Here is a 72,089-nt window from a genome sequence, read left to right as displayed (position 1 = left end):
TCACCACTGCCGGGAGCCAAAATGTGTGGCTGCAGCCACTTGGTGAATGTATCTTTATCACTGCCGTTGCATGTTAGTAACTATTGTACTGAGGCCCTACATCTGCTAGGAACAAGATTTTTGATTCAATATTTAAATGCCTTTAGAACTGGGCTTTCATATGAGAGAGAAACTAGGGTTCTTCACTTTGTTCGTGCAAAAGGGTACTCAGAGAATGGCAAGATTTTCTAGGTTCATAGTGTCACTTGATCATTAGCTTTGTTAGCTGGCATAGCAACCTTGATAGCTTGTACACTGGTTTGAAAGCAGAAATGAATCCAGGAATACCAGCACTGGCAGGAATCAGGCAGGGCTTTGCTCTGTCAAAGCTGATGTCATGTGAGATTTCACATTAGACTGGTTGGTGAGAATTTTAACTGTGGAGGTACTAGTCAGCATCATGGTTATGTTACATTGTACTTTCATTGCCATGTTTATTTTTAATGAAAGGTGGCTCTTATATGCCTACGATTGGAAAGCATTCATTCCTGATGTGTACCATCTGGATGCAGATATAGTATCTGGAGACTGTGTTTTTAACAATTCATTGCCTTTTTATAATAGGTACAATAGATAGAGAAGCACTACTTGGGCCAGTAGTCCCTTTACTTTTCCACAAAGGAATTCTACCTTTTGTAATTGTATCATATTTGCTTGTGTGTTCAACTGAAATGCCAAAGAAGGATTTCTACACCCAGAATTAGAACTCAGGAGTTCCTATTTACCATTCCTTTTTTCACATCAGTTGTTTTTTAAAATATCTTATAAGAGTCCTTTTTAAAAAACAACAACAACCAAACAAAAGCTAAAACCCAACCCTCCCCCCGGCCTTTTACTGCACTGATATTTGTGGAAGAAAAGCTGCAAAAACACTTTTTGCAGAGTGTATGAAAGGTAAATGATTTTAATTTTTAACAATAATATTTTACTTTCCTGGAATTTATCTTCTCTCTTCAATATAAGAAAAGAGGGTCTGTAACCCTTCCACTAGCATTATTTGGAATCTCTTCTAAATTTTCTTTAATTGCAAATGTCTTGGATACATTCCTGGAAGGATTTATTGGGATGACAGGGTCAATGAAGTTATAAATATTTTGGCTTGTGCCATATCCCAGTACTTTCTTACCTGCCTATTTTGCCATGCACATAACATTGCTATTAACTTCCTATGCCATTATATTCTCTGCTTCCCACGGTAGAATAGACTTTCCTTACCTTTCATTTCAGTAGCGAGCAGGACGTGCTAAAAAATGTACATGTGTGTGTGCGTGTGCCTGTGTGGTGTCCGGTGTTTACACTTTTAGTGGACATTTCACTTTCAGCCTTTTCCATCCCTGATGCTTTATGTGGTCAGCTGTGGCTCTGCAAACCTGGCCAGCGCCCTGTGGGAAGGCATGAATAGCCCTTGTTGTGCTAGCACACCTGTGTTCTGCGCACAGCTGTTTGGTTCACAACAGGGTTGCTGTTAGCAGTTATGAAACATTTTCACACCACCCACCCACTATCCACTGGTTTATAACATTTGCTGGCACTTCAGTCCAGCTTGAACTTTTTTTTTTTTTTTTAAAATTTAAAGGACACTAGGATACTTTATGTATAGGAATAACAAGCCAAATTGGCACAGCACCTTATTAAAAATATTCCCTCTCTCCTGTGTCAAAGATTACTCTTTTTCTGCTAGTGGTAAATCTGCAACTATAAGAAAATATGATTCTATTTATTTTACTTTTTTTCTTCTTTTTTTTTTTTTTTTTTTTTTTTCCCTAGTTATCAGACAGTTTTGTGCTGGCTAGAATTTAAACAGATTGGAACACTACTTTGTTTTTTTTTTTCCACATATTGTTGGAGATGCAGAGTCACCCATTTGTTCTGTGCTTTATCTGTATGTTATAACAGGAAGCTAAGACACAGAGCAATAAAAGGCTACCCATATAACACACTTTTAAAACCACCAGAACTGGTTGGATGGATAACTCAACTCTTCTGAAAGGAAGATGGCTAAAAACTCACTTTTCTGGTAGTCTAGATGATGTCAAATCTCCAAAATAGGAAACAGCCAAAAGAAAAAAATAAATACAAAATGAGGTGGCAAAGTGAAGCAGGTGCTCCATATGGAGGGGAAAAGAGACAAATTAACTTAATGTAAAAACTGCTTCATTTCTATAGGAGAATGCTATTTAAATTCATAGACTAGGAAGACAGCTGAACTCTTCTGTGTAGTTTTATCAGCTGTGTTTTGTATTTCTCCATAACACAGTATGTGGCTCTTTTCTGAAAGCAGGACAATGTGTTTTGACAGCCCTTGGCAGTAAGAGCAACAGTGAGAAAAGCAAACCAGTGTGATTCAAATTTACACGAACTGGCTGTTGTGAAGCTGGACCATCCAAAGTATTTCCCATGAATAGAGAACCTCAGATATTGTAGGGTGCAACATAGCCAACTGGGGTAGAAACAATGAAGAAGGGCTGCTGCTCACCATGCTGCCACCTACAGAAAACATTGTTTTTCTTTGGTAAGCTACACGGGCATTTAGCTCTAGTCCTCTTTGACAAGGTGAACAGATCCTGTACTGAGCTCTGTTTAGGACCTGCAGGGAAAACAACATCAAGCAGAAAGGCAAAGCTCAATTAAAATTGCTTTAGGTAACCTTGGCCATTTCTGTAGGGGACAGTTTGCATGGGAATTTGTTGTCCTTCTAGATCACGCATGGGTGTGTGTTTACTTTGCTGTAGTGTGACTGCTTATGGCTTTTATCTTTTAAATACTTTATTGCTGGTCAGAAGAAAAAAGATTGCGAATTTTTATACCTTGTTAGTTTCTTGAAGTCTTGTAGTTCAAAAGAGAGGCAAATGTCCTTAGATTTAAGGATTCTCTGCTGATGCCAGAGCAATCTCCATGAGGTCCAGTCCTGCTTACTTGACTCACAGATGATTGGTTTAAGGAATTCAAAACAGTCCAGAAAAGAAAACACTTAGAAGGACATCAAAGCTGAAAAATCTGATTTCTGTCATTTACTTCCTCTTCTGGTCTTGCAAATCAATCTTTTCCATTCATATTCCTTTGCTGCTGGTAAGAACATACTATTTCCTGTCTTGTCTGCCAGAAAGTTACTTTCTGTCATGTTGTGACTTCCTAAGAACCTTCCTTTTACTTAAGAACATTTCCTTTGCATGTTTTCTCCCATCTCATCATCAAATCGATCTTACTTTGGATAATTCAAAGTATCTGTTGTTTTCTTCTCCTTCCCACACCTGCCCACATTTGACTTTTCTTCTCATACCCAGTGCTTTCCCACGCCCATTTCTAGCTGGAAGATCTCATCTTCTCATTGCAATAAAATCTTTTTTTTTTTTTTTTTTTTTTTTTCCCCTTATGAGTTATGAGGACGACAGTAGCTCTTCTACGGGTTTTTCAGTCCCTCATGATCCATAATAGATTTTATCTGCACTATGCCCTGTGAAGCAAGTGATTGTTGTAGATGCAAGAAATGAAGTGATTTGCACAAGGTCATAAAGAAAGTTAACGGGTAAATTAAGCCCAAACCTTGTGGATCCTGATCCTAGCTGTTGGAGGCTGTAATAGCAATGGTGAGGAGGGTGGAAAGTCCAGGCAGATGATTTGTATTCTTTACTTATGGCCAAATATGACACAAATAGAGGCACCCTGTTCCTGATGAGGAGAGGCGGGAGAGGGGGACATAATTCATGCTATTCAGTTTCTGCTATTTAGCATTTGCCGATCCCTAATGGGATATTTGCAAAGTATAATATTTTCTAACAGCTGTAAGGACAAGAGAGCCTAAAATTCCTCCCTATACATAATATCCATGAAATTGCATTGAATATTGTAATGATGTGTTATGCTGCCATTAGCTCCCTGTGAATACCTAATTTGGAAGGTTAATGAAATTGACAAATGTGTGTACTGTACGCGCATTGTCAGTACTAGTTAATGGCAACTCTCACATTTTTATTTGGAAAATTATATAAAACTGAAAGTGACAATTATTGTAACTTCATCTTTTTTGGAATCTAGCACAGTGTGCAGTTTATTTAAATAGGGTTGTATGTGTTTTAAATTTGTATACCATCATATGAAGTCCTTTGCTCATCATGTGATTATATACTTAATTTTTGTATGAATGAATGCATGTATTGTGGTCTTTTATAGCATATTGAGCCAATTTTTTGGGTTTTGTGTGTATTCTACGCTAAAATACCATAAGTCCTTGTCTTCCTGTTGGCTCAACAGTGCTTGATTACAAAACTGATGCCAGTTCATTCAAAGAGACATCACATATCCAAAATGAAATTCCCCAGGCAAAGAAAGTATGCTGGAGCGCACTGGAAGAGTACGCTCTTGTATTTTCTGTAAATGCTCGAGCACCATAAAAGGTCACTTACAGCTGCTGCTGCTTCCATGTATGAATTTGATGAGATCCTTGACGTTTGGCCCCTAAATATTTCTGTGGCTCTAGACTGTACTTCTTTTGGTCAAGGTCACATTTTTAGATGTAAAGAGTCTGCCTTGAGATCTTTTGGTCTAAAGCTGTTTGATTAGACAGAGCTTCATGTAGTGAATGATCCCTTATGGTCCCAGGGATCTCAGATTCAGCTGCTGGGAAGTGAGGAGACATTATGATAATCCTCTGTGACACACCGCAGCATGGATGATGTTGCCTCATCTAAGCCTTGTTAGTTGGAAAAGGGTGGATGGATGGAGTGAGAGGTGCACAACCCACTTCCCCTGTTACTTAAATTTTGGGCATCTCTTCAACTCCTTGTGGAGTTTCTTCCGAGGGAGCAGGTGTCACAGGGGAGTGCTGCTGCCCCGAGGAGACAGTATGTGTCACTTCCAAGAACAAAGCAGTCTTTTAAACCCAGTGCTATATTGAGCCTGTGAGTCATGAATCTTTAGATCAATAACCAAAATGTTTTTATATGTGGGGGCAGCCCCAAATAGAGTGACTCAGCGCCGGCAGTTCCGCATGCAGCACACTTCTGTGCAGGATCTGGTTTCAGATGACTGATTGTGGGAGTGGGGCTGGGTGATGTGTGGAGGCTGAGTCGCTGCTTGTGGGTATGGCGGAGTGGAATTTTCTTTTTGGTACTCGGCACACCTGCCCCTCATTCAGCTTCACACAGGAGCTGTGTTCTCAGGCTGTTTGAGATGCTGCCTGCAAGTCAGCAGCCTGCCTGGCTTACTCTGGCATTTTTTATAAGGTGACTTGGAGATGCTGAGGTTTAAGACATTCTTAAACTTAGATTCTGTTGTGGCTTTCCCCCCTTTTGTTATGTTGTATTAATAAATACATGGCAGAATCTGGTGGAAAAATACATCTATTCAGACCCTTTGCCACAGATGCCACAGATTCCAGTGATCTAAAACTCTGAAGAGCGATTAAATGCTTGTGCCTCTCACACTTGACAACAGGCACTCTTTCTGCTCTTGCTCCAGTCCTGGTGGCCATATCACATGAGGCTCATGGTAACCCTCTGGGAGAAGCTGGGGTCCATCAATCAGCTCATGGACCTCTACCACAAAAGCACATATCACACAAATATTTGCATCAGCTGTGCTTGACAATGTAGACATTGATTTGAAATAGGAAATTTGGAGCCTGGAGATTTGTCTTGTTGAGTGGGAGTGTTTTGCTCCTCTGTGGCTTAATGATTTATTGATGGCTCAGTAAAGGATAAGGGATATCTACACCTGGCCTATTGAAGGGACATTTGCATGTGAAGAATTTAGGCCAATTAATAGTTCAGGGAGAAGACACTGAAGCTGACTCCTGAATGAAGGGGGGAAGGTGAATTTGAGTGAATCTTCATGCAAAACTCCCACAAAGAGTACAGGGTTATAAGTTAGCCTTCTTCCTCGGCTGCAGGTTCCCTCCCGTGAATATATGTTAGGGATGGAGAGCGTACACCAGCTCTGAGACCCTGGCCATGTGGATCAGATGTGGTTTAGATCTTGTTTGGCAGCTAAATACAGAGAGAGACAGGGAGAAGGAAAGAGAGATTGGTGGACCTTTTGGACTTGATTTCAGAGAAAATTTTCTTTCCTTTTTGCCAGCCATGTGTTATAAATCTCTGCAACTGTGTTGCTTATTTTGGATTGGATAAATAAGTATTTTTCCTTGCTTTTGACTTAACTTGGCTTGTGCTGACGATGATTTCTAATGCATAAAAAACCTACACTCAAAACTGGTGTATAGGCACAGCCTAGCAACATCTAAGTCCCCAACACATTGCTCCAGGATATCCCATGATCAACAGACATTGCCACCTGTGCATGGGACAGTATGGGAGCTGGTAAAGTAGGAAGACTATACTAATGTAGAATTTTTGGTTGACCAGCGCAAGGCAGGGGGTCTTGTGCATACACAGGGGGTCAAAAAGCATATTGATCCTCCAGGTTCCTATACAGGCTCTTGGGGAGCACATAAAAAGCAGGTAATGTGCTTTAGCTTTCCTTTGAGAGCTCTGCTTCTTGTATATTGAAAGGTATTTGGTAATTCCTGCAGGACTGCGCATATTTGTTATGCATATGAATTCTTCTGTTCTTTTCTGACCAATTTGCTTCTGGACTTTTTTTTTTCTGACCAATTTGCAGGAGGGAGATAGATAAGATTGCTGCTGATTAATCAGATTTACTTCAAGGTCAGGTACTAAAGTTATGTACTGTTAACTCATGAAATTAGAGTAACTGAGAGAAGGAAAAAAGTCATGAGGAAATATTTCAAATTAAATGATTTTTCTTCGAGAAAGATAATAGCATCATCAAATTTTTGGAGCTTTTTACCATTTCAAGCAGAAGTAGATTAATGGTGTTATTTTGAGAGAAGATGCTGCCAGGACACCATAGGGACTGGAGGCCAGGAGCAGTGGGGGCCTCCCTGGGCTGTGAACGAAGGAGCTTCACCATCCGGGGCCTGTCCCACCACCCCAAGCAGTGGTTTCTTCTAGGAAGTCTATCCCAGCCTGAGGGTAGTAGGCGTGGAGCCCAAACTCCTCAAAGAGCATTGACTTTGTCAGCAGCTAAGGTGCCACCAATAGAAAGAAAACCTCTCTAGAAGAATAATCCCTTGCCTGAAACAGAAAAATTATGCTGGATTTTTGGCTACAAACAGGATGGTCGCAGGGCAGTAGGGAAAAATGAAACTGGGTAACATAACAAAAATCTCTCCTGATATCTACGGAATATAACAGAAGTCCCAGCTATCAAGCAAGTGTGGATAATTATTAATTCATTATGATTTATTTAAACATCTAGCGAAAAAACTCTCACTGACTTCGAGATGCTAAACTAAGCTCAGGGGAAAATAAAATAAAACTCTGGTCATTTAGCCAATAGAATTTGGAGAATGAAGGTTTCATTGATTTTCTTACAGAAACCACCAGGTATAGCATACGGAGGATCATCTTATACTTACTTTACCCCCAGCTTGAGACACACCATTAGGGAATGTGTGATACCTGAGGTGTGGGAAATGGTGCTACACTAGAAGCAGAAGAGGTGAAAATGAGTTTGGAGTCCTGGGAAGGGTGACTATTCTGTTGCTTCTTGAATGTATTTGTTTCACCTGTGAAATTCAGCATCTTTTCCTAAAATGTCTATACTACGCAAAAAAAAGAGAAAGGATGCCATTTTGTGTTTTGTACAAGCCATAGCTCTGTTTATGCAGCTGTTTGCCAAGCTAGAAGAAAAAAGAATGTTTTGGCCCTCAAGAGTGAAGAGTCTTGATAAAAAATAATGGTTTAACCTCTGACTTGCTAACCTTTGATTTTAAATGTTAAAAAAGGGGAATACCTGTCACCAAAATAGTTTTATTGAATTGAGGAGATACAGACAAATTAACAATGGACTTGGTACGAATTTGTGCTGTGGTACCCTCTAATTGGGCAGCAAAAATTGAAATATAGCCTCTATCTGGATTTCTCTGCTAATTTTCTGCTTTCACAGCTGATAAAGTAGCACTCAGGCTATTTAGCTTTGTTCAGACACTGGCAGTACGGAAGTTTTCATGGCTTTCATGGTTCTTCTGATCTCTCTATCTTTTAATTAAATATATGTAGAACACACTATCCAGCTTTCAAAATTTCCCTCAGTTTCTTCCATGACTAGGTTTGCCATAGTCAAGTTCAGCCAGGTGGAAGTACTCTATCCATTGTCTACTCCAAAATGGTTCAGACTATGTAGAATTAACTTTCCATAACCGCAGTCAAGTGTTAGCAGTGTCTTTCGCAATCTGCTAGTCATCCCGGTAGAAAATCTTCTGTCTGGACCATATTCAAGGTATTCAACTGCCACAGGGATCAGGAACAGCATTACCAGGGAGGTAGAGGGGGCTGTTGGCTTCACACCAGCACTCCCTGATGAGGTGCAAGTCCTTGTCATAGTATAGTATGTCACATCCCGGCTGTGCTGGCAGCCAGTGTATGAACGCTGGAAATAAAGAACTGTGCCTGTCCCAGTCTCCTTCCTTCCTCTGTGCGCTCTGTAGCTTTAGCTCACTATGCCATCCCTGCTTGGACTTCTAATTTGTTATTGTTTCCAGGAGAAATATTGCTGTCTGAGCAGGTTAGCCCTGTAGGAGCAGGTTTTGGCTGGCAGCTCTATGGGATACAGGCAGCATGTGAGATACAAACAGCATGTGGAATACAGGGCATGAGGGATCCTCAGCATTAGAGGATTCTTCTGTTTTCTTGACTTTGGTGAGTCTGCCTGGGTGAATGAGGCTTACCTGTGGGAGTGGTAAAGTATGTTGCTAAGCTTATTTTTGGTATTTCTTTTAAAAATCTGCTGTGCCTGTTGCCAAACACACAGGGTTTGTTTTCAGACTAACTACTCAGGTAAAGCTGTCACGTTTGTTCTGACTCACTACATCAACACATAAATATGAGATTTTTGTTTACATTTATTGCTTTTTGTGTATCTTTACATAGCCTGGAAATATTATTTCAAGGCTTTATTCATTTCCCAGGTATGCTAGAAAGAAGGAGAAAAAAAATCACTATATAACTTAACCTCAGAAGATGCGTTTGGGCTCATGTGTTGATTATGACACAGTGGAGTATGGTTAAAACTGGGACAGATTTGGGTTTGCATCTTCTGAGATAACTAACAACCTTAGTTTTGACCATCACTTGACATTAAAAAAAAATTTCCACTTTTCAACATGAAAGCTGTGAGTCATCCTCAAAGTGAGTGTCACCCATGTAAGTGCATTTGAGGAACGGTTTAGGGCAGGCTGACTTGCATTCACAGGTTCTGTAATCTGTCATCCACTTTGCAGTACTTTAACTTACAAACATTTTCACAAGCTGTAGACAGTGGCCCTCTGCTCAAATTAACCACAAGCTCATTCTGCTTCACCACAGTTTGACCTCTCTGATGAGCCACACATTAATGTGTTTACAGACTGTGTATGTATAGCTGGCTATAGACTTGCCAATGCATGCACAGCACAGAAGTAGTTTTTATTTTCAAATGTGTTTGTTGTTGGCTGTGATATGGCTGGTCACTTATTCCTGGTAAAAGATTTTCGTGGTGTCAGTTGGTCAGTGTTGAAGAATGCTGTTAAATATTGGCCCATCATTTTGAAAAAAACAGAGAAGATAATTCAAGGGGGTCTTATAGAATCAGGTCAGAAAAGACCTTGAGAGGTCATCTAGTCCTGCCATGTTGGCTTAAGGTAGGCAGACTGAACCAGCTAGCCCGTCCGCTGTCTGCTCCAGCTCACTCCTGAAGGCTTGTCCTGCTCCCTGATGTCTGAGTACAGATGCTCAGCATCCTCTGACTCACCGTAGTTTATTGGAATGGACCTCAATTTATTTTGCTAAGGCAAGCCACAGGCTTGTGGAAGACAGATGAACCCTTGTGCACCATCTCCTTGCCTAGCGGGGGTGGAGAGAGGCAGAGTAGACAACTGAAGGTCAGGGTGGAGCTAGGACAGCTGAAGCTCTCTGCCATGGTATGTGCATTTGCATCCTTGGCTTAAGCTTGTAACTGCTGAGTTTGGGCACCTGCTTCTCACCTGCACCAGGTCTTTCATAGCTAACCTCAGCAGAGGCCATTATGAAGCAAGAAGCAAGCTGATCCTGCAGTCCATTAAATTAGTACCTGCAAGTGGCCCCTATGACTGGAGAAATGGTCAAAGGTTTCAGGGAGACTGTACTGTGCCACTCTTACTGGAGGCACCAGGGCTCAGTGCAGTTCATGAAGGCACTCTGGCATTTTTACAATGTACTGCAAGGTCAGCATCTCCTCAATGCTGGTGAGGGATGTGGGTGCTTCCACATGCTCTTGCAGTTCTCTCCATCCTTCATAACAGCTCCATACTGAAACATGTTCTTCAGAGCTGCTAGCCTGTTGCCAGCTGCATCTTCCCCTAGTGAAAGGTGAGCAGGAGGAAAGCTTTGGTACCCATCTTGCCAGCCTATCATGGAGTGCCAGCTATGATGCATTCAGTTGCTGTACTCTGCAGCACCCAGCCCCACACGCAGGGACATGGGGTGGGTAGACTGAGGGATATGAGTAACATCCTCCTCCAAGGCCAGGCATAAACAGATGCCCCTTAGTCAACTGCCTTCTGATCCAACCTGTTTTTTAATTTTCCATTGCTGTAATTTCAAAGGAGGAGATTGTCCAAATGATCAAACAAGAGCAGTCCCAGGAACTTATACAGGGTTTTCATCTGATTTATTTTTGAAGAGTACTTTCTCACTTGCTCTGATGTGAGATGTACAAAGGTAATGCACTCCTCTCCCTTTCTCTCTCTTTTTTTTTTTTTCCCGGCATGTAGAAACTTGTTATCGGTTTCATTGTGCAGATGAAAAACTGCGTCTTGAGCAACATCTATAAATGTCACAGGGCTGTGGTTTTTTGAGTGTTTACTGAGAACGTATTATGTTTTAGTGTCTCTATCATAAATACCTTTTTGTTAATCTTTCACCCTCACTAAATCTATTACAAGCTTTAATCAACCTTTCCAAGCAGTAATAAAATGTTATCAGCAGTTGGCAGAGATTATAAGTGACAGACCCTAATGTTTTCTAATGATTGTCATTATTTAGAAGGTTGTTTGTAGTTTTACAGAAAAATAATTAGATCTATTGCATACATTTGAAGAGAGGGGAGTGTGCCTCCTCTGATAGTTTACTCTCAAGAAATCTAATTTGTAAATAATTACTTAAAAAGAAAAAAAACCTAACAAGCCAGAGCTGAATGGAAATTCAAGATATATTTAGGCAAATGCAGGCAGAAGAGAACATACTTTCTGCTAAAAAGACAGGACATTCCCCAGATAAATACAGTTCAAGTTTTTCCCCTATTATCAAGTCTGTATTTCTAAGAATGCATCTCCTTCTTTATCAACTCATCACTTTTTTACACACACAGAAATAGGCTTCACAAAACTATTATTTTATATAATACAAATAATTTCTCCCTTTAAGAACAAATCAATACTCTTTCACTTACATGGCCATGTTTCTGCAACTGGTGAAGTGAAAGGTTTCAAATGGGACACAAATGAAGGTGAGATTTTCTTGGTCCCCTTAAAGTTTAAAGGTTTTTTGTTTTGGTTTGTTTTGGTTTGGTTTGATTTTTTCCACATAATTTCAGCTTTGATATACTCAAACAAGATACATTTCCCTGAATTCTCAATGGTGTGTCTGTATTTTAATTTTTACTGTCCTGATTCATGGCATTACTGAAGCTGGAGAAGGTGCAGCCCTAAGTTCAGCACAAGCTAAATATTAGGCTTGTGCTTCAAGGGTGGTGTTCAGCCAGCTGGCCCCCACCTCCTGTCTACCATCTGCCATGAGTTCACCATGAGGCAGTAGCTCCTTAGCACCAGATTCTGCTGAGTCCCTGAAGCTGCAGGGGCATTTTATTGCACTCCTGGTATGGCCTTTGGGCTTAAAGAAGACCACATGCAGGACCTGCTCTTGGGCAGCAGCCTCATGGCATGTCCTTCTCCCTTTCTTGTCTTCTCTCCTGTTACATGACCCCAGATGTGTGTCTATTGAGAAAGGGCATCTATGCAGCAGCGCGTCAAATACTTGTGGTGAATATATCTGCAGTACTCCCAGATACTTGCTTGTCCCCCAAAAGTGAAATCCTCGCCAGCACTGGGCAGAGAGCGTTTTATAGTTTAATGTTGTTTCATGCCCAGTGAATGCTCACTGCTGACCTGCTTTTGGAGGGTATAAAAAAATCTGTGCAGGTGTTTAGGTCTCATGGATGTGTACACACAAGTGCATACACACAATCCTTTAGGCTAAGTGATCAATTTAAGCACAAGTGCGGACCAAATCAGGTTAATGTAACTGAACTGAATCTTTGCTTTTTAATCACAGACCTCATCCAGTGTGTTTTTAAGCCTCAAACTTGAAACTCATTCCGCAAGTACACCCTCTTCCCTGACTTCAGCTTGCCTGTTGCTCGGCATGAGGATCAGCCATGCACTCAAGATGAACTTGCAAATGATTATTAATTTCTGTGTATTTTTTGAAAAGTTTGGTTTATTTCTTGTGGTGGGTTTCTGTTGGCCAGTGTAGATGTTGACTCTCTGTATTCCTTTCATCACCTCTTAGGCATTTCTAGAGTGTTATGCTGACCACCCTTTTTGTCTCTAGTGATCTCTGTTTCTGCACATCCCAGAAACTTCCTTGTTTAATTCTGCTTACAAAAAAGGATGATATGTTTAAAAAAAAATGAAAATTATTTTTAGCTCCTTAGTAAAAACTAAATTGTGGACTTTTTCTAAGCAAACTAGGCATTTTTACAATTAATTTATTTTCTCAAACTCTCCATTACCCTGGAGAAGGATGTGCATCCTAAAGATATTATAAAGTAAGCAGAAAACCCAACTTGAAAGGACTGGCAGTGTTTAAAGTTAGCATTTGGAGTATATCTGCAAGAAGCAGCAGCAGTGTTTAAATGGGAAATTCCAGACTATAAATTCTTTTTCAGCTAGATTATATGCAGTACAAGTGTTGACTTTCAATTTATACCTTTGATATGACTCATTGAATGTTCTGATTCTTAGTTTATTTGTCCTGTCTTCAGCAAAATGGATTGAATATAGGGTTATCCAACCATGATGCGTTGTCTCTGTGCCTCAGATGTTATATTGATGAAATCTTAGGGTCTGGCACTATCTAAGAGGAATATAAAAATTTGATTTGGTCTGCAGCCAGCTTTCCTCCCACTCTGGAACAATGATGGAACATCTGGGAGAACGCTGTATTCATTAACCCAAATCCTGAACACTTCGCGTAATACCTGATCCTGTAAGAATCTGCTTAGTTTTCTAGTCTGTGTAATTTTCACCGGATGCAGCTAGAGCATATTCAGTCCAAGGACCTTGTCTCTTTTACATTTTTGAGCTTTTATGTGACATTATGCTTTGTCATAATTGATGATAACAAGATTCCCATTTGTTATCTGATTTTAAATGCCAGTTACATGCATGGTGGCTCACTCCGTTCTCTCCTCCTCCAGAAATTTCTCTTTATTTGTCATTTGTATTTTCAGCAGGAGGCCTTAGGGTTTTATCTTGCCCATCATCTCAGCTGAAGCCATATGCCAAGAGGCCTCTTAACTTTCCTGAGGATGGATCTTGGAATATCAGCCTGGTGTCAGTGTGCCACCTTTATTGTTTTTCTTGTTTTCATAATCTCCCCTTCTCACAGTGCCAGATGCACACCAGCATTGTGGCTGACAGAATAGCCATTTTCCTCCTGGGGTTTGATACTGCGCTCTGGCCAGCTGCTGTGGGGTATACAAAAGGCATGCAGTTGGTACATCCCAAAGTTTGAACATCCCCTGTGATTTTATAGCCTGTGCTTGCCTAAGGAGGGGATTGTGTTTATGTCTCCTCATGACCCCAGATCCTCTGCATGGATTTGACTGTTCATGAGACTAAATAAAGGTAAACTGCTGAACTCTTATTTAAAAATGGCTATCCTAATGTAGAACATGGAAGCTCAGCTGTCTGTTTTAGGAAAGGAGGAATAAGGCAGTGGTTAGAGCAGTAACCTAGAACTTTTTTCTCTCTTTGCAGTATAGATATGCTCTGTGCTTGACCTTGGGCAAGTCATACAGTCTGAGATCCAGAAAATACTTACACAACTAAATCCCGCTGGAGGATTTAGCCACCTGGATAGGACAAAGTCCTAATTTTCAAAGATCCTAAATCTTTCAGAGCACCTCATCTGCAAAAAGAAAATGGAAGCTCATGGTTTTCTTCAGCAGGATGTCATGAGACCAGATGCACCACATTTGTAACATATAAACTGCTCATCTTTGCCAAGCCTAAACACTGAATCAAAAGGAGGTAAAAGTGTATGCTATGCAACTACCTGCCTCTTTGACTGATGTTTTAAAAATGCGTCATTTCCTTGCAGGGTTTGGCAGAGATGGGAAAATGTTTGGGACTGAAACTGCAAATTCTGTCTTTGCCTTTTGTCCATACAGCCTACCAAAGGTGTACATAAAAGCAGTGCAGAAGGACCACTTTTCAAGGCCATGACATCAGTATGGCTGAAAGAGTTAAGGCCAATAGCTGGGTGCCACAAAAATACTTAATATCTCACATCTTCAAAACAATGTACAAATACTAACTAATTAATCTTCAAAATAGCCTTACCTCCACACCCCACAGTCAACCCTGATTAAAAAGTAAATATTCCTCTTGCACATGTAATCAAGACTCAGAGCTTTATGCTCTAAGAGAGTAATTGACTTGTGCCTTTTTTTGATAAACAATCCGGAGTGGTTCAAAGGGTGCAGAGCCAGAGGGAAGGTCAGTAGCAGTACTGAGGTATGGATGAGGAGTGCTTCCTCCCCAGACATCGTCGAGGTATTTCTAGACCTAGCTGTCCTTCTGCATTGATATGAGAGAGACGATGTTTACGGTAAGAAATACTGTGTCTATCAAGCCTGAACTACGGTGAGGAGAATGTATGACTATGATGTTATTTTAATACACCCTTTTGGGTACCTAAAATCTCTGCTTGTTGTTGCTCAGTGGTTTTGGTGGTATGCAGAGGTGTGCCACAAGTCAGTTCACTTGCTTCAGTTCTTTCCAGTGGATCCAGTGACAAAGTGTAGTACTGAAACCAAACGGATGGTTAGTGCAAAGTAAGGGGAAAAAGCTGTATTTAAAAAAAAATATGTATTAATTCATCTCAGTTGAGGATGTGTCTCTGAAAACTGACCCTAAGAACAGATAGATAGGAAATGCTTCATCACAACTGATTTGTCATGCAACTGAGACAGTGAAATTTAAAATAAAACCACTTAGCTGACTGCTTATTGGAAACTATTCTCATCAGACCAGAATATTCATGGTGCTGCATCAGGTGAACTGCTCAGCAGTCTGAAATCACCTGCTGCTGCACAGGTGAAACTCTTGCAAGAGCATTTACTACTTTTAAATGTTTTGGTAGAATAGGGGTGTACAGAATCCCGTTGCAATAACCAGGTATTTACATGTGGAAACAGCTCGACAAGTAAATGCTAATAAACACCAAAGTTTGGGGAAGGTAAATGTCAGGCCTGCAGCCAGCACCAGGCTCACAGGCTCTGCATGTGGCAGAAGGGAGGTCCATGGCCCTGTGGATCAGTGCAGGGAAGGGAGGGACACAGCATCTGCTCATCTGCTTGCTAGTCGTGAACTCAGCTGCATGATCAAGGTATTGTGATAACTTGCTACAGTTGTGCTCACCCTTGATTTTAGAGTACAGGCACACTGACTGCTGAATATTAGACCTTGTACATATTACCGCGGATTCATGGTCTTATCTTGTCTGTCTGAGATATGAGACTTAAAAGATGCACTTTTTTTTTTTTTGTTGAGAACACAGTCCTGAGTGACTGCAGGAGGTCACGCTGTCCACTCACTTGCAACATGTGGATCACAGTTCTTTTCTACTCAATCTCTAAGGACAAACATTTCAGGTTCTGAAGTGTATTACTGCTGGGAATCAGAAGTTATTGATGTGTGTGAAGTTAAGAAAAAAGTCTGAGGGCAGGGAATTGAAATTTGTGTAGATGAGTTGGCAGGGATGGATATCTGCATCGAGAGATGAAATATACTTTATATGCATCAAGTTTAGGCAACAGCAATAGTTGCATTGTGAGCATGGTATTTGGTCTTCTGAGTGCTAAACTTGGGACTTTTTGAATTACCATTGGAGCACCTCTATCAGTGAAATGCTGGTACCTGCCAGCCCAATAGTAAGCTGATTCTCTTGACACATAAAGCACCATGTAAATCTTCTTGACAGACCAGAGTTTTAAAGATAACAAAGCAGATCTACTAATGAGTAGATATTTATAAAAAAGGCAGTAAATTGGAACACTTAGTAAGGTATTAAAATATGCTGTTTGAAATTTGGGTGTGGTTGGTTAACAGAGTAAAAAATAATGGATTCTCGCTGTGCTCAAAATGAGTTCAGTTTGCAAGATATTCCTGGTTCTGCCTTCGAATATTAAAAATTCAGTGTTTGTCACAGAACCACTTCAGCTCAGTTCAACACACCTGGGTGCATGCCACAGTGGGATTATCTTGATCTAATCACGAGGGAAAGTGGTCCTTTCAGGTCAGGACTGAGGTCATGGTTAGATTGTAGATAGAAAATTATGCCTCCTCTCCCTGAAGCATGCTTATTTACAGTATCAGGTGGTGTTCACTCATGTCTCCTCATTTCATCATTGAAATGCTAATACCCATTCATCAGTGTCACTGATACTCCATGTGTGTGTGGGAGCAAGTTTTATATTCCCAAATAGGTGGTCCAGCATTGCAGTATCATTTTCAAACGTAGACCTTCCTTAATTCATTTAGGTAGCTCTATGTATGTATTTAGGTCAATAGCTTCAGTAGATATTAAGTTTTCATCCATAATAATAATATTGGGCCTTTGTATTTAGCTTGTTACTAGCAAAGCCATGAAGCGTATGTGTAAGGTTTTAAGCAATTGTAAAACATAAATCCTTATCTTCGTGTTGAAATATTAAACGTTCAAATGTCATGAAGGTCCACATTCCAAGGAAGCTCCAACAGTATGAATCCACTGCTTGTCTAATGTGCTTTCTGGTTTATATCATACTGTAGCCTTATCAGCAAACAATTAATTAAAATGCATATATTTAACAAAGACGGCATTCATATTAGAAATGAGATTAATATTTTGAGATTAAATATTGGAAACAAGGTGAAACACAGCTGAAGGCAATAGCTGTGAAATCTTTTGATCCTTTCTGTCTCCTTGCTATCATTTTCCTGGATCTGTTTTGGTAGAGAAATATCCAGAGGCTTTGTCTCTTCCAGCTCCTCCGACTGCTCCAGACTATTACACCAAGAGTAGATGTAGTCACACTCAGCTCTTGGGAAGTCCCATAGCATCAGCTTGGTGATTCTGACCTCGGGATTTAAAATCCTCTGCAAATGTTAGAGCCAAACTGGATGCCATCTGGAGACAGGAGGAGATCAAAACAGGTTTTAGTGGTTTTCTCCCATTGGCCTACTCACCTGCATGTAGAAAGCAACTGATTTGCTTTGGTATTTCAAGATCTTGAGACCTGGTGCATGGGTCAAATTATGTTAGATTTCAAGCTATCATTTGAAATTAATCACCGGCAATTAGATATGTAGAGGGACATGTCTGAAAAACTGGGCAGTTCCAGGGAAAATGAAAGCTGGATGTATAGATAATGTCAAAAGTTATTAAAAATGTGGCTAAAAATAGTAAGGATACAGGAAGAACAGGGCCTTCTGCAACCATGTCCATGGAAATGGGAGATAAACAAGTAGGTGGAGGACATGTAGAACATAGATGGGTGGACAGTAACTGCTCAAATTCTGAGGTAATTTTCTAGACACATTAAGCAGCCATCAAAGAGAAATAAGCACTGCTAAGGCATGATCTCCGTCACCCTAACTTTGACATCTGAGTTCAGACCAGTGAAGCCTCTGTTCCTCTCTGTTGACTAGAATATGGGAGTTTAGCCTGCTAAGTCAGGCACAGACACCTACTTCATAGATAATCAGAAATAGGTGAGGTGATTTGTGTCCTGATAGTGCTGGAGACACAATACGTGGTTTACATCCATTGCACAATATCTGAATGGAAGGTCTGAAAGAGCTGTTTTGTGCTGGTAAATAGAAAAGTAGAGAAACCCTCCTCAAAAGGCCAGGTGGGTTTTTTACGGTATCTGGAGTACAGCAACATGAACTTCCCAACAAACAGTGCAGTTTATTCTGTTTCTGTTGACATCAGAGATTTTGCTACTGCATCTAGTGAGGGAGGCGACAGAGCTGGGCCCAGCATTTCCATTTTGGAGCCCTTATTAACCTCATTTCAGAGCAGGTGAAGAGCAGAATGCAGATGTTGCTGGAGAAATAAAGCCTAGATTAAATAGTGCACATGTATCTGTGCATTAGTCCTGCTCACATATGCTTGAGGGATAATGTGTGTGTTGAACTCTGTGCTTTTTCTTGGGCACAAACCAGCAATGTGACTCTCATGTCCTCTTGGGATATCATGCACACCTATTAGAAAATTTAATTTTATTATCTAAATCAGAAGCAATATTTTTTAAAGCTGGCTGAAAAATATGTTCTTGTTAGTGTACCATAGTTTTAAGGGTCTTTAATAACTGGAGACTTGTTTTCTCCCTTCCCCATTCTCTAGTTTCTGTAATTGATTTTCTGCTCACATATAGCTTGGGCTCATCTGCACCAGTGTCAGCAGTAAGCACTTAGAGCAGCATGGCTGCAGTGCCACTGAAAGCCTTCCTGGGGTTCATTCCTGACATCACAACAATGCAATGCACTGAGGCGGGAGCTGCTGGCATTTCAAAGGTGCTCAATTGCCTCAATTTTCATCATCTGTGATAATTTGTTAAAAAAAAAAAAGAAAAAAAACCCAAGCCCAAATCATACTATTTTGCAGTAGAAAAATTGTTTCCAAGTCAAGCTATACATTCCTGGGGTACTTGGATTAGTAGCTAGCCCCCTCTTTGTTTATAGGCACATATACAGCTGGTATGAATCTTTTTCTACATTTATTATTGCTGCTTAAATAATGTTCCAAAGGAAGGATCTGTGATCTGGCAGTACCATTTGCTTTGTGTTTAAGAATCACAGAATCACAGAATGTTAGGGGTTGGAAGGGTCCTCGAAAGAATGGGGAAGAGTATCTGTGCTTTACTAGAATATCTCCTAAATATCGTCAAGGGTAATCTTTTTAAAGATATCTTTATTGCATAAGGCAAAATCCATCAAGTTTAGTAGTCAAAGAGTTTTGAATCTGACTACCACACAGATCCAAACTCTATTAAAGAGGTTGATTCTTCTGTACACAATAGGCAGGTAGGATGTGGAATGATTCACCACGTGTTTTTCAGATTGAGTTTGGGAAGACTGAAAACTATAGTAGGCTAAACAGATGTGCAAACTATATTCCTCATACGTGAAGCTGTAGCCTGCTGGTGTATTGTAAAATTGTGCGTTCCTTTTTCTGTCTTTTATACAATCACTACATGACAAATGCCTGCATACTGCAGGAATAAGGACTGTTTAAATACTTAGCTTCCTTGCACTTTCTTTGGTGTTTGCCTGGGACTCCTATACCTGAAGACGTATGCTTCTAGAGATGTGTCTTCTTTCTTTGCCACACAGTACCTTCCTGTGCACAGTTACTGAGCTGGAGAAATAACTATTGGTACAGCCGCTTGACTTTAAGCTTTCGATTCATTATATAGAACAGAAACTGCAGACAGAGTAAAATAAAATGTGGGTCTTAAGCCCACTGAATGTTTGTTTTCAGGCTTGTTTGGGCCAGGTATGTGCTGGGGAGGACAACTGCAGATGTAAAACTCAGAGACGGGTAAACGTACCTTGCTCCCAGGCCATTCAGGTGTTGTGTGCATCTACCCCATTTGCAAACACATCAAGAATGGTTTGTTATCTCTGGAGACCGTTTGGACTGTGCACTTCCCAGAGAGACTCGTAGGAGCCTCTTTTCACTGGAAGCAACATGAGATCTCTGTTTGCCTTTTTAATGCCTAGGACCTTTCATAGTTGTTTGGAAGGGTGAAGGCAGAGCTAATGCTATGTGTTTAAGAAATAGTAAGATGTGCTGTACAGCTATGCAAAAATTTTAACCTGACATGCTTATTTCATGAGGCAAAAAGACTGTGAGGGAGGGTTATAACATAAAAACCTGTTATTTCCCACTGGAAAAGAAAAAAAATCAGGCAGTGAAACATGTTTCTCAGTGTGAAGCTTTTCATTAAGAGATTGGCGTGGTGTGATATGAAAGAAGAAATCAGGGGTTACACTGTTTTCCTAACAAATGAGGAGATTTTTTTTAATGCTGAAGCACTTGCAACTCGATTTTCCTCTGTAAAAGTCAAGGTTTGATTATAGTTCCTACATTATTATTTATAGTTTAGCGGTTATACATGCCACGTCCTTGGCTGTGGCATTGCAGTTTGCACCATCTATGTCTGCTTCCTAAATTTATTGATCTCATTAGAAGATAAAAATGACAAAGATAGCTCATAATACTTCTGAGAAATGTAAAACCATTAGCAGGTCATTGTCAAAGTTATAACATGTCCTTTTAAGCTGCTTAGCAAACTGGTGGCAGCCTATGATACAGGGATTAACCTGTGCCAGGAGTGACTGAGTGGATCGCAGTGGATGGTTAATATTCAGCCTGCCTACAAAGCTTTGAAGCTGCCTCACAAAATGATACAATGAAGTGATAAACAGAAATACATTAAAAACAAAGGGAACAGAAGTTTTCTTTCCCTGTCCTTTATCTTGGTCTCTGACATATAAGAAGCAGAATGGGTGTTAGAGCTTCGGTCTGAAACGAGAGTTGCTTTTTTTAAATTGGGTTTTGCTCCCCCAGGCAAAGCAGCCTCTTGGGCTTTGCTCTCCAAGTGCAGGCTGACCTTGGCTGAGACCCTAAGCCAGCTTTTCCTGAGGTGGGACCTTGAGGGTGCTATCCTAGAGCTGTGTTTAGGTGTGTAGTTTTAATAATGAGTATTTCAGACTCACCGTGCACAGCTGTGTTTTGAAGCCAGCGTATGTCGCCCCAGGCGTAGCCTGTTCCATACTGCCCAGTACACCCACCAGTGCAATGGGCATAACAAGAGTTCCTACTTTTTTTACAGGACAGTTGTACATCTGCATTGTTAGTATTATTGTTCACATTCCCTTAGAGAAATGGCTGCAAGCACTGATTGATTACATTCTTGCTTACTGGACTTTTTGGGTTTACAGAGATCGTTGTTAAACTGGGCAGACCATGTACAGGTGTATGAGATTTGGGCTGGGGGCCCAGGTTTTCTGCATTGGTTCTCAGGGAAGAGAGCAGGATAGGTGGTTAAGCAGAGGAGGATGTGGGCAGAAAGTCTGGCACCTAATGGGTCTCTCCAGTATCTCGCCTGACTTCACTCACAGTGGAGGACACAGCATTAGCACGTTCAGTTACTGCCAAATCCCTTTACAGGTGGGTTGGACATACACAGGTGGGTTGGACATACACAGGTGGGCTCTGACAAGAGAAGTAAGAAGGAGAAGAGAGAAAGAATAGAAACTCAAGCCCCAGTTAGCTGTTGTTAAACATCATGTGACCTGACTTACACCAATGTATCATTCTCTTTCAGGAGCACTTTATATTCACATCCCAGTAACAAGTAAACAAGCATTAGGGCAATGATAAATTAGCCTAGACAACAGTTTACAGATTACAGCAGGACAGAATGGGGATAATAACATTATTAATCATTTCAGTGATTAATTCAATTTTTATCTATTAATGACCATTTGTTTATTTTATCTATTGGGAAGTCAGAATGTCAGGAAGGGGACCAAAGAGCACTGGCGCATAAACTTCTATCTACATAGGAGTAATTTTAATTTGATGAAACTGTACAATCTTGGCTAGACCCACAAATATCTCAATTAAGTGTGATACTACTATATTGTGTACCTCACCAAGGTGTTTTTGAATTAATTGGTGAATTTAAAATACTCAGAATGCTTCATAACCATGCTGCATAACTGTGTGTATAGGCATTCTCAACCATTAATTGCACTGTCATTGTAGTCTGGTCTGCTAGCATTTGATTGTAATAGAAACATTGTTTTGTACCTGATTTAGCAAAACAATCTTCAACGTTTAAATCACAGGTATTGTAAATGCTGTTATGGGATGCAGTCAGTAAAGAATGAAAACCCGCTAATATTATTAATAAAATTGTGTGAGGAAAGCTGATTCAATTTCCTAGAGAATTCTGAGCTTTTTAAAGCTTTTTTTTTTTTAACAAAATTGTTTAATTCTAATTCAAATTGGAAAAAACCCCAAACATACTAAAATATAAATTATTCTGTCAAAGATTAAGTTCTAGAGGCTCTGGCTCTGAAGGTCTTTGCCTTGTTCTCATCTCCAGTCACTGGATAGAGAAAATGCTTCAATTTCTGTCCTAAGAACAGTCTCCCAGCCTGGCTTAGCTGGGGCCATGCAAAAAGCTGATGGCCACTGATTTTAATGCCATTCCCATGGTTGGTGCTCCAGAGCTAGGGATGTTTCCCATGGATTTCTGTCCCAGAATTGTGTAATCCTTTTGCTGAATGTCCTTACTTCTGAAGGATTAAGGCAGACTCGAAAGGTTGCAGAAAAGAGCAGCAAGAACAATTGAAAGTCTGAAAATCCTGCCTGACATTGAAAGATTAAAAAAGCTCAGTGTACTTAGATTATCTGAGAGAAGGTTAAGAGGTGACTTGATCATGGTCTCAAAGTCCCAAGTTGAGAAACTGTTTTCTAATACACGGGGAATCTCTAATTTACTAGACAAAGCCATAGCAAGATCCAGTGATTGAATGCTTAATCTGGACTAGTTCACACAAGATGTAACAAGTATGAGACTGTAGCAGCTAAGACAGGTTTGTTTGGGTTTTTTTAGGGTACTGGTGGAGTCTCAATCATTTTAAGATTTAAAACATATCTTTGCTAAAAGCTGTTCTACCTTGACCAGAAATTACAGCGTTTATGCAGAAGTCCCTGGCTGAAATGCTATGGTATGTGTTGTGCCCAAGGGCAACCTATACAATCATAATTTCAGAGTATATTAATTCTTTAGTAATGAATGTTCCCCACTGCTACATAAAATGGGCCCATATAACACACTAGCATCTGCAGCTTTCTAGCCCTAATGTCAATATTCAGAAGCTTGTCAAAACCGTTTTGTACCTCTGTGTGCTTAGCCCAAAGAAAAGGAAAGCTAGTTAATATAAAAAGGTATTTTTAGCCTTTCTGAAAGCTTCTTATGCCAATCCCTAAAAAGAAACAAGAATTTTCTCCAAAAATGCAAATGCTCTGTCTAGAAGCAAGAGTATCATTTTCAGTTTTAACTGCTTCATCATTATGTGTCACTCCCTATGTATAGTAAGTGCTGCATGGCAGTTGTTTCTAAGAGACAATCAGGGACTTTTCCAATAACTACATAATTATATTTCATAATACATGTTTTTGTGAGGCATGGGGCTTTGTGTGTTCAAAGCACTTAGCAGTCATTAACTAATGCTCACAGTACCTCTATGGAACAGGTAAGACAGTATTATAAAGGCAGATAGTCCTCAAGACCACAGAAAATGTTACTAGCAGAGAAAGGAACAGAGCTTGATACCTTCCAGTTTCCAAATTGCATGTTCAAGTCACCAAATCAAAACATTGTCTTAGCTATATAACTATAGGAACTCTGCTTTTAGTATTACGTCCTGAAACTCCATCTCTTACAACGGTTTTATCAGTCTCCTACACCAGTGCAAGGGGTAATGCTGTAGCACTGTACCTAATTTGTCAAGATCAGCAGCATTAGTCTCTGTAGTTCTTACGAGGGCTTAACCTTACTTATTGGGCTAGTCCTACTGAAATTAAATCACTGCATGAAAACTATGTTTCATTAAAAATAACTATGAAAAGAAGTGGTACTACTTATTTTCAAAGTTTGCCTTTATTTTACAGATCAATAGCATTATGATATGGCAGCAACGTCCATAGAGCAGCAGGGGCTAAGTGCTTGCTATGCCAAGCACAGCCTTCGCTGTTAAAAGAGTGCTTTATAAGAGTGACTACTCAGGTAACCAATATCAGGCCAGCACAAATGAAATCTATGAAAACCCCTCCAAACTATTTAGAATCCATTCTGTGTTTTTTGTGTGCAGAAGGCAAGTATATGTGTCTGCTGTAGAGGAATATCTTTTCACAAGCGATTTCTGTGACCATGAGGCCCAACACCTACCCACAACCTTTCTCCCCACTCCTTGAGATTGCATGTCTGGCAGAAGCATCTTGAAGTCATGTATAGGTGCCGTGATGGTAATGAGGAGTCCAACTAAGCCTTATTAATGAATAGAGCTCATGCATGCCACACCTGAAGGAGGAACTGATAAAAATCTATCTCATCCAGAAACTTTACAGTGCCATGTTATGCTTTCCTATTATGTTTTCTCATGAATTTGTGAAAGTGATTGGCAAGGAAAATGTGAAGGAGGTAGCTACGGTAGAAACGTCATGGAAGAAAACCATAGGTTCAAAACATGACTTCCTGTCTGGATTTATTTTGCCCTGAGTTTTGGGCACCATCAGGCATGGCTTCTGGAGTTCCTTTCTCCCAGGGATTGTCACTGTACCTCGATGATTAGGTAGAAAACTACTGAATGATGGACAAAGGGGGAAATGGGAGGATTGCCTTACTGTCACTTTGAAGAATATCACAAACATAATAATATATTTGGGAGGTGGGTGACTGGATAAATAAACTCATATTAGACCTTTTGAGTTTGCATTTTGACCACTTCTGATGGAGACTAATCCAAAACCCTAAGAAAACACGAATTCTACTGGGCTGCCAGTATGTGTGTTTTGAATTAGAAAAGGAAAAATCTTCCCCCAAAAAAGACCAAGTTTCCTTTCCTCTTTTTGGTTTCTGGCACAAGACATGCAAATGTGGGAGGGAGAAAATATCCCGCTCAAAAGAAGAGAGTCTTGGGAAGCAGAAAAAAAAAGTTTATTGAAAAAAAACCCACCAACGCAAACCTAGTGTTTCACTACAAAATGAAAAGTAAGGTGCAGATCTGTTTCTTTCATGTTTTCAGCCTACCTCATTCCAGATAACTTCTGGTCAGCAACTTCCATGCCACCTAGGCTCATGTCAAAGACTTAAGACATGAAGCGAACAAGCACCACCAGTTTTGCAGAATATGATCTTGGCAAGGGGAGGGATCAAGGGCCTTTGCAGGCAATGATCTACAGAGCAAAAGCAGATCATTAGCCTCATGGATGAGGTAGGTTATTCTTGTGAGAAGAGAATCAAACTCATGATATTGGAAAACACAAAACAATTAATCTGTGCATCCTCTGCATTTTCAAATGCTTATTTAAAGTTGGTCTATATTATGGTATCATTTAATGGCTTGCTAATGCAGCTTACTGATCATATAATGCCCTGAAAGGAATCTGACCATTTGCAAAAATCAATACTGATCAGTAGTCAGCAATTGAAATGGGCTGGAGAATGTCCATTCCCTTCAAATACGTATACTAGCACTTCCTATAGAGGGGAAATAGGAAATGAAGGAGGAACTTCAGCATTTCTAAAAATGTATATCTGAATTATTGGTTAAACTACTCTCAGTAGCATTTGGACCTTGGATATTAGCTTTCTTCTGAACTCCAAAAGTACTCAGCTCAAAAAAAAGACAGCACAAGAATTGAGAGTAGTGGGAGAATTGAAGTTTTCCGCGTATGTTTTGCAGCTGTTTTTGAGGGGGAAGGTAGGGTCCAAACTGGTAAGCTCCATCATTAAAGTCTGGGGCCACGGTGCATACTGAGAAATGGTATCTAGCCAGAAAGCCCTGCTCATAGGGAAGGAAATAAGGCAAATAACATACAACTGCTATTAGTCACCACCATGGCATCATTTCCATGTTTAAGCACTTTGGATTTGGGGGTATTTTATTAAGAATATCCTATTTTCAGAAGAAGCAAATGCTTTTGTGGAAAGCTGACAATAGTCCAATACAAAAACCTTTCCAGAACTATGAATGAGAAGTAAAGTTTAATGAAGTATTTTCAACTAAAAGATTGGGTTTTTAACTTCCAACCCTAGCTGCTGGATCACAGTTCCTTAGTTTCGTGGTGCAGGATATTTCAGGAACAACATTTATTTTGTGAACTATATGACGCAGGTACCACAAGAAGTACCAATAATGAAACTGTGCAGAGCTGCCAGCACTTCATTGTCACAGACTTATTTCTAATATTTATTTCACCCCATTCTCCTGGTTCTCTGCTCCTCTGTAAGGGCTAATTAAAAGCGTAGGAATAAATGGTCAGCTTTTCCATTAGAAGATCACCAGTGAAGTCTCCCACAGATATATGTGAGGGCTTGTTAGTAGAAGATCTGGCAAAAGAAATGAAGTAACATACCTTACAAATAACACAAAGCTATTAGGAAAAATAAATTCTGGAAAGAGTTCCAGAAGAATATGATCATATCGACTGATTGTGTGACAAAATGTCAAATACAATTTGGTGATAACAGTGTAAATTGGCGCTAAATTTAAGTACACAGTAATGGCTTTTGGATGGGCTCTCACCTCTGAGAAGAAATCTTTGAGCTCTCCAAAAACATCAGCCCAGGAGTCAATACAGATGAAGGCAAGAAAGGTGGTCAAATGTGTGGAACATCTTCCGCAGGTGAAGTGACGAAATAGCCTAGGTATCTTTGGCCTGAAGGGAGGAAGTGATGGAAATCCCTGAGATAATGACGGGTGGGGGGGAGGTGAATAAAGAATGATTATTCAACCCTTCTCATAACAGTGGAACTAGAGGGCATCAAATGCATGTTACTGGATGGCAGGTTTGGAACAAATACCCTGTGTGTAGCTGAACTGTGCAACTGCTTACTTCATGAGTGCAAAAAAAGTGTAGACATGCACAGAAAGTTATTAAACAGGTTCAGAGAATAAAAATCCATTGAGAGCTATTAAAACATCCTCTTACTGGAGAGTCACTGGCAACACATCATGAAGGGATGAGTGAGCCAACCGAGAAAATATGAGTATATATTTGCCTGGTTCTTTTACTCTTCCTTAGCTCCATTGCTGGAAATGTGACAAAAGGCTGTAAAGACTCTTGGTCTCGTGCAGCAAAACTGTTCCCATCTTGAAGGGTACTTCCAAATATTCTGTTTTGTAATCTATACAATATGTGAATCATACGTGTGAATGTGTATGATAGCTGATGGCGGTTGCTGTGACCATAGTGAGGAGATGTTCAGAGCAGGGCCACTGTTTCCCAGTCACAGCTTCTTCATTGTGCCCTTTGGTGCTAATGAACCTGAGAAGAGGGAGGGGAATTCAGAGTTTCTGTCTCTCTTACTCAATTCCAGTAAATTTCTGCCAAGAAATGGTAAAACTTGTTTCTATGAAATAGTGTGACCAGTATTTTGTTGTTTGGTTACATTTTCCCTTTTTTTCTTTTTTTCTTTTTCCTGTCCTGATCTAATTTAACCAGGCAAATTTCAATAAGCCTCACCACTTCTTGACTCACTGTTTTATGTTGATATTTATTCATGTTCTTCTGATTGTACAACCCACAAGTTCCCTCTCCTTAATGTGTTGATACCAACATTCAGGAACGGTATAAAAAACTGGAGGGAAACATGGTCATTAACTCCCTCTGGTCATGTTTGTTTGCATCAGAAGTACTTGCATTGACACAAATAGACTTTCTTTGTGTATGGAAAGAGATAAGGTTGGGGTTTTCTGTTTTATTTGTTCTGTACCACACATATTTTCCCCACCCACTCCCTCACTTACTTTTATACATGCTTGTACACGGATGTACTTGTATACTAGCAGGTTTCGGAGAATTTCACTCAGCTTAGGAGGATGTGACCAATGTCTGGGATGAAATGTTTTTATTTTCAGCATCACGAGTCATTTCCACCAATCTTACCATCACAGGTGGGTGTTTCTGGGAAGGGTGCTAAAGCACCTATCACTCAGCATTTGGGACACTGAAATACCATTAGTGAAAGTAGTGCTATGAAGAGTTGGGGTGCACCATGTTGTCGCAAACTATTTGCTGCCTGCCCAGTTTAGCCCCATTTTCAGAAGCAGAGAAGTGTTTTAGCTAATAGGTGATGCAGTTGTCTGTGGTTTTCTGTCTATTCCTTTGTTGAAAATGTTGATACGGCTCATAGCTCTGCCTCATTGCTGTATATTTGACTACCACTTCTCATATGGGAGTCTGCACATAGATAATTCAAGTGATTTCATGTTTAGAGGGATTTTCCTGAACCTGCTGCATTTTGCTCAAGTGTTCTCCCTAAGCTGGCTGTCTCTGCAGATAGATGAGTGCATCTGCAAGTTTCAAGATGTGCAGTTTCTGTGGGTGGGGTGGGATGAGTGTGGTGGGGTGAAAGAAGAGAAGAAGAAACAGTCTCTAGCATCAGTAAAGTTTCTGGTGCTTCACATCAGTATCTGTTCTCTTACAGGTTCTGCTTTTTAAACATTGGCCTCAAGAGAAGCTCTGCAGGATGAAAGGGTTATTATGTGACTGGACATCTTGAGTCGCCTGGGGAAAATTACTACAGTCTCTCAGTTATTAGTTAAGTCCCTGTGTTCTGGTGAAATCAGTGGAGCTTGTTTTCACTGGTGTAGTATCTGAGTCATCAAGTTTAACGAATCGTTACAAATAATTTAATCTGCACTTGTAGCTGCTATTATAACTTTTTTTTTACCAAGAGATTTTTTTTTTTTAACCTAGAAAGAGCAACCTTTCTCAGTCACAACGGTTTAAATGTGGAGTAGCAGGATAGGTTTTGCTCATTAGAAAGCCTGATGCTGAATTCAATATTCCCTTCTGCTAAACTTACCTCCTTCAGAATTTAAGACTTTAAGTTGCAGGGGATAAAACATAAGGCCCTGTTTAATTGCAAATAAATAGTGCCAGAAATATGTACAGATGGTACCTGAAGTTCACTGCTGAAGACTATCCAGTAAACTATATATAATTTGCACAACATGTATGTACAGGAAGCAGGAGAACAACGTTTTTTTGTGGTTTCTCACATTTGTAAAAAAACAAAACAACAACAAAAAGAAATAGTAAGTGAACATTCTCAGTCTGTGAAACTTCTTATTTGGGAAAACAGCAACCTGTATTTCTATTTATTTACCTTAATTAAATTAATTAATTTAACAAGTCTGAAGATTTCAGCATTTTACAGGCTACAGGTGTAAATATCTGGCGAGTAAAGTGTATATATTAAACTACATCTACTTAGCTAGTAAATATTTTGCTGCATTAGTTTGCTCATTCTCAAGCAATCAGTTGTGAACTCCAGTGTTGTAATGGGTCCACAGGGAACATTTGTGCTTTGGTTGGCACTTGGATTAAATTCATCAAATGATTTTTTTCCCCCTTCAAGGCTGACATTTCAGAATGTTTTTTTTTTAAAAAGGTTGTGTGCCAACTGCCAAAGTCAATTAATTAAATGGTAAATCTGAAATTTGTAGGGGAGGACTATCATTCCATTTTGCTGTGCAACCTTGGAAAAGTGAACATTTAATCCACAAAACACATGGTTTACCAGAGGGTCCTGATCTGATGGCACTAAAAGTAAAAGCAAAACTCCCAGAGATTTTTTTTGTGAGATTAGGGATTACCTCAAGGATGGCATTTTACCTTGCATTTTCCTTCTGCTTTTGATATGCGGTAGTAATGAGAATATCCTTTGAGATTCTGCTATGCTTGGTAGTTTAAAGGATTCAGCACTTATTAAAAGGAAAATGTGCAAATTTGTGGCCTCATTTCCCATACATTTGGAGGCAGCCCAGATGAAGGTATGGTGTACAGTCCCAGATTTTTTGATTCCTATGCTGGCCAGAGAACTTCATCTCAGATCTGTAAAGGAGATGATAGGGGTAAAATTCAAGAGACACAAGCAGATGGTGATCCTATTCTAAGATAACGTAGATACTACAAATCTCTCTCCAAAACATACACCTTCCATGGAGAGTATCTGCCTTCAATGGCTACAAAGGCAGCCTGGTTTCAAAGCTTAGACTGGACCTTACTTCTCTACTCCTTACTGCCCGTGTTACTTTTTGTACAACTTCTTGAACTCCTTATGCTGTATTTTAAGCTTTACCATCATAAAGTGCTTAGAAATGAGTGCAGTGCAGTGACTGTTCTTTCAGCTGTTAGCTTTCTGTCATTACTTTGATATTTGTTTTGTATTTATATATGTTTTCCCTGCCTGAAGACTGCTGGTGCAGATCAGGACCGCATATTTTGGGCCCTTTATATGCATGGAATAGAAACATAGCCCAAAGACAGTATAAGGGACAGTAGAAACAGTGATTGGACAGACGATTTGAGGCAGACAAGATATGTGACGTAGTACTTTTCTCCCTTTTCTATTTGAAATACTTTCATTCTATATTTTTCTGAAATTTCAAGTTCAGGACTTGTGTCTAATTTTTGGCCAGCCCATTCCCTGTTTCTTTCATAAAGTGGTTGTTTGTTTATTTAGGAAGAGGAAAGCTGCCTAAAGAGAGACGTTTCCTGTATAATCAGAAATTTGTTAGGATTTGGTCTCTAATGTGACAACCTGGTGAGAGGGGGGTAGAGTTCAAGGAAAAGCACTGATCAGCCATCTGTAGGGATGAAGTAGTAGGGAGAAGTGGCAAAAATCACTAGTGCCAAGGGCGTTTCTTAAGTACCTGCCTTGCAGGTATGTAGGTGCTATATAAGAAGGTAATTCTTAAGATTCACCATCTTGTGCCTTCTCCTACCCCTTTGCTTTATATAGTGAATAGAGTAGCAGTTCTTTCTCTCAAAGCCCTGTAGTACATTTCTTAGGACATGTTTGTTCCTCTGCCCCCTCTTTGGAATTGTCCTGCCTGCTCAGATATAGGATATTTTGAAGTAAGAACGCTTCATGTTTTCTTGCTGAAATTGTTCCTCCTTGTGAAAGAGACTTACAGATGTGATGTCCCAATGAGACCAAGTCACTCAGGTGTGAGCAGAAATGGGAGATCTTCAGCTCTGCTTTTCTGAGCCACTGTTACAGTATTTAATCTGAGGGATATTTGATGTAAAACATCAGCAAGAATGTCTCAAAGAATGAAATAAATGAAGGATGCCAAGCTGTGGATAATGCTGGAGGTCAAAGCTACATTGAATTCCCAGCTTCTTCATATTGTAAAAATTGAAGTGTTTCTCTATGCCTAGAAGGAGAATCCCTGAGGGGACTTATGAAACTTTAGTTTAAGCACTTGAAGGACTTCAGATGGGGCCAAGGTTAAGCAATAGATAAGGGAAGCTTAGAATAATGAATTTTGGTTTAAATCCTATCTATCTGAAGCACCTAAAGTCTTGGGTGAGCCTAAAACTCAGCTGATGTGTGTTTAAAATTCCTTCCTGTAGGATGGATTTGATATTTATTTATCTCATGGAAAGGCAGGCAGTGAAATGGCTCAAGCATTCACTTATTAGAGTAGTAACTGTACTATATATGGACTTAGACAAATAGAAAAGGTGTTTAAAATGGGTTGTAAAATTGTCAGAGAACAAATCTCATGAACGTTTCTAGGTGATCACTAGATTACCAAGTTTCCCTTAACAAATGTTGGGTGGTTATATTGTTTCTGTGCAAAATGGCTGTATCTCCCTGTGAGCTATAAATCTAGTTTTCCAAGAGATAATTGAACATGAAAGAGCTACACACCCTAATTTTTTTTCCCTAAAGTTTTATCTCAGCATTGTCTTCATCAGTAGCCTTGTCTGCAGGAAGTGTAAAGTTTCCTGCTATGATTGTTTGACTGCTGCCAATTATCAGATCTGCTTTTGGCAGCTTTCCCCTCAACCTGCTGATTAGCTAATGTGTGGTTACTAATACAATACGGGAAACTGGTGTAAATGTGGAAGCAAAAGATTTATTAATTTCATGTGCTAAATACTGTTTGTAATATAATTATCAATACTGTGAAAGAAATAGTCAGATTTCTATGTCTTTTGTGAAATGACACACAAGAATTTTGTGCAGTAAACAGGCATATTTTGCCCTTGATACACACACATAATTTTCATTAGATTCATAGATTTTAAAGGCAGAAGAAGGACCATTAGAGCATCTAGTCTAACTACCTATAAAACACAGGCCACAAAATTTCATCCAGATACCCTGTATCAGAATTAATAGAAAACAGGAGCCAAATCCTGAGCTGGATGTACAGCAGTGTTACTCCACCAAGCTGGAATAATGGTGAGTTACATCAGCTGAGAAATTTGCAGTAGACTTAAGTGACAAAGGATTCTTTTCGCACAAACCTAAATGAAAACGGTCACTTATATTTTAATCACAATGTTGAAAGAGCCTTGCCGGGAGTGAGTTTTTACAAAATATTTTAAACTTGCGAAGAAATTTTTTTTTTTCCTAAACCTTTCTGGGATGATTGTTTTCCCTGTTGTAATTGAAACTTGTCCCTTCACTGGATCTCCTGAAGAAAAGGCATAAAGTTATCAGAATAAAAATATTTCTCTTTAAATTGAAACCTGTTCCAAGATTCTTATTTGCAATTAATTCATGCCGTAGGATTTTAGTGGGGGAGGGAAGAATTAAATAATGTAATAAAAATCTGAATTTTCCCAGAGCCAAGAAGAACTTGAACTCAAAAGTTCAAAGATTCAAAGTCTCGAGAGCTAAAATGTAGAGTCTGTGATTTCTTTCATTAGGTTCTACATTTGGCAAAACAAGATGTCTCATCACTGTTTCGTAGCCGTCTGTATGTGTGTGTGGATGATGTTATTATATTTATAGCAGATACAGCCTTATCATTTAGCTACAGACAGACTTCTACCTGCTCAGAGCTACAGGGTTTAAGAATGCACTCAGACAATATTGACATAGCCAATGCCATAACAGCCTGCAATCTGCACAGAAACTAAGACTTTGTGCACACCAAAGCTGAACAAAAAACCTTCCTTCCTACTCCCCTAACCCAAAAGAGAGTGTTTAAAGGAAAATACCAGTGTGGGGAGAATAGCCTTCAGATTCCCTTAGATTTCCAATCACTTTCTGCCAGTTCTGTCTCAGGAGAAGGCGGTGAAGGCTTTTCTGTTGAGTGATACAGAAATCTGTGACTATCACATGAACATTTGGAATATGGAAAAAGAAAGACACTGCCTTATTGGAGTAGTTGTTTATGTGGACAGTAAGCAGGAGAATCTCCTCTCATAATATTCACATTCTCAGTGATTATAAGCCAACTGTTGGTTTGGCTGATGAACAGTTGGAGGTGTTTTATATTTGCTTAAAAAAAAGTAAACAGAATAGATACCTTTTTATACATTCCCTGTACTTTTTTTCCCCTAGTGCTTTTCTTCTTCAGAGCTGGAAGTTTGTTTTAACATGTCACAGCACATTTTGGTGCCACTGTCACATAGAGAAAAAATTATGATAATTTACTGCAAGATAAAAGTCAGAAGACATGCTCTGAAGCTTACCAATAAACCCCACTTCACTCTCTCTCTCTCTCTTTCTCATTACTTCAAGCAGCACTAGAAGAGCCAGCCCCTCCTTGAGAATCAAAGTTTGTCTTTGTCCTTACCCAGAAGGATTTAAGTGTTCCCCATCTTTTAGGAAACCCTCATTTACTTCTATTGTACCACTAAGTATTTGTTGACATCACACTTGTCCACACAGCTTGTAGCAACATCACATGCTTCAGCATGTTGCAAACCACATTTGCTTCATGAGGTACACCCAGCTCCTGAACTGTTCTTCCTGTAATGCCTACACCTAAAGTTCATTCAGCACTCCGTAAGAAAATTGAGGAAAATTACCTATATATCTGTTTCATGTAGCCAGGCAAGACAAACCAACTAATAATGCCATCTTAAACACTGCCCCTTCATGAACATCAGCTTGCTAGGTTATGTAGATGCTACTGTGAAATGTATCCTCAGGAATGAAACATTGGGAACAGTGGCTTCTGAATGAGGACAATCCTTTGTAGCACCCTACCAAGTTTGGTGATGTATTGAAGCATCTGGAGGTCACCGTTCCTTCTCATCCTGCCTCATTATGGTATCTTCTGCCCAAATGAAGATGTGCGTAGAGTGTGCCAGTATGTCTGCACCATGATGCAAGTCAAGACAAGACAAAACATGATTGCCATGAAGAAGCCAGAAAAGAGAGGCTCTGATAGACGTCTGAACTGTATATTGTGGGTAACTCAGTATAATCCTGCATTTGTTTTTTGGTTCAATTCCCCATTTCTCAGTCCACAAGGCTGACCTCCAAGAAACTTTAGAAATATTGTTTTCTAAAGGCTATTGTTATATAAAAATTTGCTATGGTTTATGGTCTTGCCAAATTAAATTTAGCTTCAGTGAACGTGACATGAAATCTGTGTAGTATGGCCTCACCAGTGAATAAAAAGGCTCCTTCAGCCGAGTCATATATAAATATCAGTAATATAAAATTCTGACAATTGTTAAGAGTATTGCATTCACAGTAGGTTTGCACTTTCAGTCTGGTGATAAACCATCAGTCTGTATATAGTTTCATTTTGTCATTTGCTTGTGGAGTACTTCTTCCCTACACTAAAATTAAAATAGAAAAGACTTTTTCACTTTTGGGGAAAAGAGCACTATTGAAGAGACATTCTTCCTGGCAAATTAATAGATAAGGTCTGCCATGCTAACCCAAAAGCCAGCAAAAGGTAAAAATTGAATCTCTTTATCACAGTTAAATAATTTTTCTAAACTAGGGAAGTAATATAGGGTGGAATATATGGGATAGATTCTCTTACAGAAAGTACATTTAAACTTTAAAAAGTCCACAACTAATATTGGGAATGGTTATAAATAACAGTCTTCTCTTTTAGATTAGGTTGCATTTATTACATTCTACCAGGCCTTTATGGAGATTCTCAAGGAATTAAAGTTATATTTATGATAAAAACATGGAGCTGCTTCTAAATAGCGTTTTCATCATATTAACTGTTGCCTAGATAACAGGCATATCTCCTCGAGCACCTCTATTCTGGTTTAGCACTACAGCTTGCAAATTAATACAGTCATTATAAGACAGCAAAGCTATATCACTTACCGTTTCATTATTGTTCAAATCAAAATCCATATTTTTTCAGTTCTCCCTAGGGTTACAAACTGGATAGGGAAATGTTATCATCTTGCAAAATAATCTCTCAAGACTCAATCTCTTTGGTGTTAAGAGGAGCAGTTAATCATATTACAGTAATTTTCATATTAATAGGTCCTATGCAAAGAGAGAGTTAATGCTCTCCTTCTACATTCAATCCTCCAACAGTTTTTTATATATACATGTATTTATATATGTGTGTATGTATATATATATGTGTATATATATATTAATCTGCTTGGAACTAGATTAGCACAAAAAATATCACGTCCTACTCAGTATATGAATCAGGGTCAAATCAACAGCATACTCTTAAATTTTAATCAAAATGGCAATCTGTCATCGCTAAGAGAGTTAGGCAATGTTTAAGCGAATAACATGAATACATACCATGTTTTAATGGAAAATACAGGGGATAACTTACTGCAGCACAGGAAAACACTCCATAGAGTACCTTGCAGATACTTTACTCCTCACAGGAGAAGCTGTGATCCTACAGCATGTATAAGTGTTCTAAAATGAAAATCAGTTTTAGACCTGAATTCTATTTTTTGGGGTTTTAATGCACCCTCTACCTTTGAGATCTTCTCACATACTATAATTTTCTGAAAGCTTCTCATATAATGTTGTACATTTAATAATGTAATGGTGTTATTTAAACTCAGAGCTTTGATTTACGCATGAACATTTTCTGGTACTTTTCTTTTTTTCAATCTGCTAACCTGAGTAATGCGGTGTGTTCAGAAGAACTTGGGTGCAAATTTAAGGAGCTGGCCAAGGGGTCAGGTGTTTGCCTAATTTTCAGAAGCCTGAATGTGCAAGAAAGGTGGGTCAGGTCTGCAGAGACATGGGACAGATCTGGCTCTGCTCCACTCCCACTCTGCCCTGGCTCGGCGGGAAGCTGCTCTGTGCAGGGGCCCAATCACTGCCCAGGCGTTGTGGCTAATAAGCTCCATGGAGAGCAGGATCGAGACCTGAGCGTGATGCTGACTTAATGGGGCTGTCTGGCTCCCGGCACTGGTTGGCTGACCTCATGAAGGAGCCCGCTGCCTCTTCTTTGGCGGTGCAGGAAGACCCTCCTTTGGTAAACCTTAGCTTCCTGTTCACATCTGCTCTTCTTTCACTAAGCTCCGTTACCGTATTGATGCCATCTCTCTCAATGGTCTTCATTATTCTCCCCACTGTCATTCCCAGGGGGTCTGATTAAAATCAGTGGAAAGCTCCCTTGGATTTTATTGGCTTTGGTACTTGGGCTCTGCTGCTTAATTTGCCTTGTCTGTTTTTAACTCTGCTTTCTGTTTAGACTTCTGCCGTGTTCTTCGCATCCTTTATCTTTCCCCACTTTTGTATACTTTTGTTCCTATTCCTGACCTGCTCGACAACTGTTAAATTACTTAGGCAGTGAGTAAAATGCAGATTAAAGAAGTGCTTTTGGCTTTGAACTAAAATGTGTTGACAGGACTCACAAGAGTCCTAGAGGAGACACAGAAAAGTAGCATCATTTTGGGAGAAAAAAACCTAGAAAAATTATTCTTATCAGATCTGAGGACTCACCATGGTTTTGTGGCAGCACTCCTGGCTGCCTTAATGAGGTCATGGGTAGTGTGTAGAAACAGTTTTAATTGGTGATAATTTTTACACTTGTTTAACAAAACTTAAAGGCAGCTGGAATTGGGTTCTAGCTGCACTATACTGGTGCAAATCAAAAGTAATGTTATTCAAACTTATGTTCTTCTTGATTAGCAGCACTTTAAAAGAAATCAGACTCTAACGCACTCCTGAATTTTAGATATTGTACTGTATTTCCATTTATAACTCGACATAATTCCCACACAGCATATGGTATTAATCTGGTGTAAACACCATGTTATGATGATACCCGAACACATACAGCTGACATGAAAATGTCTTCAAGTACAATATTTCCAAAAGCAATTATGTCTATATGGTTGGTAGTTAGCTTGCTGTTTGAATTTTTATTTCTTGTTCAAATGCACATGAAAGTACACAGTATGAAACATTATGTATGAAAAAGGAGATATTTTCACTGTTTGCAAGAAAAAGAAAAAAAAAATCAGGAAGGACGGTCTACTTTTTTTTGGCCTGTTAGGCTTTCATAAGGAAATCTCACCTTCATGTGAACACAGTTTTTTTGCAATGTTGGAATTTCCTTTGTTTGTGTTAGAGGGTAGGTGTGTAGATTACTGCAAGGAATACAGTGACACAAAGTGAAACTGAAGACATTTTTGTAAGAGAAAATTATCTCCAAAATAATTATTTAAGGAAATGTTGAAATTCTCAGTGAAGGTAATGCTCCTCCTGATGTGTGTATGCCCCAGACATCAACCTCTGCTGGTAACCAAGCATTTTCCAATGTTCTGCACTGAGAAGGGTGGGAGACCAGTACCCCTTGTCCAGGTAGATGCATGTGTGAAATTCTTAAAAAAATTGCCTAACGTTGGAGTTGAGCCAATAATTTTGCTAAAAGCAGATAAATAAAAGGACGTCTTTTGAAAAGTAAATGCTTGCGGATGGTAATATTTTTACTTGAACACTTGCCAGTAGGGCCAGATTCACAGCTGGTGTAAACTTTTCTACTGCCATTGAGTTAACACCAGTTTGAGATGGAAAATTAATTTATTAGGATGAAGTGCAGCTTTTTCACAGATTGTTTGTAGCTCCACCTGCTACCCACACTCTCAATTTTTTTAGCCTTTCCTAGTCCCTTTTTTCCTTCTTGAAGATCCTTCCTTAAATATGTTCCTAAGACAAATAAAATAACATATCCTCAGTATCACACTCTCATAATAAAAGGAACTGCTCAACAATCCATCTCTGCACTCGTTAGCATCAGTATAAATCCACAATGACTTCATTTTAATTACTTCATACTTGCTCTACAGTGGATAACAGTAGGTTAGGCTGTTGATGGCTTTGTAAAGTGAGCATTTCCAGATCATTTCTACTATCCAATACAATATCTTAGTTTTAAAAAAGAGATGGCTAAACAAATTGCAACGGGGCAAGTATAAATGTGGAATAACTCCACTGAAAATTTACACCAGTGTGACTAAGAACTGAATTTAGCCCATTTGGTTGAATTCCTTTTGATGGTTTCTGCATGTTGAAGCATCCACCAGAGATTAGATGGAAACCATCAGACATGCTGTTGTTATCTGCGATATAAGCAGGACACCAGAGGTGAAAGGGTAATGCATTATCACACTGCGCCACCTGGCCCATCCAACACAATTTGAACAACCATAATTGTATTGATTACTTCTTGTGCTCATGACTAATGACCTCTAGCTGCAACCCTGCATTTTCTAAATCTTTTATATTCTGATTTAATAATAAGATTTGATTAAAAATTGCCATTAGCCAATGCCAATGATTAGTCAGCAGGACTGAATGCCGCCAAGTTCCAATGAGTTTCATTATTCTGGAATTAAAAAGGACAGAGAACTTCTCTGGGTTAATAATACAATGATTCTGTCTCAATCAGGAATGAAAGAAAACAACTCTAATATACAAATGTAGCAAAATGTATGGCTATTACTAATAGCTGCGTTTTACAGAGAAATGTTTGAGGAATTAAAAGGACTTTGTCACAGATGGTGGGAACAGTTAGCTTTTACTTTTTATATTTGATTGGAAAGCCAGTGTCAGATGGTGTGTGAGGGGACATTTTACTAGTGAAAGCCATTTCCTTTGATGAAACAAGAACATGGGGTTTATTCAGTTTCTTCATGTACATCACTGCCACAACAAAACAATGAAAAGTCTATGTAGGCAAAAATGAACTGTGATGGCTTTAGAAAATGACAAGGGGATTTGCCCAGGTTATTTACCTGCTGAGGATATATTAACCTATGATATTTATTTATTTTATCCAAAATGATGACTTGATATTTAAACAAAATGACATATTGTCACACCTTCCACAATAAAAAAGTATGCCGTTTCATATCAGGAAGGTGAAATATTTAAACACATACTAATTTTTAGATGTAGATAGATTCTGCTGAAGTGTGTTTAAGGATAGACTTAAGTATACATCTAAGAGATCTGCTGAATCTGAATTGAGATCGTGGTGTTTGTTTCTGAAGATAGGGTGCACTACAGGAGATGTTCTATGGGCAAAAACATCTGCTGTGGGATATGGCATTCCCTGAGATCCCATTGGATCTGCCTGAAGGACTGGGTGACATTGAAGTCAATGAAGGCTGAGAGCACTCAGCACCTTTCAGGTTCAGACCTCTAAATAATAAAAGACCCTCGAGACACAGTAAAAGCGTTTCCCCCATCACACAGGAAGAAGAAAACTGTCCTGTCTCACTTTCATCCTATAGGAAAAAAAAACATGGCCCAAACTTGAGTCCTTTAAGATTTTTAGGGTATTTGTACAAAGAAATACCTTTTTAATTACTGCATACAAAAATCTTGTATTTAGTTTGCGTGGCAAAGTTTTGGTAGCAGTGGGGCTACAGGGGTGGCTTCTGTGAGAAGTTGCTAGAAGCTTCCCCCATGTCTGATAGAGACAATGCCAGCTGGCTCCAAGACAAACCCACTGCTGGCCAAGGCTGAGGCCATCAGTGACGGTGGTAGCACCTCTGGGATAATAGATTTAAGAAGGGGGGGAAAAATCCTGAGCAATGGCAACTTCAGCCTGAGAGGGAAGTGAGAATATGTGAGAGAAACAACTCTGCAGACACCCAGGTTAGTGAAGAAGAAGGGGGAGGAGGTGCTCCGGGTGCTGGAGCAGAGATTCCCCTGCAGCCTCTGTTGAAGGCCATGGTGAGGCAGGCTGTGCCCCTGCAGCCCATAGAGGTTAACGGTGGAGCAGAGATCCACCTGCAGCTTATGGAGGACCCCACGCTGGAGCAGGTGGATGCCTGAAGGAGGCTGTGACCCTGTGGGAAGCCTGCGCTAGAGCAGGCTTCTGCCATGACCTGTGGACCTCTGGAGAGAGGAGCCCAAGCTGGAGCAGGTTTGCTGGCAGCGCTTGTGATCCCGTGGGGGACCCACGCTGGAGCAGTTTGTGAAGAACTGCAGCCCATGGGAAGGACTCACTCTGGAGAAGTTTGTGCAGGACTGTCTCCTGTGGGAGGGACCCCACGCTGGAGCAGGGGAAGAGTGTGAGGGGTCCTCCCCCTGAGGAGGAAGGAGTGACAGAAATAATGTGTGAGGAACTGATTCATTCCCCATCCCCCTGTGCTGCCTGGGGGGAGGAGGTAGAGGAAATAGGGAGTAAAGATAAGCCCGGGAAGAAGGGAAGGGTGGGGGGAAGGAGATTTTAAGATTTGCTTTTATTTCTCATTATCCCACTCTGATTTGCCAGGTAATAAATTACTTTTTTTTTTTTCCCCCAGGTTGAGTCTGTTTTGCCCATGACAGTGACTGTCAGCGATGTCCCTGTCCTTAATCTTGACCCAGGAGTCTTTCATTGTATTTTCTCTCCCTTGCCAGCTGAGGAGGGGGAGTGATAGAGCAGCTTCGGTGGGCACCTGGTGTCCAGCCAGGGTCAATTCACTGCAAATCTTTTGTCACCTTCAGGACAATGATTTTTAAACATGCTTTGTAACAAAGTTTGCTTTTGGCAACTGTTGTTTCTCCCAGTTATTATAAGTGCCTTTAAAATGTTTCCATTAATTAAGGCTGCTTTTATGGGCTACATCCATTTAGTAAAATTACAGAAAGAAGTGCTGTCGACACATCTGCCATTGACTTCTCTTTGCTTCAGCATTTTATACCCCCATGAATAGCACAGTGGGGAGAGAAAGCCTGCAAAAGAGAATGATAGAAAGAGGTGAATCCTGTCCATCAAAACATGGAGGTCAGGAGAGACTCAGTTGATTACATACTCATGTTTTCCAGGATTGCACGAGGAGAGTGGAAAGTTGGTTGAACTCTAGTTACAACAGAATAACCATCTTAAAAAATACTAATTGAAATGCTCAGAACATAAAAATGCATAAAATGTGAGTTTGTGTTTTGGGAGAGCAGGCAAGAAGGAGGTTGATCTGAACATCTCAGTATTAACTTACGGAGGTTTTCATACACCCTCAGCTGAAAGCATTACTAGCCAGATTATAATTATAATTACCTTGGCTTCATCTCAGTGTTTATCTGCCATGACACCCACCCAGCCACCTGCCTGCTATTAATTCATTCAACACTAACTTCATCTTTTTTCCTTTTATCTTGTTTTTTTCCTGTTATCCTTACTTTAAAAAATGTATCCGTTATTAGAAACAAACTAACACAATATTTGTTTGTCCATGACATCATGTGTTCCTTTGTTAAAAAAAAAAAAAAAGAAAACAACCCAGAATTCTTCATATTATAAAAATAACCTATTTGTATTTTATAGTGAAAACTGGAAAGATCTGGCATTTGACTTGAAAGCTCAGAACAGCTGATAATCTTCTTTAAATTAAGTCTTTTTTTTGGTCCAAAATACTGCCAGATATTCCAAATAAGAGGAAATTCATGACAAGGGGCAATAAGCACGATACACAGTTGGCTTGTAGGATTCCACTGTGGATGCATTTTTGTACAATCCTGGATGTCTGTTTCTCTTGTTGGTTCTGAGGTGCTAAAGTTTGTTGTTAGATCTGACAGAACACTGCATGTCCAACTCTTCTGTAAAAGGACGTTTTAAAAAAATGACAAAACAGGAAAAACTTGAAATAACAGCATTCCCACAGTGCTTAAAGCCTTAGTAAGGCTTAGGACTGCATTCTACTATGCTGTTTTTAAGACACAAAGCACTTCTCCCCAGTATGCCTGGCACTGTGAACTGGTGCTGTTGTGTGGATGTCCTTTTGGATGTTCAGCGAGTGGTAGATTGAAGAACAAACTGTAATGTGTCAGAGGGAGCTAATTATAATAATGGCTCAGGGTCAGGTAAATGCTTCAGTATTTATCTGACCCAACCACTGTTTATTATACTCCTTGTGTCAACACATTTTTACAGAGTGAAAATTAGCAACTAATTAATTTAATTCCAGGATTTAATGCCAGTGTAAAGGAAAATAAGCAAGGTTTATATTGAATAGTGATGTTTCTAGAAAGAGGCATTATAAACATGGAAGTGAAGAGTCTTTAAAAGCAGCTTCAAGCTGAATGGTGTAAAGGTCTGATCCTGCAACCATTCATCAAGCCTCAGTTCATCATACTGCACTTAACTTTAAGTATCTGGTCAAGTCTTGTTCAAATCAAAAGCATGTGTTTAAATGCTTTCTGCACTGGGGTCTTGGACCCTGCTCAAGCAACATTTCTGACTTAGTCAAGCCTGCTTGCCTGGGGAAATGTGTCAGGGTGACGGCCTAATTGCTTGTATTCCTCTCTCTACTGTCGATGCTCCTTTTTTCAATGACATTTCTGCTCTCTGTCAGTTAGAGTTTGGAAATGTCAGAATGTAAGACATGTTATCCAGACCTCTGTACAGATTTTGAGGGCATAGCTGAAGCACACAAATGAATGAAGGGAAATTTCCGAGGGAGTATTCTTATTGCTTACTATATTTTTCAGCTGCCTAAAGTACGCAAACTGCTGTTTACCGTTGATTCCTGACTTGTTTCAGCTAATGCAGTCTCCCTTCAGCATATCTCACAAAGACACAGCAGCATCTTTTGTATATGGAGACAATAATCCTTTGCACTTTTACAGTCTTTTTATCTTGAAGACTTTAAACACTTGAGGACCTGCTGGGGCTGGAGGTTTCCCCACCTTTCCTCCCTTCTATCCTTTTATTCTTAAAGGATGTCAGTACTGGAGAAGCTAAGGCACACTTTTCTCAGGTCCTGGATGATTTGTTTGCTTTCACTTCAAGCTCTGCTTGTTGATGAAACCGTCTCTTCCCCTGAAGGCCAGAAAAGAGCCCTAGTGCGTCCCAGCTGGATCCCCATTTGGGGTGACTGAAGGTCCAGGGCTCCAGAGCATGCTGCAGGCTGCAGCTGCTGAACAGTATCCTATCATTTAAGTGGCTAGCCCCAGGAGATAAAAGAAATCCATGGCAGAGCTTAGAAAACAACCCAGATGTCCTAGCTGTTCTTCCTCAGACTTGGACATTAAACAGCTTTCACTCCCAATGCGCAGTCATTGATTGTTAGGATTTTTATGTTACCCTTTAAAATTATGGGCCACTGCAAGCAGGAATCTCTATTTTTAGACCTAAATTTTCTCATGATAAATTCAGGAAATATTTTAATAGTGTGCAATTATCAGAACACAGCTATCAGTCTAAAACTTTTATCCAATGCTGTGCTGATTTGGCACTGTATGCCTAGCCTGGCTCTGTCTTCAAAGTCATCTTTTGTGTAAGACAGCAATTGCTGCAAGGGAAGTATGTACAGCTACAGTTTTCAGCAGGACATTGACAGCTCTGAGGCTGAGGACTGAGCAGGCAAAGCATAGGTCTTATGATCTTCCTCATCTTGTTGGAAAAGGTCACAGAAGTCATCAGATTGACTGCAGAACATTCCCTCAGAGCAATGCACCTTTTGTACTGCAGAGCTGCTACTATTTTTGAAGCTGTGGTCCATGCTGAACACAAATCTTTCTTTAGCATGTATATCAATGCATTAGAAATACCCTCAGGGGACAGGGAGAGGCTTCCTGTTCAGTGCAGTATTTCAACAAAGTATTCTAAATTAGAGTAATGTAAAACAGGCAAGAAAAGCCATTGCTGAACTTTGTTCCTTCTTTCCAAAAGCAAGTCAAGGACAAACTAAGGCATGGAGATCCTTGACTGTAGTCAGTGAATGTATTTTTTCTTATAAGGAGGTAATAATAAGAAAAAGATCAATGTACAGGAGGTCTGTGTATTCTTTCTAGATTATAAAACTCATCAGGCTAAAACAGGCTGGGAAGGACAGTGTTGTAGGGACAGCACAGCAGACCATGGACTGCATGTTTTAGAGAAGAGCTTTGAATGTGCCCCGTGTCCTCTACTTGTCCATGGGCCTTGCACAAAATCTGTGCCTGTAACATGATCAGCCTGTGCAAAGTATACAGTATATATTACCATTGTTCAAGAAGTATCTGCAAAACAGTCATCTGCCTAAAGCAAATGTCCTAATACACACTTGATAGGGATAGAAAATAGCCCTTCATTTAACGTATGAGATTTATGAAACAGAAAACCTGTTAAAAATATAGTCAGAGGTAGCCACAAAGTATTTTCTTCTACACTCTCAGGAAACATTTTTCAACCAATCACAAGTATTTTCCTATTCACTGTGGAAACTCCTGATGAAAAGGTAGATCAGCCCTCATGCTGCATGGGTCTCTGCTATGTCTCACAATAGGTTTGCTAGCAAGCGTCCATGCTACAAACAGGTATTCTGCCTTCAGTTGCTGACACTGGCCCCCAGGCGATGCACAAATCACAATCCTACCAACCACCTAGCACTGCAGCTGAAAGAGAGGAGTAAACTTAGTGGAGGTCTGATCCTGTAATGACATTGCATACTAATCATGAGTGACCATCAAGAACGGCTGTTTAGTTCAGTCATCTTTCTCTTGATTATGGAATGAACACCATGAATGCTCAATAAGGCTAAGCTTTGTTACTAGGCTTGTCTGACCATCAATATGCGAACACTCAAGGGTGTGAAAAAACCCAATATGGAAGGAAAAAACCCACCAGACAAATGATCTTTGATGGCTAAGACATGCTTACTCTTTTTCAGATACAGCACTATGAACTTTACAGGATTTAAAATTGATTTAACTGCATTCAATATCTATTTACACAGAAACTAGAAAAAAAAAAAAATTACCTCTTCTGACCTCTGTGGCTTTTCCATGGGCTCCAAATGTTATCATGGGTAGGTCACCTTATCATTCAATGTTTCATTAATAATTTTTACTTCCACTTTTATTTAATTTCTTGTTTGTTTCACGAGCTTCTGGGAAGCATGGACTTACTCTTGTCATGGTTTTGGAAGACATACCACGTGCACAGTCTTGTATGAATGTTCAGGCACGACTAGAACAGAAAAAAAAAAAGTAAATGATTATTAGTCATTGTTTTAAGCTATGGGAAAATGTACAGGAAAAAAATCATGTTAAACTGACATGTTAAAGCACTGGAAATGGACCCAGACTAACTTCTCAAAATCAGGATAAGCCAAGGCTATTGCTGGTTACTTCTTAATTAACTAAATGAAGCATACACAGCCAATAAAGATCTAACTTTTGCAAGGCAAATAAGCTAGGACTTTTATGGATGTCAATAAAAGGAATGTTGTCTGGAAGATATTCATTAGCTGAGTGGAAGATGTCTGCAGAGGCTATGGTCCAGAAAGTTGGTGGATTTAATGACACAGGCACAGAGGATTGTGTAATAAAATGAGTGGAGCCAGTAAAAGAAAAGAAGCAGCACTTCTTCATTGTGAATATGTTTCATTAAACCAGAAGTAAATTGTGTGGACTTATATTGTCTCCTGGTCTACATTAGCCAAGTTCTGACTAATGCTAGTGAGTCTACCCATTCGTTTGCAGAACGGTAAGACTGGTTTACTGTTCCTCACATGCTGAAGGGCAGATAAGTAAAACATAGTTGGATGCCTACTGTGCATTCGGGAAGGTGAAGAAAAGCATTTGTGAAACAGTAAATTCTCAGGTATGTCCAATACCTCTTTTTTCCTATTTGTGATTGTATGGTTAAACAAGAAAAATGGAAACCCTTACCTTTTCAGCTCTGATTTATTCCCACCCTGATAGTGTTCTCCTGGTGATTCTGAAACCTCTTCATGCTGTGACAGGTTGAGGAGGAAGGAAGGAATGATTGAAGTTTCTGGTGAATGAAAAAGATCAGAAGATGGTAGCGTGGTCAAGATCAGCTTTATGTACATACGCCTCATTGTCCCTTTAGAGTCATGTGTGCCCCTGCTCTTTGGTCACTGTGAGGGGGCTGGTGACCCACCCTGCACGGTCTGTCTTTTAGAAACCCTCATAGTGTCCAGAAGCAATGTGATGACTAAAGCTGGTTCTCCAGGGGATAGCTGCTTTATGAATTTGATAATTGTTCAAGTGATACATGAAAGAGTGTGTGACTCAATACTCTCTAGTAACTATGCAGTTTTTGTGCTGAAATAATTATTTCTAGCTCTGTTTACTTCTTTCTTGCTCACACACTTCCTTGTTGCTGAGGGTGCAAAATTTTAGCTTCCTTTTTCACTTTTGTTGAAGGTAAGATGAGCCAGTAGCAGGACCACTACCAACATCCCACAAATTTCATCGCCACTACCTCCAGCATCTCTTACTGCTTCCCAGTTGTTGGCTGTGGTGCTGGTCCACGCTCCTTTGGTCATCTTTTAGATCAACAAGGGTCTGTCACCCTGGAGACTTCAGTGCTTCCAGTTATCTGGTGCCTCGTGTCTCATGGAAAAAAGGTAGTTTGGCATACCATCATATAACTACCCATTTTGTCTCCAAATACAATGAAAAAAGGCTAGAGAAAGCTCAAGAAGATAAAGTGAGTTCAAAATATGGGTTACTGATCACAAACAGCTGTGGTGGACTTAGTGTTTGGGGTACATCTAGATACAAAGATTCCACAATAAATATGCATGTAAAAGACATTTAGGTGCTGAAATAGTATAGAAAACAATGACAATTAATTACCTAATTGATTTGTTTGTTGTTGTTTTTTGTTTGGTTTTTTTTTTTTTTTTTTAAAATCTCCCTCTCCTCTTGTAGCTTCTCCTGTAAATGGGCAATGCCTGACAGAATTTGGGGACTATTGAGAAACTAACAATACATTCTGGATCAGATGACAAAGGGGTTGTACGATTTTCCGTCTGAAATGTGCAGAGCTATAGAACAGCTAAATGGATTTAAAAAAATATCCTCAGTTCTTACCTGGAAAGTTTTCTACCTAGGCTGTCAAGCAATTGTTTAAAGTAATGCATTGTTCTTATGATGCCAAAGTGGCGGCTAGTTCAGCTTAAACTGCATTGCAGAAGCAGGACTGTTACACATCTGAGAAGAAAAAGGAGCAAATAGTAACCTCATGCTACTTGCAATGCTACTTCAGCATTGCAAAACTGTGTCTATTTGCCTTCTGCAACTCCATAGCTGTTCTACTAGCTGTAATCAGAGTGCTAAGTTGAATACTTGTTTTTATCTGCGTTGATAAAAATTGATGGCAATTGTATAATATTCTGAAAAACTAGAGAGAATATTTTAGCCACTATAGCAGGGCACAGTTAGGATCCACCACTGAAATTGTACTGTGCACATAAGTAACTACTCTTTTGGTGTGATTCAGTTACTAACTGTTTAGCTCTGAAAACCCTAATATTTACAGTTTCAAAGCCTTTCTAGGATCCATTATTTTCAGACTGACACATACAAAACTTCTTGGATAAATCTTGAATGCAGGCATAAGCTGCACCTACAGCTGGTGTCCAGTTTGGCTGCCGTCGCTGCTGTTTCCCGTCAATTGAACTGAGACTCAGGACATGACAGCAGCAAGTAACAAAGCCTCACCATCTCTTTTAAAGAGCTTCCAGATGTTCTGGAAGCCATGGCATTTGAAGCTATTCTGATACAGGCTACCTGAATACGGTCATATTACTCCCTGATATAAGTAGAAATGAACCTACATCATAACTGTGGGATTGGGAGTGCCATATTTGAAAGACTTCTTGGAAAAGACCCCCCAAATATAACTAATTATGTTCTGTCATGAAGAACTAAAAGCATAGAAACCTCTTACTCAGTCTTCTCCAGTCATTTCTCCAGACCACTACCGTAAGAAGAAAAGGTTATCCTTCTTCCCTCTCCTCAGCCTCTGAAGAATTCATATTAATTTCTAGCTAATAGCTGAAGCACCAGTGCAGATGCAAGTTGTGTTCCTGCATCTATTAAGATATAAATACCTGTCCCTTTCTCGCTTCTGTGGGTCACTATGCTTTAAAAGAGGCAATGGTAAATTTAAAATTCAAGGTGTCGTGAGTGGAAGAGCAAGTACAGAAAAATCTTATGTCCTGCTCTCAATACAGGTTAATTTTCTGACAGCTTTGTGGTGAAACTGAAACTCAAAGAAGAATTGCACCTCTGCCATTGGAACAGAAGACTCACTCAGAGCATGACATGGCTCGCTGACATGTGCTGATGACACAAATAACTGTATTTCTTCTTGCTTCAGCCTCTTTGTCTTAGCTGGAGGCAAAAGAATAATCATAAAATACTTGCAGAAAATTAGAAGAGCTTCCAAATCCATGTGCATACCTTAATCAGATAAATGGAGTGTCATTCTAACCCAAGTTTTGTTTGTGTGAAATATCCTAGTGAAGGCGATAGGTGAGGTTTCCAGTGGAATTTCTTCAGCACCTTGAGCCTACTTCACCTTCTTGGAAAGGCAAGACATATTGGTGATGATGTAATTTATTTTTTAAGTAAAAAAGTCCTATTCTGTACTCTTAAAAGCTTTGCTGCTTAGTGAAACTCTTGAATGCATGTTGATTTTCTTTCTTCTTTCGACAGAGATGTTCTTGTTATCTGAACTTGAAGCAAAACTCCTAGTAACCATGATGATCTGGAGAATATAAACTGAGAAAGGTATATAAAGAACGGTGAGTATCTCACTAGGACAACTGACTTCAGAAAAGCCAACTGGGCTTTCAGCAACAATTCAGACCAGTTGTGTCTTAGGCCATGACTGGAGCTTTTGGCTGCTATAACTTTGCACTACAGTCCAGGATGCATCCAGATTATTTGGGTACTGCAGCAATTTCAGTGTGGTATGGAGAAGGTCTCCCCTCACATACTGAAGAGCTCTTGGCATTATCCACTCTATTCTGAAGTCAAGGGCTCTGCAAGCTCCTCACACCTGTCCTGGCAACTGGCCTTACCTTTTTCGTTTTTCCTCTATGCATCTCTACAAAGCACAGTCCACATTCTCAGACCCTGGTTCTGACAGTACTAACTTTTTGGTGGTGTTTGTAACCACTTTCTGATTCTTTATTGCAGAACATGTAACAATTATCTCTGTTGTTTTCTAACATGCTTGGAAAGTTACTATGAGCACTGTGTGAATTGAGCATTATTTTTTGACCCAGGACTGACTGCAGCTATATCTACAATTTTACGCAAGAAACTCAGATAACTGTTACGTTTCACGTTGACCACCATGTTGCTCTCTAATGCAATTAGTTTGACCAAGGTATCAGCCAGTAACAAATATCATGAACCCGTCAGTCACTAGAAGTTGTCTGTCCTTCATTGGTCAATGATCTTCTTGTTAAGAAAAGGTATGTGCTTTAAAGTTAAAAAAAAGGTAAATAAAATACAAAACTTTGCCTCTTCAGATGATACAGCCATCGAATGTTAGCAAACACATTATCCGTCAAAATGAGAAGAATTATGTTTCAGTTATCAACATACATTTAAAAATAATTGGGACTAAAATGTCCTCCTTAGTACCTTTGGGGATACATCTGCAGCTTGACCTCACCATGTCTTTTCTATATTGAGCCAGTTTTGATGTTTTAATAGGCACAATATTACAACTTCACACTGTGACATAATATTTTGCCTTCAAATACATACACATAGGCAACACAAGGGACTGTTTGTTATCTTCCACGTGTAAGAACAAGTGCAATGTAAGATAAAAATGGAAGCAAAAAGCTTAAGTAGTAAAACATGTTTTCTTCCTCCTGGTTTTTCCTGATGAGGTTACAGGAAAAATACACAAGTTGTTTGTTTGTTAGGCTTCCAAGCTGCCAGTATGTACAGTAAAGAAAAAAATAAATAAAATAAACTTCTGACAGTGCAGAAAGAGAGAGCTATGAGGCAAACTCTGACTCCACAGGGTATTTCAAAAATTTTCCTCTTGCCAGACCCAAAATAAAATTCAATCTCTATGTCCAAGAAAATAAACAATTCTGTTGACTTGTCAGATATCAGGGATTGTCTTGCAGTTTTTATGAGATACATGTATCTGAAATTCAGATTTTTTTTTTACCATAGACACCAGACTTAAATGACACCGTTGTGGGAGAAAGGTAACACTGCATTTTGGAAAGCAAAGGTTTTTAACTTATGGCAGCTGATTGACATGAGTAGTTCCAGTGATGCCTGAGGAAGCATGTTTGAGCATGCATGTCTGACATATTTCATCCCCTGTCCTGTTGGCTGGCGCTGTTTCCTATCTTCCAGTCCCTTCCCAGCTACCCTTTCCTTTCAAATAACTGCCACTAAAAATTCCAGTCTAGACAAAACTAGTCTAAATATTTATAACAAAATATTACAAGGACTGAGTCATGTGAATGTATGGGGGAGGTGATGGAGTGATGGAGATGAGGTGAATCTGATACTTACCTGCATGAGAAATAGTCACAGCACTATCATGATGTATGTCTTGGCCATCTATTGCCCAGCTGTACCCATGCAAAGAATGCCAGGTTTGGTGATGGCAAGTTGCATAGCCCCTATTAACGTGTCCCTTAGTGGTAACTTGTGCTATGAAGTGATGTGCTGCTTGGCTTGGAGCAGTAGTAGGATCTCTGCTACAGTTTGGTGGAGCCCATTCAGCTCCAGTTGTCTGACCCTGCACATGAAGCATAGCTGAGGGACCTTCCAGATGGCCACCCCGATCCCATTTGCCTCGACTGACATCATAGTAAGGCCATAATTGTACCAACTGTGTTTAAAACTCAGTTTTGAGGAGGTAATCCTGGTTCTATCACAAAGTCTCATAAATTAAACTGAAATCGGTCACGTTTATGACTGGCTATTAAAAAGCTGTAAGTGTTATGAATTTATGACACTATGCTCATATTCAGCTGTTCACTGCTTCTGCTTCTAGGTCTTTTTCTCCTATGTGGGATAAAATTTATATTTGTGGGTGAGATCATTATAAATCTTTTATGTACCACAAGTGCAATTTTAAATGTTCGCAGGCATGGAGAACTGTGCCCATGAGATATCAACTATATTTCATGGGTTATTGCTTCATAGAACTGACTAAAAAAGAGCTTTGCAACTAGTATACACTCATACACACTTCTTAAGTTTACATGTTTGACCTTTAAAAGCTGGTAAGCAGCATGAAATGTGCGACTTAGGAAATAAAATGCTACATGGTTCCTATTTTACTTGGATGCCAGTTTGCCATGTTCATTTTCTTTCTTTAGCAAAAACACCTTCTCAGAAAACTTCCATGCCCATGCCCAATCCTCCAAGACTTCTTGCTGATTCCAATTACAATTGGACCAGTTCCTCAGGAATGAGTGTAATTTATGTACACCTCTGCATAAATCAGTGACAAAACATGGGCCAGCAGCTATGAATGCATGGCTCACACTTCATGCAAGTCTGTTGCTGAGTTCTGCAGCCTTCACACTGAGCTTTCCTATCACAGTTGCTGGAAATGATATATTCAAGGGCATGAGGTACAGAGGAATACAATTCTCAAAAAAGGTATTTTTTTTCTGGATGGAAAGATGTATGGGAAGGGACGATGTTACTAGAACTAGGTGACCTGTTAATAAATGACAAGCTGTGAACTAGGTTGTAAGTGTGGTGTTAACTTAAAAGAGCACTTGGAAGAAATACGTTTTAATGGAAAGCACATTGTGTTGAGAGCTGGGAAGCCTGGAGTTTTCTAGCTTTGTAGTTGGACTACCAGGGCAAACAGTTTCACTTCTCTGTGACTTACCTAGGCATAGATTTAGCAGGGGAAGAGATGTTGGAGGAGCTTTCTATCCTCACACTCTTTGCCTCTGATTGCCAGTTACCCATGGTACACTGTGCCAGGGGCAGGCTCTTTTCTGCTTCCTGGCCCATATCCTGTACTGGGAGCTGTGGAGAGCCATCCTCTACAATGCATCTCCACAGTGTTGAGGACATGTCCCTGAGACATGATTTAGGGTGAAGCATCTACAGGCTTCATCCACATTGGCTCCATCCTGTTAGTCACCTCATTTGCCCATTTCAGACAAAAGGCTCCTTGAGTTTAAGACTGTCGCTCACTGTGTGTTACTGCTTTTGGTGTCCAGTGTAAATATGAAAACTAAAGATAATTTGCTGAGGTCCTTGTGTCCTCCATACCACTGTGATGAGTTGGGGAAGCACCAACTAGCTCCAGTGGATATTTATCTTTCGCCTAGGAATATCCTATATATGGTATTGAATACTTCATAATTCTCTTATTACTTTCCTTTCTTTAGCAACCTATGCAATCTCTTTAGCTTTTGTGATCTTTTTACCTCAGGCATTATGTGCCTGATTAAATAGGGCACATACCATTGTCTCTGTCCCCTGATTTGGGTAAATTAAATTTTGATGAAGAGATGTCAAGATGGGATTGAGAATGTTACCTTCATCAACATTAACACAAATGTGCTTGTAAATGTTTTAATTCACATGTGCTTCTTTTGAACATTTTGAGCACAACCTAACTACTGAATATTCACAAAGCACAAAGTAATTTCACTCATGTTTTCTATTTTAACAAATAGGCACAACCTTCTTTAAAGCAACATTCATCCAACTTCATAGTATGTATCAAAATACATTTGGATTGTTTATGATTGATGTGGTCATCCTCTTATGAATCCTTTGGGCTAGACAGAAATAGAAATGTAGGGCAGGAGTCTCCATTACTGTGCAGCTGCTTTTCTCTGCACTGTCAGCATAAACTAACGTGAAAGCTGGAGGATCTGGCTCAGCACAAATGTAATTCTGAGATGATGAGCTGCTGTGGGGCACCTGTATTTCTCTTCCTTAACGTTGTTGGGATAACACCAAAAGGTTGCATGGCTGAAGGGAGAAGGCAACAGGGAAGGCAACATAGGGTCTCAATCACACTCATTCACGTCAACTGTTGGCTATGATTTTGGCCGACAATGTGTTACAGCTAAGCATCAACTGGAGCAGCTTTTGAAAGTTTCTGATATAATGGAAAGCAAATGGCCCTTTCACAAAGCAGTACCAACTTCAGTGGAACTCAGATATAGCCAGCCATCAGGACAGGTTTAGATACCTTGGGGCTATAGGTCTGTATTCTAAAAAGCATGTAGGTATCTGAAGGCTAATATAAGCACCCAATATTACTTTCTAATAAGGTTTGTGTCTGTAGATCACACATTTCTGAAAAATGACAAAGTTTAAGCAATTTATTCAACTATACCTGATTTCTGGAAGTTACATAGGACCCTAATTCTCCATTTTTGGTGAAGCTTGAATTCTTATTTGCTTGCTTTTCAAAATGGAGCTTACCTGTGAGACATAGACTGTTAATAAACATAGGAGCTTGTGGAACAGTTGACCCCGAAACTAAAGCCTGTTTGATCTTTCTGTAGCTGTGATCTGTGCTGTCTGCATATGTCAATATCCCAGGATCTCTTCACTTTCTGTTTTGTGAATATGTAGAAGTAATTTAAATACTAGATCTATTTCTAAGGGGAAGGCAGAATGGAGAAAAGAAGCAATGTTGCAATACTTCATCAGGAGAAATCTGTCTGATGTTATTGGATGTACCTTTCACTAACTTAAATGTGTCTAAGGGAAATGGATATCGAAAGAATTTTTTGTGCTCCCTGACTCTGAATATTTTGCATTAATTAGTTTTGTCTCTATATAGTTCTCTTCCTCTGTAGAACCTGAATCCTTAACTAAAAAGTAATTAAGCCCTTAATGTGACTGTGAAGATTTAAACAAACACAGAGGCAACCATTGCTTTCTTTAATCAGAGTAACCCCATTTATTTATTTATTTATTTATTTTTTAATAGTCTTTTAATCCTTCTAACATTCTCCAAGACAAGCTAACTACTGTCTGTGTACCTGGGGGATTGTGCAATGCAGACCGAATTTGCTGCAGCTTTTTTTTCACCTCTGAAAAAATCACAATCCACTTAATCTGACAAGTGCAACCTTTGATTACATGTTACCCACACAATACTGCTTCTTTTCTTAAGGCAGAGAAGGAAATAAATGCAGAAATGTGTCTGCTAAATTTCCAAGTTAGCAATCTGTTGAAGGAAACCGTGATCCTGACAGGTGCAAACGCTGGACTCTCGGGCTTAGCGAGTCTCACGAGCCTTTCAAAGGTTTCTCACCTCTCTGATCCAAAATAAACTTCAGTGCTTAGAAAAAATCAAAACAAGCAAAATGTTTTATGTAACACAATCTGGTACAGAAGCAAAGAACAAGAAGAAAGAAAGAGAGAAAGAAAAAAACCCCAACAAGTTATTTCTGTACTTTGGCCATCAATTGCAATACTTCTATGACTCATCTTTTGGAGTTGACCTGTCCATGGATGTCTCCAGTGCTGGGTGAAGCAATAGAAATGCTACTGTTTAAATACTAGTCTTGTCATTAGCAGTTAAAATACCAATTGCCTCTCTAGTACATAATGTAACAATTTGAGTAATGAGCATTGTGGACACTAACACCTTACTGTTGCCTTCTTCCTCCTTAAGGACAGTTGCAGGTTTTGGTTCTTGACCAGCTTTTGAGAATTGTACAACTAAACATTTCATATAGCGAAAAAAATGCCAAGAAGAAATATACTGTGAAATGGAGAGATATATCATGCATACAGTTATATCAGCTGAGGTGCAGCCTATCTGACTGGAAGGTAAGTAATTCTGTGGAGACCTCTCCAGGTGCTAGGAAAAGAAACGCTTGAGATTTTTTAGCTAACAGTGGAATAAAAAGGGAAGAGAAACCCCAACACAACATTGTTCCACTGTTTACCTTTAAAGTACAATCACTGATCACCATCTTCTGCCTAAAATAATTGCCTTTAGCAGAATTCTCAGTCTCAGCCATCAGGTTTCAGCTGCAGTACCATGAAGATGTGAATATGAGCTCGTAGAGTCATTGTATTTACTGAGGTTTCTTTTCTTTCAGCTCAAGCACTGTAAAATAATAATAATAATAATAATAATAATAATAATAATAATAATAATAATAATAATAATAATAGAAAAATAAATAGAAATAGAAATAAGTAGCCTGCTCGTCTGGAAGGGCTTCTGAGATGAACTATATGATCTTTGAGGTCCCTTCCAACCCAAACCATTCTATGAGTCTATGATTCTATGACATTAGTTCAGCCCTGACCACATCTAAAACTAATTAATTTTGAGACAGATACGTAATTCTCTGTGCCACATATATATGTGTGGCAGACATATATAAATTCCTGTAGTTTATCACACATATATATACACATGTGTGACTTTGTTTCAGGATGAAAAAACAATGGGACCAACATGCAGGACAGAAATAGAGCATCTTCCTATCTCGAGTAGAATAAATTATTGCTGAATGCTAAGGTTAATGTTCACTCTGAATTGGGGCCTGCACAGCTGGGATTCTCAGTGTTGTTTGATCTGCCCTTTCAAGCTCTGATGATCCTGCTAAATTGCATTTAATGGACACAGTGCTGAAGTACAAAAAAATGAGAGGGCTTGTTATAAAACAGTAGAGACAACTTAGCTCACATGCACACTTGTTCTTTGTATTTCATGAAAGACTTTGTCCTGATGTGGGGGGGAAACATTTTATGATGAACTCCACTGACATTGTTTGCTTGAGTTTCAGAAGTGCGACTGCCATTTTTGGTTAGTTGGATTTACCTTCACTACAGCCATGGATGAATTTTACAGAAGGTGTATGTACTCAGCTAGTCACACCAGAACAGGAAGTTTCACACCTGCACACTCCATTGGTAGAAAGAAAACTATTCTGAATAATTATTAGCCAGACATATCTGAGTTAAATTGACTGATTTCACCCATGCAGGCTACTGAAGGCTTACATAATTGCAGAAGCTTTATGAAAACACCCTCCCCATTTCTCCTGTCCTGCAAGATGGCATCAAAATTTATCCCAGCTGAAAAATGGGAATTGTATGTTGGTACTCTTTTTGGTACTTCCCAGAAGAAACACTCCACCACTTAGAGTAAGGTTCTTTTTCCTTGAAGGAGAGGCAAAGTACCTTGGATCTCCTCCAGAGTGAGTTTTAAGGACCTGAAATGCAAAGTTCAATAGCACTATCCCTTGTTCTTATGTTTCCATACAGTTGATGGATCCCAACGAAACCATCATTCTCTTGTCCCCCTCCAGCAGTCAGGTGAATAATTCTGCAGAGTAGCTAGAAACTCCAATTTTGAACCAGCTGGGAGAGAGCTCTTTTATAACAGCCATGCCTCAGGCTTTTCCAGCAACAGGCATTTATCTAATACCCCAACTCAGCCACAACTCATAGATTTGAAGCAGGAACTCTTCAGGAGGAAGATTCAGGAAAGGAGGGAAAATATACCAAAGGTCAAATTGGATTGAGTGACTGCTAGAGGGATACAAGAGTAGGATGGCTTCCATTGGGGTCCATCGACTGTATGGAAATATGAGAATAAGGAATAGTGCTATTGAACTTTGCATTTCAGGTTCTTAAAACTCACGCTGGAGGAGCTCCAAGGTACTTTGCCTCTCCTTCAAGGAAACAGAACATTATTCTAAGTGGTGGAGTGTTTCTTCTGGGAAACTGATAGGAAACGTGGTTAGAAAATAGCCAGCAAAGGTGAAAAGGGAATATAGAATTGTAGGGTAAGAGCAATTAGCTCAGCTACTGTAGGGAGGTAATGTAATTAGATGATCCAGGGAAAAGCAATTTAGGTTGGTTTTTTTTTCTTTTATTTAATTTGCTTTCTTTTTTTTTTTTTTTTGAATCAACATGTTAACTGGAATAATAAGAGAGAACTGCAAGAATACAAAGCAAAGATTGTCAGTAACAGCTAAGTGTTATTCTATACGGTGACTTGTTTTGAGGCAGGCTGAAGCTGGCAAGCTGAGAAAATTGGAAAGAAGCAGCTAATTTAAAGAAGAGATAGCATTGTTCCCAGTCATATTCTTGCTTGAATTCCAAATGTCTGCAGATCATGGACTTAGTCTGGCCTATCAAATATCTAACTTTCAAATCTGGATTGAGATCCAAATCACTGCTGAATTTACGCTTCACGGAAGGACAGAGATTAGATTCAGATCACTGATCACCAAAATGCTGCAGAGAAAGTCCAGGTGTGTTTACCTAATTCCTTAATTTATTAATCTTTACCTACTTCCTCCAAATAATCTACTCTTAAAGGTGGTCAAATACCAAAATTATGAGAACAATAAGATGCCCTGGACTTAAGTTTTCTGAGTGACAGTTCATAAGGCAGCATTTGCTCCCTAAAGCCAGCATGCCTGCTTCATAGCTGGCCCCAGGCCCCTGCAAGCAATAGGCTGTTTTCTATTGAAAGTTTTTTGATAAATGTGCAGAATAGTCTGAGAGAAATGCTGAGTGGTGTCAATGGGCCACTGATCCAAAAGCTTTGCAAAACATTAAATCTGATTGTTTTTTTTCTCCCTAGGAAATCTCTTTGGTTTCACCTGCCATTTGTGTTTTGATTGTCATGTTTAGTACCACAGAATGAAAATGGCCCCAACAGACTTCTGATGCTAAGAATAGTAGGTCACTTAAGAGAGCTCTGTTTTTTGCCTTAAGTATCTTGTCTCCTTATTTCCTATATTGAACTTCAGGATGGAGTTTCCTCCAAATTAGAACAGCAAGTGTGTGCAGCGGCTGCTGTGGGGCTGGCCTGAGAACTTGGAGTGCCGAGCAGCAGCACCTCTGGAGGGTGACTCCATGGAAAGGACTGGGAACTACAGAGGGCTGGGAGTCGGGAATGAAGTGCTGCAGGTGCAGAGACCTGTGCCTTCTTTCATCCTTGCAGAGGTTCCCTGGGAGCTTCAGGTGATCGTGGATTACTGCAGTACTCTTCTTTTACACTGTCAATAACCACTTTCTAATGGAGGGGCTGTTTTTACACACTAGTTTATTGGATACATATAAAAGAACAGCAGTTGGATAGATTAATAAAGAACAATGGTATAGTAGTATAATAATTGTTTAATAAAGAACAATAATTTGACTACAAATACCTGTAACTTTATGTAAAAAGTCTGTATTGGTAAAATTATGGTAGTTACAGGGAGTTCACTGTTAGCATTATCTAATTATAAAAGATGCAAAAGTACCAATCTGGGTAGAGACCAAGGTAGTCTATGATACTTTTAATAGAAGAGGAGGCATGGCCTGCTTGTTGGGGAACAGGATGGTCTTTGTGTCATTCACATCCCTGCACAGATTTGCTCTCTGACATTCCCTAGTCATCAAAGTGAAGGTTTTCAAATATAGATGAAGTGCTTCTGTCCATGTTTTACCATTTAATAAAAGTGGCTTGATTCGCAGAGTGTCTGTGTCTCTTTCACCTCCTAATTCCAGTGCAAATCATGATTACTTGCAACTGAGGTGAATTTGGCAGCTGGAACTGTAATTATCCTTCATCCTTCCCACTCAGTGCAACCCTATGTTAGTGGTGTTCCCTGGATTTACTGAGCAGAATTTCACTCTTGGCTCAGCTCTTCAGGCTAATATTTTCAAAGGCATCTATAGGGAGTTAGTGTCCAGATCTTACTTAAAATTAGTAGGATCTTGGTGGTTTTATCCCTTGGATTCCTTTGGAAAAAAAAAAAGAGCCTAAGTTTGTTGACTTTGATCATTAAAATAGACAGTGGAATTAGTTTCCACCTTGCAAGAAACCTTTATCAGGTTTTACTTAGAGCCCAGAGAAGAAATATTCACAGTGGTGATATCGTGTTAATGATGATAGTACAACTATGATGTGATTTACTTCAAGAAATCACAATCAAGAAAAGAAACAGTTTATTAGCCTAATTACAGAATTCTGTATTATGCTAATGTATTTCCACCCAGCAGTGGGAGGACATTTCTTCCATTACCTCTTAACATTTCTGTTCCAAAGGAATGAAATTTCATATTTCTCTAGAACCCCTGTTCTACAAAAAACTCGACAGTTTTTAGGACTGATTTAAGATGAAAGTATTGGCAGGGGAAGAACTAAAAGCCCTATCTCTGTTTTCATTAGTACAGGGCTGGTGTAGTGCGTGATCTGAGACATCTGATGATGACTCTTGTTGCTGCTGCTCAGTCAATGTCGTGGGTAGGGATAGTGGCTCTCTGCTAACTGTCTCTGTGTAGTTTCCTTCTCATCCTTCACCTGAATGGAAGACAACTTTCTCCCCATCCCAGAGGGATCTCTAATTCAAGGGTTGAATTTGATGGCCATTAGGGGTCAGCTAAATCAGACTGTCCTGCACTTACAGCTGCGTGGAAGCATACATACAAGCTGCTATCACAGAGCAGTTCATACAGGGTAACTTCTCAGCTAACTGCCTGTTTGTATGCTCATGCACCATGGTAATGTGAGGTGATTCAAGGTAGCTAACTTTCAAGGAGACAAGGCAATCCTTGTATCTGAGATCTGTAAAAAAATAAAAGGTTTCTTTGCATTGGTTTAAATATGATCTGTATTTTTTTACACTGTGACTAACATTTTTTAATATCTATTTTTGGTTTAGCAACTACAATAAATCTGACTCTGGAACATAAGCCTAGAGAACGTTTGTTTCTTTTTGTTGGAAGGACTAACCACGATAGTTCTGTTTCTTTCATAGGATATTTTTCAGCTTTCTTTGCAAAACTTTTTGTTTCCTATGAAGGGTTTTGTCTGTGTTTGCATCTATCACTGGAGCTTGTAGAAACTTGGAAGTACTTTCACAATATGCCAGCAGTCATTTTCCTTTCAGTTCTGTCCATTTCTAGAAGAAAGAAAGAAAGTTGGCATGCTGTGGGCCTTGAATACAGTATGTTTCCTCTTGTCATACTGTTCCAGCAGTCAGGCAAAGATCACAGATTTTTTTCCCCTCAGATGGCCATAAACCATTTTACATTAGAAGTTTTCAGGTAACTATCTGTCACTAAACCAACATACAAGCAGCATGATTTATCACAGTGAACAGAGCTGGCTCAAAAATATTCATGAGTCGGTGAACATTTAGAGCTCAATCTAAAAATGTTGCATGCAAGAAAAAAAGGAGAGCATTTAATAGAAGCTTCAGGCTTTAATCTTTCTCGGCTTTATAGACATGCTAGCATATGGATTCACATGTGTCTGCCATGTGGTAGAGTTTGTACTTCTCAGAATCCAAAGCAAATAACATTTTAAGCTTTCTTTTTTAGGGGAAGAAAGGGACAAAACATTCACATACTAGTAGCTCATACAACTGAAAAGGAAAAAGGTCAGCCTACTTGATCCGTGTAAATGGAGAGTGATATCAAAAGCTCCAACCTGGGACGTTTAATTGGACTCCCATGCACTGGTACTGAAGAAAGAGAAGTAAGGCCAGCTCATGCTTGCATACACAACCTCCAGGGCAGGAGATCTGGAAAGGGAAGGTGAGAGTTAAAAGGCAGTGAGCTGCTCCACCAACAAGGAGAAGACAGGTGCCTGGAAGGGTCCATCGCTCTAAAGAGGAGCCAGGCATGGGAAGGCATGCTGCACCAGCTGGAGAGGATCGCCGCAGCCCCGTGCAGAGTTATCTTAAGCATCCTCTCTGAGACGGTGTAGGGCCGAGCTCCATTAAATAAGGGCAGAGAGTAACAGGCAAATCCCAGTCTGATACATATATAAATATAGAAGTCAGCTCAGAGCAGGTGGACTCTTTGGCTTTCAGGCAGGATGGGTCTGATGGGTCTGATTGCAGGACCTGTTGTCCTTTATTAAGAATTTATTTAGATTTATTTTTTGTAATGTTTTATTATTCAAATGTTGCCTGTGTATATCAAAAGAAGAAAACAAAAAAAAACCCCATACACTTCAGTGTGTTATTATAACACATCAGATATAGAAAATGCATCTCATTTGACTACTCTCCACTATTCAAAAAATCCCAGACAGTATATTTGTTCCAAAACAAATTACCCTTGGGGATTTTTTTAGATTATAATACCAGGGTGTTCCTATATATACAGCAGAAGGGTTATTAAAAGTAAATCAGATTCTTAATAATGCAATCATTCCCTTGAGTACATGAGCCAAATGGCATTTGCCAGTTGAAGGACAAAACTTTCTGTGAAAGTGGAGATTCAGAAACTTCTAAACAAATCCAGTGAGAACCCTTCCTCCTCCTCCCTTGCTGAAGACAAACACTAGTTAGCTGCTGGGAGGTAGATGGGAGGTCTATTCAAACCCACAATAACTGTGGGTGCAATGGTTTGATAGGTGACAACCCCACCAGACCACTCCGATTGCACGACAGCTGCCTGCAGTCAGCCGCACGCTTGTAGGTATAGATAGACGCATTCTCCCGGCGGGACCCTGCAGACAGCCACATTCTTCCAGTCTTGTGCTATAGTCAGCTCACTTTCAGCGGCTTATGTTGTAATCAACTACATTCTTATACTAATGTGTTATAGCCCTTCCTCCTCAGGGCTGTAGGTTGCCCTGCCAAAGTCACTTGCTGTAGTCAATCAGATGGACACAGCCTGATAGGTGTGTGAAGGAGGCAGAAGTTTTTACTGGGAGAGAAGCACACATGCTATGGGCTGCTGTAGCATTATAACCCCATGCTATTATTAACAGACTTCTGTCCTTTGGAGTATAATAAGGAGTCAGATGGCATGACCATATGCTGCTTCTATACGTTTTCACTGAAGTCACTTTACTATCAAGGACTATGCTGCCAGTTCCCAGGGGCCTCTTCTCCATCCAATAAACTGGAGTGTCACACTTGGTTTGGCATTTGTCCCTAAGCTCCCTTATTCACCTGCATACTGGTGGCTGTGTAGATGTTGCCTAATGAGCAGCTGAGGCCTCTTAAAGTTTCTCAGGACTTTTACATTCTCCTCTATCCTGCACCCTGTTCCCCAAATCTTATTTTAATTACAGGAAGTGTCACTGCAAGAAAGAATAAAATGGACAACTGCCTCTTCTATGCAAAACCGAGTGAAAGGCCAGAATAGGGAAGAGCTACAAAGTTCTCTGGCCTCCAGATTTTACTGAGCTTATTAGTATGTGGAAATGCCTGTGTTTCAGTGTGAGAGTGCTGACAAGCAGATATCATTCCTTAGGTTGTCTTGCTTTATATAGCAAGACATTGCCTACAAAAAGCTAAGAGTTTTGGAATAAAGCTGTTCCTTTTTGTCCCCTCATGGATTTATAAATTAGTAGTGGATTGTCTTTCAGACTGGAAGAACTTTGGACTGGCTTATATCTTCCTACATAACACCTCACCCACTCTAGAAGAACCCACAAAAGCCAAATGTCTACCAGGGACAGCAATTATAATCTCAAGATACATCAGATATTTTCTGTGACGCTGCTGCCCTTACAATGGTCTAATATACGGGCAATAAGAATATGAGAGAATTGCTGGAACTAATATTGGTTAATTTGTCTGTTTCTAATTCACCTCCCACCAATACAGTCAGCTATTACTGTTTTATCAACTATCACTGTTTTCATTCATGTTGCACTTATGTCATCACTTGCTTCCTTTGAGATGTCTATAGTAGCCAGTTGCAGGTCTTCAGCCTTTCCTTTCTGTAGACAATGCTGTGCACCCCAATGAACTCCTTTCGTTTACCTTTTTTTTTTTTTTTAAGATAAGTACCTAGTCTACATTTTGTTACTTGTTTAGCACCAGATATATTATTTATACCATATAAATTACCATATATAACAATTACCATATATACATTAATTACCATACATAGCAATTACTGCAACTAAGTGATGATAGTTATTTGAATCAGTAGTACACCTTTGGACCATCATCTGGTGTCACCTCTGAGTGACTCAAACTGTCACCTTTGAGACATTATGCCAGAGAATCTGTCTTATCTATAAGGTAACAAGACAAGGCCATCATCAAGTACAATCATTAAAGGCTCCAAAGGCATTTCTTACAGGAGTAGAGGTGACGTGCCTGCATACTGTCCAAATTTCTGCGCAAGTAATTGTAGTCTGCTTCCCCAAGCTATTTCTGTAGCTTTGATAACAACTTTTATTATATGAGCTTTCTGAAGCTGTTGATTAAGAGTTGTTAAACAGTAGGTGCACATAAATAAAGTAGAACCTTGCATAGTGCATTACTTTTCAGAGAACCTGGAGATCCACTGGAGTTGAAAGGTGCTATCTAATCATAAGCTCACTGTCATAAATAAAATAACTTAGTCCAAGTCTCCCCTTATTTACACACGGTGTAGTTCATTGCCTTTACTGTAGCTGCATGTTGTGCAAATCAGAGTAGAATCTGGTTCGTTAATTCTAATTCTGTTCTGGCTGGACAAAGAGATGATGCACCCAGATAGAATTGTCATTGCATATAAAAGAAGTGCTTTACATATTTTCAAAGTATCATTAAGACACTTATTTGGGCTGCAGTCTAGGAGCATCTCAGAACACAACCCCAATGACATTGCAGCTGTTGTGCTTGGGTATTAAAAAGGCAGTCTTTCCTTTCATTGTAATCATTTAAAAATTACCAGTCATGTGCAGACTCTAAGAGCCTGACCCTCAGTCCATGTGAGTCAGGACGGGAATCATGGCATGTATATCCATTGAAGTGTGCATGCTTTGAACCACTCTGCTGATTTTGAGTGCCTGGCCACTGACACCAGGTAGTGGACTGTTTACTGAAACAATCCAAAATAGCTAATATCTGACGACTGCGTTCATGATGGCAAGCACAGTATAGGTAGGAAAAGGGGATTTTTGGGCACTTCTGTTAGTGTAATGTTGGAATTCCTTCTCTCAAGTGACATGAGGCAATTCTTTGGTGCTGTTAGCAGTAGGACTGCTAACCCATAGTCTAACTGCCCCCACAGCCTTCTAATCTACAACAGCCCTTTGCATCTGCAGGAATAACGTGAGAGTTAATCTGTGATTCATTATAATGTGTGAGTGTGCCTGTGTTGGAGGGGTAACATCTCTTTTCCTGTGAACAGCAATACTATATGAGTGTAATCTTATCTTATGTTATGCTTCAAGCAGCATTCCCTTTCACCACACGCTGTATCTGTTGTTAAGTATTGGCTCCTTCTACAAGTTTGTCAGCCCTATTTTTGTCATAGAGGGGGGTCCCATTCTGATATTGCTCCAAATCAGTGTTGCACAACTGTTGAACATGGTTGAGAGCTGTGCTGTTCCTGGCGGTGCAGCTCTGGTTGCCGTAAAGCCCCAGGAAAGGCAATTCACGCTCTATCTTCATGTATGGGCTTCTGCTTAAAGGACATAGCACAGTGCACAGACATTGCTAAACTGTAAAAGAGTTGCTTAGGTTTTATTTTAGTTCACACTGCCTTCACTAGATTTTGTTGTGCAGGCTTTTATAATGAATTATATTATTTATAATTTATAAGTATATAAATTATAAATAAAAATATATTAGTATTTTATGTGGAAAAGCAGAGGAAGGCAATTCACATGATCAGGATGTTAGTTCACGCAGCACCTCACATCAGATGGCAGAACTGTAACAACAGCTTGGTAATAATAGATAGTAAATCCTCAGATTTATGCACTAGGAGCAGTTTCTGTCTCATGTACCACATTGCCACCTGTCATAGGATCATAGGAAAACTCAGGTTTGAAGTGACCTTAGGAAGTAATTTAGTCCAATCTCTGCTTTGCAATTTTCTTTGCCACTTACTATATAGAAAACGCATTCATAATGGCAGAGTGGATCTGAAGCAGTTTCAGCATCTGTTTGCAGTGGTGAGGTTTTGTCTCCCATAGTGATGCTTGGCAGTAGATCAGTGGGCAGTGGGTTAGTTCTCCTTCAGGAATTAGTGGTCTCCAAAACAGCCACAGCGCACATACATCTCTGCAAATGACTGAACATCCAGTGGACTGTCTGGATATAAACATGTGCACAGCAGCCTACCAGTAACACGGAAAAAGAGGCTGGAATTATTCTAGGATAAGTTCCTCACCAAAAAAAGTGATATTTCAGGAAGTGTATGATAGTGCCTACAAAGTCATTCCCTTTCTAACCTGCCTTCATGCGGCTGGATTTTCTTCTGAGATGTGCATCTGTCTGAAAAAATTATTTCACTTCTGTCTCAAATATTTACTGTGTTCAATAAGGGTGAGAAAGCACCCTTGACTGTGGGAACAGAAATATAAGCATTGTGAAGAAAAAACTGTAGTGAATGCTACTATGAGAAAAACTGACCTTTCAATGTTTTAGTTTGTCATAGATATTAACCACCACAGAAAAATGCCTTAAGTACACAGATATTTCATATGTCAGTATGAACATACTGCTGTGCCAATTGGGTCAAAGATTTTCCATTCGTGTCCATTATACACACAACATTTTTTTCCTTTCTTCATCAGTTTTCAACTGAGGCAACACCTGTAGGATCTCTCTTAGATTACGCAAGACCCCTGTAAATCAGGTTGATCCTGGCTGGTTGCTTTAATTTCCTGACACAGTTGGTGAGAGAGCCAACTAGGGAAGGTGCCCTGCTGGGCCTGTTTGTGAACAGAGAAGGACTCATGGGTGATGTGATGATTGGAGGCCATCTTGGGCATAGCGATCATGAAATGATAGAGTTCTTTATTCTCGGAGAAGTAAGGAGGTGGGTTAGCAGAACTGCTACCTCGGAATTCTGGAGGGCAGTTGGCCTGTTTAGGAAAATGGTTGACAGAGTCTCTTGGGAGGCAGTCCTGAAGGGCAGAGGAGTCCAGGAAGGCTGGACATGCTTCAAGAAGGAATCCTTAAGGCACAGGAGGAGGACATCCCCATGTGCTGAAAGATGAGCCATGGAGAAGAAGACTGGCTTGGCTGAATGGAGAGCTTTGGCTGGAACTGAGGAAAAAAAAAGTTTATGACCTTTAGAAGAAGGGGCAGGCAACTCAGGAGGACTACGGGGATGTCAGGAGGTTATGCAGGGAGAAAATTAGAAGGGCCAAATCCCAGCTAGAAACTAATCTGGCTACCGATTTAAAAGACAATAAAAAATGTTTCTATAAATACTTCAGTAACGAAAGGAGGGCTAAGGAGAATCTCAATCCTTGATTGGATGTGTGGGGAAACATAGTGACAAAGGATGAGGAAAAGGCTGAGGTACTTCATGCCTCCTTTGCCTCAGTCTTTAATAGTAAGACCAGTTGTTCTCAGGGCACCCACCCCCTGAGCTGCAAGACAGAGAAGGGGAGAAGAACAAACCCCCCATAATACAAGGGGAAATGGTTAGTGACCTGCTTCACCACTTAGACACACACAAGTCTATGGGGCCGGATGGGATTCACCGGAGGCACTGAGGGAGCTGGCGGAAGTGCTCACCAAGCCACTTGCAATCATTTACCAGCAGTCCTGGCTAACTGGGGAGGTCCTAGTTGATGGAGGTTAGTAAATGTGATGCACATCTACAAGAAGGGCTGCAAAGAAGATCCAGGGAGCTACAGGCCTGTCAGTCTGACCTTAGTGCCAGGGAAGGTTATGGAGCAGAACATCTTGAGTGCATCATCACGCAGCACGTACAAGACAACCAGGTGATCAGGCCCAGTCAGCACACGTTCATGAAAGGCAAGTCCTGCTTGACTAACCTGATCTCCTTCTATGACAAGGCTTAGTGGATGAGGGAAAGGCTGTGGATGTTGTTTACCTGGACTTTAATAAAGCCTTTTCCCACAGCATTCTCCTGGAGAAACTGGCTGCTCGTGTCTTGGATGGGTGCACTCTTCACTGGGTAAAAAAACGGCTGAATGGCCAGGCCCAAAGAACGGTGGTGAATGGAGTTTAATCCAGTTGGTTGCTGGTCACAAGTGGTGTTCCCTAAGGCTCAGTATTTGAGCCAGTTCTGTTAATATTTGTATTAGTGATCTGGATGAGGGGATTGAATGCACCCTCAGTCAGTTTGCAGATGACTCCAAGTTGGGCAGGAGTGTTGATAGCCAATGTAACTCCAATCTTCAAGAAGGGCAAGGAGGACCCGGGAAACTACTGTCCAATCAGCCTCACCTCCTTTCCTGGGAAGGTGATAGAACGGCTCATTCTGGCTGTTATCTCCAAGCACATGAAGGAAAAGAAGAGTAGTCAGCATGTATTCACTAAGGGGGAATCATGCTTGACCAATCTGATAGCCTTCTATGATAAAATGACTGGCTGGGTGGATGAGGGCAGGCCAGTGGATGTGGTCTACCTTGACCTTAGTAAGGCCTTTGACACTGTCTCCCATCACATCCTCATAGGTAAGCTTGGGAAGTGTGAGTTAGATGAGTGGACAGTGAGGTGGGTTGAGAACTGGCTGAAGGACAGAGCTCAGAGGGTTGTCATCAGGGGCACTGAGTCCAGCTGGAGGCCTGTGACTAGCGGTGTTCCCCAGGGGTCAGTATTAAGGCCTGTCCTATTCAATATATTCATCAAGGACCTAGATGAAGGGACAGAGTGTATCCTCAGCAAATTTGCTGATGATATGAAGCTGGGAGGAGTGGCAGATACAGTGGAAGGCTGTGCTGTCATTCAGCGAGATCTGGACAGTCTGGAGAGCTGGGTGGAAAGGAACCTAATGAAGTGTAACAGTGGCAAGTGTAGGGTCCTGCACCTGGGGAGGAATAACTCCATACACCAGTACAGGTCGGGGGTCAACCTGCTTGAGGGTAGCTCTGCAGAGAGGGACCTAGGAGTTTTGGTGGATAAGAGGTGACCATGAACCAGCATTGTGCCCTTGTGGCCAAGAAGGCTAATGGCATCCTGGGGTGCATCAAGAAGAGGGTGGCCAGCAGGTCGAGGGAGGTCATCCTCCCCCTCTACTCCGCCCTGTTGAGGCCACATCTGGAATACTGTGTCCAGTTCTGGGCCCCCCAGTTCAAGAGAAACAGTAAGCTACTGGAGAGAGTCCAGTGGAGGGCTACTAAGATGATTGGGGGGGTGTAGCATCTCTTATATGAAGAAAGACTGAGAGGCCTGGGGCTCTTTAGCCTGGAGAAGACTGAGAGGGGACCTTATCAACACTTATAAATATCTAAAGGGTGGATGTCAAGGGGATATGGCCAGGCTCTTTTCAGTTCTATCCAGCAACAGGACAAGGGGCAATGGGCACAAGCTGGAACACAGGAAGAAGGGGGAACTTCTTTACTCTGAGGGTGGCAGAGCACTGGAACAGGCTGCCCAGGGAGGCTGTGGAATCTCCTTCTCTGGAGATGTTCAAAACCCGTCTGGACTTGTTCCGTGTGACCTGCTCTAGGCTAACCTGCTTTGGCAGGGGAGTTGGATTAGATGATCTCCAGAGGTCCCTTCCAACCCCTACCATTCTGTGATTCTGAGTGTTGATCTTCTTGAGGGTAGGAATGCTCTGCAGAGGGATCTGGACAGACTGGATTGATGGGCCAAGGCCAATTGTATGAGAATCAGCAAGGCCAAGTGCCAGGTCTTCCACTTTGGTCACAACACCCCATGCAATGCTACATGCTTGGGGAAGACTGTCTGGAAAGCTGCCTGATGGAATATGACCTGGGTGTGTCGGTCAACAGCTGGCTGAATGAGCCAGCAGTGTGCCCAGGTGGCCAAGAAGGCCAATATCATCCTGCTTGGTATTAGAAATAGCGTGGCCAGCAGGACTAGGGAAATGATCCCTAATACTCTGCTCGGGTGAGGCCGCACCTCAGTTCAGTTCTGGACCCCTGACTACAAGAAAGACATTGAGGTACTTTAGTGTCTCCAAAGAAGGGCAATGAAGCTGGTGAAGGGTCTAGAGCACAAGTTTTATGAGGAGTGGCTGAGGGAACTGGGGTTGTTTAGCCTGGATAAAAGGAAGCTGAGGGGAGACCTTATCACTCTACAACTACCTGAAAGGAGGTTGCAATGAGATAGGTGTCAGCCTCTTTTCTGAAGTAGCAACTGATGGGATGAGAGGAAACGGCCTCAAGTTGATGGAAGGTTTAGATAGGATATTAGGAAAAAAATTCTTCACTGAAAGGGTTATCAAGCATTAGAACAGGCTGCCCAGGGAAGTGGTTGAGTCACCATCCCTGGAGGTATTTAAAAGACTGTAGATGTGGTACTTAGGGACATCCTTTACTGGGACTTGGCAGTGTTAGGTTTACGGCTGGACTGGAGGACTTTAAAGGTATTTTCCAACCTAAATGATTCTATTATTCTGTGTCAAATATCTCAAATGACCTTTTGGGCTGCAGTGTAATCACAGCAGGAGCCAGCTACCTACTCAAGTATAATTCTCCCTATCCCTCAGGAAGGTTTATCTGAGTTCAGGAGAGAGCATGTGTTAGCTGTTGACTATGAATTCTGTAATTTTGACTGGCAGAGTGATCCAGGGTAGCGAATTGAAGAATCTAACCTCACCTCTGCTGAGACCTTCATCTATGGTCTTTGCTTCTTTGATGCTCAGTTCTATCTCTTTTGGATAGATGGCATGCAAATCTGCAGATAAATGTAATTCAAGAGCAAAATTTTATCTTCATCATTAAATATCCTTGCAACATTAAATAATAAGAATTAATGAAAGGTTTTAATTATGAGTTGAAGTACTTAAAATTTTATGTGTTTGAATCTGGTAGTGTTCAGCTTGAATCAGTTCTTCAGTACTGAGGACACAGTATATAGGACTACTAGAGATGAATATAGGTTTACCAGAGAGTGACCTGCATGGGCATACACAACATATCTAATGTTAATGATTTCTGAGCTCTGTTATGCCTCACCTTTAACAGTGGTAATTTGTTCCAAACATCCAACCACTCTTTCTCTCTTTATTTTTCTTCCTACAGATAAAAATAGGTTCTGCACACGGTTGGAATCTGAAGGGTACTGAGAAGAATAGAGGCATTATATTATAGCCACACTGTACTAGAAGGAATTGCCCTTGTTTCAATTTCAAGGATCCTACTGTTCTGTACAAATTTGGTCTTTAACAATATAATTGAATGTGATCTTCATTAAAGAAATATGAGAGTGAGACAATTAATAGAGGGTTTCATATCAAAGGAAAGAATCCTATAGCAGCTTGTTTATTAATCCTTTTGGACATTTGTTGTTGGAAAATATTGTCTGAACTGAGCTGAAACATATAGAATCATAGAATATCTCAAGTTGGAAGGGACCCATAAGGATCATTGAGTCCAACTCCCTGAAGCAGAGATCTGTATAATTAATTCTGTGGGCTGTATGCAGGCATGATGGTTGTTGATGCCACATGTCTATGTGATGAGTAGGTTGAACTGCACTAACTGTTGTTAATAGGAAAAAAGTGGCTAGACACATTGCCTCTCCCCCTGGGAAATCCTCCCATGGTTCTCCTCCGTTACAGCAAAGGTGACCACTGCTGCTTCCAGGGAGCTACTTAAGGTTTGGCTGCCTAGACATAGTATTGGTCTTTCTGGGGACAACAAAAAGCTTTCTTCTGTAACTAAAAATTATTTCCATGTGTAGGTAATACCTGATCAAGGACATATGTCTGCAGAGGCCTGTTGTTTTTTGTCTGGTGTGCCTGCTTACTGATTTAGAGTAAAATTCTGTAACTTTATATCAACACAAGCTCATTGTCTCCAGAGATTGAGAACAGAGTTTGGCTCTGGCACCAGAGAGGTCTACCACAAACCATGTAATTCCAGTGTATGTATGATGTGTGACTTGTAACCTTGTTGTCTGCAGAGTAAGTGGTTTGTACATCTCTTATGGAGACAGAGTAAAGAATTCCAGCACTGCAGCTGAAATTCATTCTATTTTAAATTGCCCTACTGCATTTACAAACAACTGAGTTTCCCTTGCCCACTTCTGTATAAACAATTATTGTGGTATAAATAACCTTGAATACTTTGTAGACTGAGTCTGTGGTGAGATGAGCAAAAGGTCAGAATGAGGCTGAGAGAAAGCACTATCCAAATAGGATAAAGAACATCATACACAAAAGCTGTATGGTTAAAAAAAAACATAAAAAAATCCCATTCTGCACTGGTGTAAACCACACTTCCTTAAAGAAGGGAACAACATGTGAACCCTAAACCTGGGATGTAGATTTAGAGGCTTTCCAGCTAGGAACTATTTTTTGAAATGTCAGTCTGTGATGCTTTTTTAAAGCAAAGTGGCTTTAAAGAGTTTGAAACCCAAATTCTAAGTAGCATTTTCTCTTGCATTCTAAACATCTGTGCTGTTTATTAGGAATGGCATCAGATTTTGGCAATTCAGTCTTATTTTGTGTGTGGATCTTGAAAGAGTAGCATCATTCTTTCTTCAGTGCCATTGCTGGCATCTAGGGATTTCCTAAAGTTGCTCATAGAGTATCATCCTGGAAGTAATTTCTCTTTTTTCTAAAGGGGTAAGGACACAAGAGAGAGGAAAAAGGCATAAGATATGTTCCCAATTTGTGCAACATCCACACACAATGCAGAAATTATCTGCCACTTCAGTTCTACTGACAGTTTCCTGTTTTCTAAGGCAAAACTGTAGTTGTATTTGAAAAAATAGCAGATTTGTAATAATAATTACTGTAATATTACCAACTGTGCTTTTTGAGTAGACTTTTAAATTCTCTCTTATGTCTTTCTCCTTCAATTGAGGTAATAGTAAAGAAAGAGGGAGGATATTATTTTTACATTACCATTAATTTAAAGCTGGGAAGCCTCATTAGGAGTTTAGTTCTGTCTGTAGTAGAAAGTGCTACACATGCTGTGCACAAAAGTGTGAGACGTAGCTTATTACACAAAGACAAGACTCAGAAGCAAATCAGAAATGGATATGAAAACTACCTTTACTATGTCCTTTGTAGTGCTTTCAGTTTAAGCATAGACCTTTTCTTGAAAAATAGGACAAAACCCAAATAACATCTGTAAAACACGTCAACATTTTAATGAAGTTTTGTGTGTTTTA

The sequence above is a fragment of the Leptosomus discolor genome, chromosome 2 (assembly GCF_034619465.1).
Source record: "Leptosomus discolor isolate bLepDis1 chromosome 2, bLepDis1.hap2, whole genome shotgun sequence".
NCBI classification, from domain to species: Eukaryota; Metazoa; Chordata; class Aves; order Leptosomiformes; family Leptosomidae; genus Leptosomus; species Leptosomus discolor.
This window is presented reverse-complemented; position numbering follows the sequence as displayed.